This window comes from Grammomys surdaster, unplaced genomic scaffold, assembly GCF_004785775.1.
Source record: "Grammomys surdaster isolate TR1022 unplaced genomic scaffold, NIH_TR_1.0 64, whole genome shotgun sequence".
Classification (NCBI taxonomy): Eukaryota; Metazoa; Chordata; class Mammalia; order Rodentia; family Muridae; genus Grammomys; species Grammomys surdaster.
Genome location: NW_021604566.1, coordinates 94,582 through 166,670, shown reverse-complemented (window position 1 = coordinate 166,670; position 72,089 = coordinate 94,582). Strand labels below are relative to the sequence as shown.

Sequence of the window (72,089 nt, the reverse complement as noted above, 5' to 3'; positions counted from 1 at the left end):
CATGGTCCTGGCCTCACCTTTTTGCTTGCACTCTCTAAATCAGTGGACTCCACTCTAGCCGACACACCAGGCCACTACTACAGCACACTAGTGACTAAAGCAATTTCCAAACGTTATACGTAGGGAACACTTGGGTTTGGATTTGAACCAAGATACTGTGACAAGAGGTCTGTGTTTATCAGTATTTTACCAAGTACTGTGAGTAAAGAAAAAGAGTCATCGCTCAAATGGTAGACCCAACTGCAGCCACGGATGACAGTCAGGCCTGTTGGATCCACTGTGTGTAGGGGGTGTGTGTGTGCATGTGTGTGCATTTCTGTTATTGTTGTTTGATATCAGCCTTACACCACTTGACAAAAATACCTTCAAAGAGTAAATGAGTGATTGTTGTGTATGAACTGAAACATTTGTGATGTTAGTGACCTTTGTTTTCTATTGCCTCATCTTGCTAATACCAATACCGTAACTTGAACACAACCTTTTCTATGTATGGATGCTCATGGGACTTGTTCAAAGGGCATCAAAGCCTGAATATGCATATTCACATCAGCACTAGGACTTTCTAGAGAGGGTGTCATAGTACGCATCTGTGAGGAATCATGCTTACCAGAAGTTGCTGCTATTGTCCCTGTGTGTTCTTCCTTCGCTATTCTTCTTAACCATCCAAATGGCATTTACTTTTAAACCAGACCTTTGGCCATACTCAAATGCATCTGTCAGGAGCATTCCTAAGCCAACGAGTATAGATGTTTTGTAAATGCATCCAGAATTCAAATGAGGCTAGAGATGAAGAAGCAGTTTCTACATTTAAAACCAACAAACCACTAGCATGAGCTCCAGAGGAATACATCGAGCGATGATGATGATGATGATGATGATGATGATAAAATTCTCTGCATTAAAAAACCCCTCATGCTCTCACACTGTTGAAATGATAAATGCAGAGGCTCACAGATGCTCAAGGTTTGAAAATAAAGTTGAGTTGAGTGATCAGTCCTAAGTGAGGTATTTACACCATAATTTCTAAGGCTCAGGGAACACAGGAAAGAGAGACAGAGAGAACAACGTAAGCCTGAAGCTGGGGCAAAGGGCTGAGAAATGCCATCTCCTGGGCATCGCACGGGCAATGCACATCAATTGCAACTCTGAACCCAGACTTGCCCTGTCAATAATCAATCAAGTGGGGAAGGAGTTCATGAGGCCCCCCACCCTCTGCTGAACTGTGGCTAGAGACAGACTGTGAATCATTGTCTTCAGTGTATACACACTGGTGAGTCCAGTAAGCATCTATAGATAGCTCCAAACCCACAGCCACACAGACCATCCTGGTTAATTCAGTGTGTCCCAATACAGGACAGAGACATACATGAAAGTGATTTTTACGTAGGAGCAGAGGTTGGCAAGGGTGGGACAGAGATAAAAGAGGTGCATATGCAAGTGAATAGAGTCCATTGTATACATATAGAAAGTTCCAGAAGAAAAATCATTTAGAAATTAAAATCTTCATGTTATTAGCACAAAACAAAAATACATGAGGTAATTAATATATATGCCTACATTCTATGCAACGTATATAATGTAGTATGCCATGAATTTATATATTTATCAAGTGGTTTAAAGCTTTGGTTTCAATGCATGGGAGGAAGATTTTCATTCTCTGTGTATCATAGGAAACAGTTGCCATGGCTTGAGAGAGACAGTGATAAAGAGAACTGCAGTGCGGTCCCACTGCATATCAGGTCTGGGCTTATTCAATCGACTTCTATAGCTACTCTGACTGCATCTCATTTACCTTCCATAAAATTATACCCAGTCTATAAAGTTGGCAGCATGAGTTTGAAGGCAGTTCTATGATTGCATGTGTCTTCTGGCTTTGGATTAAGAGGGACTTGCGTTGGTATCCTCCAGTCAGCCATCAAGAACCTGGAGTGCCCACACCACAAAATCCAGTGAACAGTTCAAGTAAGGATGCCATTCCCTCTATCCAGTGTTCAACAGAAGAATCCCAAATAAAATGAAATATTTTCAAGAAAGCCAAAGCAAAGGAAGGAATTAAAAATCCCTTACAAATGAATAAAAAAAGTCTTTTAAAAATTAATTATTCAAGTTAGCATACTAAGTAAGTAATGAGTTTCTTTTTCTTTTTAATTTACTTTTTTTTAAAGGACATCCCATTCCTTTATTTTTTTTAAGACTTATTTATTTATTTTATGTATATGAGTACACCATTGCTCTCTTCAGACACACACCAGAAGAGGGCATCAGACCCTATTGCAGATGGTTGTGAGCCACCATGTGGTTGCTGGGAATTGAACTCAGGACCTCTGGAAGAGCAGTCAGTGCTCTTAACCACTGATCCATCTCTCCAGCCCAAGTAATGAGGTTTTTTTTTTTACAGCATTTTCATGAATATATGCCATTATAAATAATGTGTTTACCCAAGAAGGAATAAGATCTGAGCTACATGTCTGTCATGAAGAAGATTTGTCATCTACTTCCTGTATGTCTGGCTAATTATATTTTCTCAGCTCTCCTTAATTATATAGACCAGATGCTTTATGAGTGGGGAAGGCACAAGGGAAGAAAGAGGATCTAAGGTAAATTGTCTGTTGCAAAGTCATAAGCTGGAAGAATGGGAACAAGCAAGCGGCATCTTCGAAGCCATCGGGCAGCCATTTTCAGTCCTGGTCCATAATGTTTTATGAGGCTCGGCTGGAATCCAAGGCCTCATTCATATTAGCCTAGCTCTCTACCACTAAGCCCCATCCCCAGCTCCTAGTCCAGAGTGTCTGGTGTAGCCATCAGCATTTCTTTGTAATGGGAGCTATACAGTTTTTAATACTTTCATGCTTTCCCTTTCTTGGTGCCTCTTTTTCTTTTTAGAATAAGCAACAGAGGGGAAAAAATCATCAATACTAACTTTCTAGTTCTTTTATGGAAAAGTTTGTTAGAATGTGTAACAGAAAAATTCCTGTTCCCTATGCTCATTTATAAGATGGACTTTTAATCACACAAGTAATCAATGAATACATTCCCCTTGCAAAGAACAGCAACAGCACTTGGAGCGCATGTGCATGGGTTTCCCCACTTGCTCTGTTTTCAGGAAACATGGAAGTGTTGATTGTAACTGAAGTCAAAGTCTGGGTCTTTGAAGTCTTGTCTGGGTGCCCTTGAGAGAAAAGGGGAAGATGCTACCAGAATCACCTTCCTCTTCAATGCCACAATCCTATCATCTCCTAATATTGCCACGCCAGAACATAACCAGGTAGGCAGGCTCCCGCGGTGTGCAGTGTTTGAACCTCATGGCTTTTTCTATGAAGTCTGTCTCAGCTTCAGATCACACAATCACCTGAACTACATCACTGATACATAACTGGATTTGAGAAAGGCACATTTGGATTCTAAATGTTTAGTGGATGATACAGTGTCATTTCTAAGCCTATGTCTGTGCCCACCTTACACCAACAGATATCTCTCATATGTGTAGACAGTATTGCATGATAACTCAGGAACAGAAGTAAGGGAGCTTGAGCATACATGGTCTAGTGTTTCAAACACAAGTCTTTGCACAGATTCTTACTTTTCTGAAGGTAAGGCTTCATCTAGCATTCAGCACCATGCCTGAGAGGATTACTGTGAATTAATTAATGACTTAATGAGTATCTGCCATTTCCTCCTGCTTCACTTACAGGCTCATCTCATCATTGTCCCATAGCAATTATCATGCTGCCTCGTAATTATCTGCAGAACTGTTTCGTCTGGTGAATGGAGAACAGAGACTGCTGTCTTCTGTGTGCTTGTGGCTCTAAATATAGACAAATAGAAAACATGGAAAGTGAATTTTGAGCTGGTCAATCCCTGCTCACTAAGCAAGCTGTAGAAGCTTAAGGAAGTAAAGAAGCTGCCCTTCTTCTGCCTATCACAACATACTACATGTCCCCAGAACCATGTCACCAGCATGCCTAAACTCCCTGGGCACCTTCAGGGGAATAACTGAAATATTGGACTGAATACTTACAGTCATTTTAAAGTATTTTGGTGTTTTCATTCTCTCTCAACTTACTTCTCAAAATTTTGGTTGGTGGGGCCGGGAATTTAGATTGGTGGGTAGAATACTTTCTCAGCATGCAGGAAATCCTGGGTCTGAGCCTCAGAATACCATAAACTGGGTGCTGTGGTGCAGGAATAGAATCTCAGAACTGAAGAAGCAGAAGCAAGAGGACCAGGGATTCAAAGTGCTCTTCAGCTCAAGAGCAGCCTGGACAAATGGGACCCTGTCTTAAATCATCATCATCATCATCATCATCATCATCATCATCATCACCATCACCACCACCAACAACAACAGCAACAACATATTTTAGGCTGGTGATTAACACTGAACTTTACATTAGAAGATGCACAGTTCACATAAAGTAGTTGAGAGAAAAATATGGTCTGCCTTCTCATCAGGAAGTGAAAGGGACTTTCTTACCTGACAGAAGGACAATACAGATTTCATAAAAGCCAGGGCATTTCCCACATCACAGAGCGGCCTTGCTTACACCCAGAACATTCAAAGAGAAGCAGTAGAAGTAGCAAAGTGGCACCGAAAATGACAAGAATTCGACCTCTACCATCTGTTAAGGGCTTTTGTTGAGGACAGCCATCGATGGGACAGAATTCCAAGATCTGAGAAACATTTCCATGAACTACAATGGTTAGCGGCAGAACCAGGCAATAGACTGATGGCCTGCCACTTCAGTTTTCCTACTGAGGTTGTGACAAATGACTGTAACTTCGGTGGCTTAAAACAAGATAAATGTATTGTGTCACAGTTCAAGGAGTCAGGAGTCCTAAAATCAAGCTGGCAGCCCCATCACTCCTCCAGGAGGTTCTAATGGAGATGCTGCACCCATAACTTTTGCAGCTTCTAGAGGCTGCTCGCATTTCTTGGCTTGGGGCCGTTCCTGCTTCACTCTCACCTCTACTTTTCCATTACGTCTTTGATATGATGTATATCTCCTACCTTCATCTTGCAAGGATCCTTACAATCCTATTAGGACAAGCTGAATGATCAAGAATATCCCTCTGTCACTAACATAATCGCAACAGGAAGTCCCCTTTACCGTATATGGTAATACATCCACAATTCCCAGGGATTAGAGGCAGACATCTTTGAATGTTCATTATTTAGTCTGACCCTGGGTGAGAAATTTGAGGTCTGTATCTAGTGGGCAACCATAGCACTCTCTTCTCTCTTCTCCCTTGCACACCTTGCTCTACGTAAAGTCAAAGGATGTCAAAACTTAACTGAAAAGGAACATGCGGGGCAGATCACAGGCTGGGAAATGTGCTAGGCTAACTAGAAAAACGTTAGAGAAGTACATGCTGGGAGCTGTCGTCTGTTCCACTGACTCTGTCAGTGTACAGAGAGCAAGTTGTAGAGGTAGGGATTCAACCTACCTTAGCCCAAGAGAGCTGCCCTAGGTAAGTGATGATTGTGGTGGTTTGTGTATGCTAGGCCCAGGGAAGGCACTATTAGAAGGTGTGGCCCTGTTGGAGTAGGTGTGGCCTTGTTGGAGTAGGTGTGTCACTGTGGCTGTGGGCTTTAAGATCCTCATCCTAGCTCCCTGGAAGTCAGTGTTCCACTAGCAGCCTTCAGATGAAGATGTAGAACTCTCAGATCCTCCTGTACCATGCCTGCCTGGATGCTGCCATGTTCCCACCTTGATGCTATTGGACTGAATCTCTGAACCTGGAAGCCAGTCCCAATTAAATATTGTCTTTTATAAGACTTGCCTTGGCCATGCTGTCTGTTCATAGCAGTAAAACCCTAACTAAGACAAACGGCGATGCAAACCACTGTACATGGTGCCCTGCCACTGGAGAAGCTAAAAGGAGTCCTGATCTCTCTTTTTAGTTCAGCCTCCTGAAGCCCAGAAGTCCATATACATAATTTAGAGGCATCTTTGTGCAGTGTATTCACAGTATATACACTCCTAACAGTTTAGTCAGTTGGCAGTGGCCATAGTTATCACATTGGCTATCAATGGCATCACATGTTTGTGTTCAAATAATGCTTATTTTATTTAATTTTGGCCCCAAAGTGCAATGTGATATAAAGGAGTCACTAGGGTGTAAGACAAGGGCAGACAAAAAAGACACTGTCGTGTGGCACTACCTAAGGCATTCCGCTTGCACTGTGAGTCATGGAGTATCCTCTGAGGACAGGGAAGGAGTGCCACATGGCTGCACCTAGCAAAAAATAAACAAGGGATAAAGGTGATTTGGCTATGATAGCTGTCATCCCATTGGGCAGGTGATTTAGCTAACTGGCTGGCTAGGCAGATGTTTCCTTCCTCCCTTGCCGGTCTAGTGTGTCCTTCCTAACAAGCTGTGCATGTGCTTACAGAGAACAACTTTTCCCAATAGAAGATCGATCTTGAGTCAAAGATCTTTGAGAGGCTCAATCCCTTGCTAGAACCTCCAAACAAATTTTGGAAGTCTGTTTGTAGGAGAATGTAGGGTAGTCAAGTTTTCTGGATTCTAGATACTTCTAAATCACATGCTACGTCCAACAGTCTGTCTTTCTTTGAGAAAGTAAAACAAATACTCAAAATGTTCTCAGCATGAACATGTTCCCACTCATCTTCATATTATTTCTAAAATCTACTTTTCCAGTACTAAGTAATGTCATAATAAAAGATGACCAGGCATAGTCTGGAAACATAGAAAGAGCACATACCAGGCAAAAGCATTATTACTGATACTCTCATGTACAAACTATACAACTACGCTTACTGCGTAACATAAATAAAACACACACTTAATAACTTCAACAGGGGTCTGGGATCTATATATTAAAAGTTAACAGCAAAATTGAAACAGAGCTAAATAGGAATCCCACTATTTAAAAAAAAAAGTAATAATCCCAGCACTTGAGGGACTGATACAACCTTGAACCATGAGCTCAAGGCCATTCTAGGCTACATTGTGCAACCCCATCTCAAACTATTGCAACAGCCAGGCTAAGCGTATAGGCATAGTATAGCTATAGTATCCCTGGTGTATGCTTAGCAGGCTTGAGATGATTGAGTTTAATCCTTACATCCTTCAAAAGTTCAGCAAATCAGTTAATAGCCAAGCCTAAGATTTTAGTACTAAGTTACACATGGCTGAAGGGAAAATTGAAAAACTGGAAGATGAGGAAGAATAAAATATTAGAATGTAAAACAGAAAAACAACAGTCATGGAAAATACAAAGGAAATTAAGAGAGCTGGGTAGACCCAAGGAGAAGATCTAAAAGATCGTTTGAAATATCAAAAGAAAGAGAGCCTGGAGCAGAAGCAATAGCCAAGGAGACAGTGGCATATGATCCACTCTCCTGAGTCACCATCAGTTCTTGTCACCATCAGTTCTGGTCTCAGGTCATTTCAGGAGTCGGGCAGCCAAAGCACCTAGAGGTCCTCTAGGGGGCAATGTTGCCTAGTCCAGGTGCAATCAGAGCTTGACAGAGCTGAAAATGCCCAAATGCTGTTTCTGGATGAAAGACAAGACAGCTTTGAGAGGAAACAAGAGTTCCAACCTGACAGTGAGAGAAGAAGAGAGACAGAGACCTAGAATGACCTTTAAGCACAGAAACAGGTTCCGTGTGTCTGGAGCACAGAGGCATGGCCAGGTGACCGGAAGACTACAAAGAAGCAGGGAGCACTAGGATATCACGAACCTTTGAGCCACAGGGACATTAAAGCCTCATTCTTGGGGCTGTGGAGGCCATTATTGAGTTTTAAGTGGAGTGGGGGATGTGATTGGACATATATTTTGGAAGAACTACAGGGGTAGAGCTGGAGAACTGACTGGAGGGGGAGTGTGGTGAGCCGGCATGCTGTGGACATAAAGTGGCCTTTGTCAGTCACTTTAATGGAAGCTGAAGATAACCTGTGCTAAGTAAACAGGGTACAGACCAAATGGCAATGCTTGTCATGAGTATTCTCATAGGTATTCTTAAATTTGACTTATTGGTCCAAACTGGGAAGCATAGAGTTTATGGTTATTAAAAACAGTATCATAAATCTATATTTTTCTATTGTGCTCTTATAGTTTTTAAATTTCTTTTTATATGTGTTCATTATTTAAACTTACCGATAATTAACATAGATAACTTTGAGAATAAGGAAAAACCTATTAAAATATTTCAACTTAGACAAAAATCACAAAAGGATATCAGAAATAAGTTCATCAAATTAAGATTACTTAATTCACATACTCTAACCACTACAAAATACAGTTTAAAAGTAATATGGACTGTTTAATTGTTTGGCCCAGGAGAGACTCACATTTCAAATTCATTAGACTTGATTTAAATATTCTATTTGCAGAGTGGTCATAAGGACTTTTATCCTGAGACTTTATCTCATTCACAATGGGTTCACAATCACAACAAATAATTTATTTAAGGTAGTTCAAAAAGGAAAATTGGAAGACTTTAGTCTTCAAACAGAGAAGGGTCTAGTTTCTGCCAATGGTTTCTGGCTTTGCTCTGTCACTCCTCACCATACAAGGCATTTTATGTTGTCTCTCCTGCACTGATGATCCTTGGTGTTCTGACATGGTGGCCCATCAGTGCAGCTCCTTCCATGGAGAACAGCACTGAAGCAATTCCTCCATGAAGGCTCACTCCCCATTGTTTCTGCCCAACATTTGATGACCAGATCTGTCTCTCAGAGCTGCCTTTCTCCCACCACTTTGGGGATGTTGTGCAGAAGAGGGATCACTCATCCTGTCTTCCTAAAACCAGGCCTGTCAACCAGGCCTGTCAACCAGGCCAAGGCTGAGGTACTGTCCTTTCCACCCAACAGCAAACTCTTCTACACTGTCTTTCTAAGTGACAAAAGGCATATCACATCTGTGTTTCCCAATAGACCTGGGTTGTCCATCACAGATCTTCAGACTTTAGAAAAACACAGAGCCTGTCAGTGGATGGCACTGATACAAACACCTCAGCATGAGGTGGAGAGATCGGCTCCACTCTTTCCTGATGAGCTCCAGACCCTCAACGATAGATCAGAAGATTTGCTAAAAATGGGAGGGATGGCATAAAAGATAAGAGCTTATCTGAAAAAATTCTGGGCAATTAGGGAAAAAAATACTCTTCTACATAACTCAGCAGCAAAATGGGCTAAGCAATAGTTTACAGGCAGTGAAACACTCATATTTTAAAACTGTGACATCATAGTTGGATAAATAAACGAGGCTAAATGCTATCATTTTTAAACATGAAAAGGCTCAAATAAATGAAATATTCAGCTCAAATAGCACTCCACCATGACAACTAAAGGAATGACCAGTTAACAGGTTAAAAAGCAAAAGCATGAATTAACTCAGACATGTTTTTTGCTGTAAAAAGGATAGGATGGTCCATCTGGTCTGAGCTGGTCCACTGAATAGATCTTGGGAACTAGCTTCCCACCCAGTCCCACAATATCCAGAAGCTCGACTCTCAGGTGCTTTAAAACACCCAGGATCATAGGATCTCAGGAACTTGGTCACACCAGGATTTCAGAATCCCAGAGGTAGCTTGACAGTCAGGAGCTCTGCTGGGTAGTAGTGGCACACGCCTTTAATCCTAGCACTTAGGAGGCAGAGGCAGGTAGATTTCTGAGTTCGAGGCCAGCCTGGTCTACAGAGTGAGTTCCAGGACAGCCAGGCTTACACAGAGAAACCCTGTCTCGAAAAACAAAACAAAACAAAACAAAAAAGCCAAACAAACAAACAAACAAACAAAAACCAGACAATCAGGAGCTCTGACACATCCAGGATCTCAGGATCCCAGAATCCCAGAATCACAGGATCACAGAGACAGCTAGACTCTGAGGAGTTCTGACATACCCAGGAACTCAGGAGGGACAGGCTTCAATCAGAGACAGTGAGGGCAAGAAGTACTAGAGATAACCAGATGTTGAGAGGCAAGCAAAAGAACACAAAAATCAGAAGCCAAGGTTACTTGGCGTTATCAGAACCAAGTTTTCCCACCATAGCAAGTCCTGGATACACCATCACACTAGAAAGGTAAGAATCACACTGGAAAAGTAAAATCACTTCTCATGATGATGATAGAGGACTTTAAGAAGGACAGAAATAACTCCCCTAAAAAAACCACAGGAGAACACAGGTAAATGGATAGAAGCCCTGAAGGAGGAAACACAAGAATCTCTTAAAGAATTGCAGGAAAATACAACCAAAGAGGAGAAGGAATTAAACGAAACCATCCAGGATCTAAAATGGAAATGGAAACAATAAAGAAATCACAAAGGGAGACAACCCTGGAGATAGAAAACCTAGGAAAGAGATCAGGAGTCATTGATGTAAGCATCACCGACAGAATGCAAGAGATAGAAGAGAGAATCTCAGGTGCAGAAGATATCATAGAAAACAGTTACACAACAGTAAAAGAAAATGCAAAAAGCAAAAAGCTCCCAACACAAAACATCCAGGAAATCCAGGATACAATAAGACCAAACCTAAGGATAATAGGTATAGAAGAGAGTGAAGACACCCAATGTAAATGGCCAGTAAATATCTTCAGCAAAATTATAGAGGAAAACTTTCCTAACCTAAAGAAAGAGACGCCCATGAACATACAAGAAGCCTACAGAACTCCAAATAGACTGGACCAGAAAAGAAATACCTCCTGTCACATAATAATCAAAACACATAATGCACAAAACAAAGAAAGAATATTAAAAGCAATAAGGAAAAAAGATCAAGTAACACACAAAGGCAGAACTACCAGAATTACACCAGACTTCTCACCAAAGACTATAAAAGCCAGAAGATCCTGGGCAGATGTCATACAGACCCTAAGAGAACACAAATGCTAGCCTAGGTTACTATACCCAGCAAAACACTCAATTACCATAGATGAAGAAACCAAGATATTCCATGACAAAACCAAATTTACACAATATCTTTCCACAAATCCAGCCCTACAAAGGATAACAGATGGAAAACTAACACAAAGAGGGAAACTATACCCTTGAAAAAGCAAGAAAGTAATCTTCTGTCAACAAACCCAAAAGAAGATAGCCACACAAGCATAATTCCACGTCTAACACTGAAAATGACAGGAAGCAACAATCACTTTTACTTAATATCTTAACATCAATGGACTCTATTCCCCCAATAAAAAGACATAGACTAACAGACTGGATTTGTAAACAGGACCCAGAATTTTGCTGCATACAGGAAACACACCTCAGTGGCAAAGACAGACACTACCTCAGAGTAAAAGGCTGGAAAAAATTTTTCCAAGCAAATGGTCCCAAGAAACAAGCTGGAGTAGCCATTCTAATATCAAATAAAATTGACTTGCAACCAAAAGTTATCAAAAAAAAGATAAGGAAGGACACTTAATACTCGTCAAAGAAAAAATCTACTGAGATGAACTCTCAATTCTGGACAACTATGCTCCAAATGCAAGTGCACCCACATCATAAAAGAAACTTCACTAAAGCTCAAAGCACACATTGCACAGCAGACAATAATAGTGGGAGACTTCAACACCCCACACTCAGCAATGGACAGATCATGGAAACAGAAACTAAATAGAGACACAGTGAAACTAAGAAAAGTTATAAACCAAATCGATTTAACAGATATTTATAGAACATTTCATCCTAAAACAAAAGAATATACCTTCTCAGCACCTAATTGTACTTTCTCCAAAATTGACCATATAAATGGTCACAAAACAAGCCTCAACAGATACAAGAAGATTGAAATAATCCCATGCATCCTATCAGTTCACCATGGACTAAGGCTGGTCTTCAATAACAACAAAAACAACAAAAAGCCCACATACACATGGAAGCTGAATTATGCTCTACTCAATAATAACTTAGTCAAGGAAGAAATAAATAAAGAAAGGCTTTTTAGAATTTAATGAAAACGAAGGCACATCGTACCAAAACTCATGGGACACAACGAAAGCAGTGCTAAGAGGAAAACTCATAGCACTAAGTGCCTCCAAAAAGAAACTAGAGAGAGTATAAGCTAACATCTTGACAGCACACCTGAAAGCTCTAGAACAAAAAGAAGCAAACACATCCAAGAGGAGTAGACAGTAGGAAATAATCAAACTCAGGGCTGAAATCAACAAAGTAGAAACAAAAAGAACTATACAAAGAATCAACAAAACCAGGAGCTGGTTCTTTGAGAAAATTAACAAGATAGATAAACCCTTAACCAGACTAATCTGAGGGAACAAAGACAGTATCCAAAAAATTAGAAACAAAAAAGGAGACATAACAACAGAAACTGAGGAAATTCAAAAAATCATCAGATCCTATAACTAAAGCCTATGCTCAACAAAACTGGAAAGTTTGGATGTAAAGGAAAATTATCTAGAAAGATACTAGGTACCAAAGTTAAATCAGGAGCAGATAAACCATCTAAACAGTCCCATAATCCCTAAAGTAATAGAAGCAGTCATTAAAAGTCTCCCCACCAAAAACCACCCAGGACCAGATGGGTTTAGTGCAGAATTCTATCATACCTTCAAAGAAGACCTAATACCAATACTCTTCAAACTGTTCCACAAAATAGAATCAGAAGGAACATTACCCAATTTGTTCTATGAAGCCACAATTATGCTTACACCTAAATCACACAAAGACCCAACAAAGAAAGAGAACTTCAGACCAATCTCCCTTATGAATATCAATGCAAAAATATTCAATAAAATTCTCACAAACCAAATCCAAGAACACATCAAAACGATCATTCATCACAATCAAGTAAGCTTCATCCCAGGGATGCAGGGATGTTTCAATATACAGAAATCCATCAACGTAATCCACTACATAAACAAACTCAAAGAAAAAAAACACGTGATCATTTCATTAGATGCTGAGAAAGCATTTGACAAAACTCAACATCCCTTCATGTTAAAAGTCTTGGAAATATCAGGAATTCAAGGCCCATACCTAAACATAGTAAAAGCAATATACAGCAAGCCAGTAGCCAACATCAAACTAAATGGAGAGATACTTGAACCAATCCCATTAAAATCAGGGATTAAAATCAAGGCTGCTCACTCTCTCCCTATCTATTCAATATAGTATTTGAAGTTCTAGCTAGAGCAATTACACCACAAAAGGAAGTCAAAGGGATACAAATAGGAAAGGAAGAAGTCAAAATTTCACTATTTGTAGATGATATGATAGTATACTTAAGTGACCCCAAAACTTCCACTAGAGAACTCCTAAGCCTGATAAACAACTTCAGCAAAGTGGCTGGATATAAAGTTAACTCAAACAAATCAGTAGCCTTCCTCTACTCAAAGGATAAACAGGCTGAGAAAGAAATTAGGGAAACGACACCCTTCACAATAGTCACAAACAATATAAAATACTTTGGTGTGAGTCTAACCAAGCAAGTGAAAGATCTGTATGACAAGAACTTCAAGTCTCTGAAGAAACAAATTGAAGATGATCTGAGAAGATGGAAAGATCTCCCATGCTCATAGATTGGCAGAGTTAACACAGTAAAAATGGCCATCTTGTTAAAAGCAATCTACAGATTCAACGCAATCCCCATCAAAGTTCCAAATCAATTCTTCATAGAGTTAGAAAGAGCAATTCTCAAATTCATTTGGGATAAGAAAAAACCCAGGATAGCAAAACCTATTCTCAACAGTAAAAGAACTGTGGGAATCACCATCCCTGACCTCAAGCTGTACTACAGAGCAATAGTGATAAAAACTACCTGGTATTGGTACAGAGACAGGCAGGAAGATCAATGGAATAGAATTGAAGACCCAGAAATGAACCCACACACCTATGGTCACTTGATCTTTGACAAAGGAGCTAAAACTGTCCAGTGGAAAAAAGACAGCATTTTCAACAAATGGTGCTGGTTCAACTGGAGGTCAGCATGTAGAAGAATGCAAATCGATCCATTCTTATCTCCTTGTACAAAGCTCAAGTCCAAGTGGATCAAGGACCTCCACATAAAACCAGATACACTGAAACTAATAGAGGAGAAAGTGGGAAAGAGCCTCGAACACATGGGCACAGAGAAAAATGTCCTGAACAAAACACCAATGGCTTATGCTCTGAGATCAAGAATTGACAAATGAGACCTCATAAAATTGCAAAGCTTCTGTAAGGCAAAGGATACTGTCAATAGGACAAAACAGCAACCAACAGATTGGGAAAATACCTTTATCAATCCTACCTCTGATAGAATGCTAATATCCAATATATACAAAGAATTGAAGAAGTTACTCTAGTGAATCAAATAACCATATTAAAAAATGAGGTACAGAGCTAAACAAAGAATTCTCAACTGAGGAATACCAAATGGCTGAGAAGCACCCAAAGAAATGGTCAACATCCTTAGTCATCAGGGAAATGCAAATCAAAGCAACCCTGAGATTCCACCTCACACCAGTCAGAATGGCTAAGATCAAAAACTCAGGTGACAGCAGATGCTGGCAAAGATGTGGAGAAAGAGGAACACTCTTCCACTGCTGATGGGATTGCAAGCTGGTACAACAACTCTGGAAATAAGTCTGGGAGTTCCTTAGGAAATTGGATATAGTACTACCTGAGGACCCAGCTATACCACTCCTGGGCATATACCCAAAAGATTCTCCAACATACAAGGACACATGCTCCACTATGTTTGTAGCAGCCTTATATATAATAGCCAGAAGCTGGAAAGAACACAGATGTCCTTCAACAGAGGAATGGATACAGAAAATAATGGTATATTTACACAATGGAGTACTACTCAGCTATTAAAAACAATGAATTCATGAAATTCTTAGGCAAATGGATGGAACTAGAAAATATCATCTTGAGTGAGGTAACCCAATCACAAAAGAACACACATGGTATGCATTCACTGGTAAGTGGATATTAGCCCACATGCTTGGAATACCCAAGATACAATTCACAAACCATATGAACCCCAAGAAGAAGGAAGATCATAGTGTGGGTGCTTTAGTCCTTCTTAGAAAGGGGATCAAAATATTCATGGGAGCAAATACAGAGACAAAGTGTAAAGAAGAGACTGAAGGAAAGGCCTTTCAAAGACTTTCCCACCTGGGATCCATCCCATATACCATCACCAAACCCAGACTCTATTGTGGATGCTAAGAAGTGCATGCTGACAGGAGCGTGATATAGCTGACTCCTGAGAGGCTGTGCCAGAGCTTGACAAATACAGAAGCAGATACTCGTAGCCGAACATTGGACTGAGCACAGGGACCCCCCCCATGGAGGAGTTAGGGGGAGGACTGAAGGAACTGAAGGGGTTTGCAACCCCATAGGAAGAACAACAATATCAACCAACCAGACCCCCACACCCAGAGCTCCCAGGGACTAAACCACCAACCAAGCAGTACACATGGACGGACCGATGGCTCTAGCTGCATATGTAGCAGAGGATGGCCTTGTTGGCCATCAACGGGAGGAGAGGTCCTTGGTCCTGTGAAGGCTCGATGCCCCAGTGTAGGGAAATTGGAAGGCGGGGAGGCAGGAGTGGTTGGTTGGGTGAGGAAACACCCTCATAGAAGCAGGGGGAGGGGGAATGGATAAAGGGTTTGGGGGGAGCCAGGAAAGTGGGATAACATTTAAAATGTAAATAAAGAAAATACCCAAGTTGTTTTTTTTTTAAGGATAGGATGACCACAAGTAACAACAGACCACAAGCAACAACAGATGCATAGGGGTACAAACATGGATAACTGAGACCCAGAAGTGGAGGACACTTGGCCGTAACCCTGAGGGACATTTAATTTAGATTCCTAGAACTGAGTGTGCTTACACTGTAGGGCGATCATTTCTAGTACATAGGAAACCAGCACATTGACTCTAAAATCAGTGAAGGCCAAGAACAGCCAAGGCAATGTGAATTAGAAGAACGAGAGCTGAAGACCTAAGTTCCCAAACACCAAGTCCTAAGAGGCTATAGCAGCTAAGATATGTGGTGTTTCTGTGGTATTTCTATTTGGGGCTGAAGGCATAAGAGAGGGTGTCCTTTGGTGTTGGTTCAGGACACACCCAGATACTAAGTTCTCAGCACAAAGGGGATTTATTACCTCAGAGGGGAAAGTGGGTTTTGGGGTGGGGAGAGGTAACCTCTGGATTGCAGATAGCAAGCAGCAGGTGTTTTGTTTGTTTGTTTGTTTGTTTTTTCAGCAGTGAGTTTTTAAGGAGAAAAAGGGGAGGAGTGTGCTAGGGTGAGTTGCTAAGTCCTGGTTGGACAAGTTAGTTGCTTTAGCCAAATAATGAATTTTGATTGTTGGACTTTGGTGTTTAGTCTCAAGAATAAGTCTGTGGTCAAATAAAGGAAAGGACATTGGGGATAGCTTTAGAAATAGAATTGAATCGTTTTTAACCAGGGAGAGAGAAGAGGAAAAGACAAAGCCTGTTGGGGCCACGTTTGCCACGCTCGGGCCTACTAGTGCCCTTCAAAAGCGATGAACCAAAGTGGAAGAATAAGGTTCGGAGACAGACCCACACATGAACAGAGACTCAAAACACAAAATGATTCTATGCTTTGCAGAGGATAAAGGAGAATCGTTGATGAATAAATAGTTCTGAGCCAATTTGATATCTCCTGGAAAGAAATGTGCCTGGAGCCTTATCTCACAGCATCAGCAGCAATGAATTCCAGATTGCATGTAAATCAAAGAGTACAGCTTGGAAAGATGGCATGGATGCTTTCACAGGATCAGCAACTGCCTCACCAAGGCGAGTCAAAGGTTATTTGCCATAAAAGAAAATGTAGAAAATGCACACTTGTCTAAAGCAAGTACTGCTGTTCACCAAAAGCTACGATTAACAGATGAAAAGACAGCGAAGACTCACATCTAAGTTTAAAAAGAGTCCTGCAGAGTACACAGAGCTCAGATGAACAACATACGAAGGAAAGATTTTAAGATGCTTCTCCAAAGATAACACCCAAATGCTTGATAAACATGCAGGAAGGCACTCGATTTTTAGACCTGAAAGAGAGTTTAATAACAATTCAAAGTCAGGAGGAGAGTGTGCGGTGGAGCCCAGATGAGAACCAGTGTGTCTCTTAAGGATCTGTTAGTCCAATAACACTAGTAATTCCATGCCTTCTGTCTTCCTGTCTTACCAGGCCTGCCCTTATCTTTCTGCATTTCCAGGAACATTCCCACCAGGTCTCGAAGACCAGCTCAGTTTGCATCACTGTGAAGTCTGTCTGCTCTAACACTTGGTTGGGCCTCTTTCCCATGTCCAGGGCTTCCAATAGAGATCTCACATTGAGCCTGCCTGTACTGACACAGCGGATACTATAAAAGAATGGGGGAGCACACATAGAGCAAGCCTGATCTACAGGGTAGATTCACCTGATCTTCGGCTGACCATATGATATCAAGAAGACAAAGTTTGACTTGTGTGAGGAGTCTTCTTTGAAATGGTGTTTTGTTGTTGTTGTTGTTTAAATTGGGGAGAAATGTGGTAGTTTGACTATGCTTGGCTTAGGGAGTGGCACGGTTAGGAGGTGTAGCCTTGTTGGAGGAAGTGTGTCACTGTGGGTGTGGGCTTTAAGACCTTAGTCCTAGCTCCCTGGAACCCAGTCTTCTAGTGGCCTTCAGATGAAGAGGTGGAACTCTTAGCTTCTCGGGCACCATACATGCCTGGATGCTGCCATGCTCCTGTCTTGATGATAACTGATTGGACTTATGAACCTGTAAGCCAGCCCCAATTAAATGTGGACTCAAAGTTCATATTAAAAACTGACCAACCTCTTGAGTTGAGGCGTTGCCTCTCTTTGAGAGGTATTTCCAGACAGTGTGGGAAAGGGCCACTTAGTAAAGTCTCAAACATACATTCTTACCTCCAGTGTCCCTGCACCCTGGAAGGAAGAGAGAGAAGATATAAGACGATTTCCTCAATCCCCCAACACTTGCCCCCGCAACACACACACACACAATGTACTAGGAAACTACTTCGTGTGTCATTTCAAGGGAAATGAGGTAGAGGGACATTTGACATAAATCCATGTCTGCCACACCAGGGCAGTATAACTACACCCTGCCACCATTCTGCCAGCCACTGGGGCTTGCACAGCCCCAGTCCCAAATCCCTGGAGAGAAGCCTGCTTGATGAACAGAACAGGCAGATGGACAGGCTTGTAGAGGGCCAAGCATGTATTTGGGACACTGTGTTCTCTTGTCTAGGACAAAAATTGAAATTGAAAATAGCTCAATCCATGTGGTGAGAAGGGCTCAGGAGGGGGATTAAGCAGGGAAGCACATTATCAAGGATAGTATTGGTGGTTTTCCTCCAGGGAGTCCCAAATAGGCAGTTCTCCTTTATAAGTGAGCCGGGTAAACATCTTGTCTGTCTCTGACTCTGCTTTGGTTCAGAAACAATCTGAGCGGAATCTTCTTTTATTAACAACAAAAATCCAATTTTGTTTTTCCATTCAATTCAAGAGAGAACTGAGTGAATAGAGCAGAGCTGACAAAAAGCCATTTCCCAAAGAGTGTTGTTGACTGACAGGATGAGTGTTGGAATGCATTTCACATGGCACTAAAGCAATGCTGAGAACTGGGCTCTCATAACCAGGACAGAAAACCCTGGTAGGCCACTGTAAAGCAGTGGTAAACTTAGAACTAGCTTGCCTTGCTGATAAACCTACTATGAAGAAAAGAAAATACCACTCACCTGAGAAAGAATACCTACTAACAACCCCAAGCAAAACATTGTAATGATAGTGATCTTTTGTTAATATTTACTGATGCGTGATGTGGTCAATCTAAGTTTTATGTTGAAATCAGCCTGTGAGGACAGGATTCCCGTGAGCTGGAAAAAAGAGGGTAAAGGAAGAAGCAGGGTGAGTCTGAAGAACCAAGTGACTGCTCTCCCAGGCCTTCAGTGGGGAGAACAGAGACAGGAGCCTTAATGGAAGTAGGAGATGCTGGAGCAAGAGATTCCAGCTACTGGATCTCCTGAGGGTGTTTGTAAGGTACTAGAAGGAAGGAAAGACAGGGAGAGGTTAAAGGATACACTTCCTCCAACAGGGCCTCATAGTCTTTTGACCCTCTTCAAGTAGTACCACTTCCCTGATGATTCAAATATGGAGCATTCAAATATGGAGCACATTGGGACCCTTCTTACTCAAACCCTCACAGTATGCCTGTTGGTTTCCTAAAGAGAGAGAAAGAAAGGGTGTGAATGGGTGGGGGTGTGTGGGGGAGTCTGGAAAGAGTTAGAGGAGGGGAAATTGTGATCAGAATATATTGTATGAAATTTAAAAACATAAAGTGATGATGGATGAGATGAACCATGCACTGAGCGAGTGGACAATGGGAACACAAAACTTACAGGGTGCTGGAAAATGTACTACCAAAGAGATGTTCCAGGAAAGGTGCTTACGGAAATGACGGGAGCCTTGTATGAAGATAAAGGAAAGAATATGTTTATGCAACATGAATGACCCAGCTCTGACCTGACTCCTCTTCCTTTCTCCCTTTCCCAGGCTCTTCCAGGAGACACGGGAAACAGCTCAAGCCCTTATCTATTAAATCCTGCCCTCTTAGTAAATATGGTTCCACCGTAAACAACAAACTATCCAACAAGGCACGCAATTGCCTTATAGCTCTGTAAGCTGACTCGTGCTTTAAACTCAGTTTCAAATTAAACTCTATTCCTTGTCCCTGGGGAGCCCTAACAAACACTGAATGATAAGCCAGTTCTATGTGATTATTTTATAGCTGTCCAAGTTTGGCAGAAGCTATTGTTTAGAATTTAAAAATCATGTTAAGAAATGAGCCCAAGAGAGGTCTGTGTGGCGTGGAGTGTGAGCTTACAAATGGAATACATATAACTGTGCTCCAGCTTAGTCTGGAATCACGATTGGTCCCTTTTTCTCTCTCCTCTGAAGGCAGAATTTCTTATTTCTTAACTTAAAAAAATCAGATTGAACCAGGGAAAGTTATAAGAGAAAAAGAATCGAGCATAGACATTACAACCTTATATAACAGGTATTTTTATAACACAATTTAAACCTAATACAGCTTTCCTTTAGTTGCTATATTTATTTTTGAGAGCACAGTGCTTTGGAATCACACACTGGGCAGGATTGTTCCCGACTGCTCAGTCCACCCTGGGGCTTTCTCTCCACTTAGAGGCTGGCTATGTCTGTGTTTTGGCAGTCAGTGCTAATAAAGCAATGGATGTCTTTTTTTGGGTAGACAGTGGGAAGCACCCTTTGTCTCCTTTTGAGTTTGAGGCCACAATCAAATAAAAAATAGAAGGCCAGCGGCATATCCACCAGCAAGCCCACTTCACCCCCACTGTTTCGTTAAGGTAGATGAGTGATCTTGGTAGAGAAGTTAATCTTAACTGGAACTGGCCTGGCAGTGAGAAAATGATTCTTTCTCCAGACAGCAAAATTCTCTGATACCTAAAAGAAGCTAATTAGGTCAGCAAAGAGAAAACTTGTCTTAGGGACATGAACAAAGGAGGTCCAGAATTGAGATTCTTCTAATTTGGCCATGATGATTTGGGTTGGTGGCTTTTCTCCCCACATATGTGGGATTAAAACAGTCTCCCTGCTTTTGTCTAGAGCTGTTGATATGATAGAGAAGAAGCCATTATCTTGCCCTTGAGCTATAAATGTTCATAGTCCAGCCATCCTTTGAGTGTTCATAGAATTTGTCATACTCAGAGACAAGCAAATAAAGGACCCCCCCTTTGCCCCCATAACATCCAAGAGGCCCTGGCCTCTGATCAGCTACATGGCTGGAAACAGCACCCCAAACTTTCAAGACGGCTTGTCTGCCCTGAGAATAGCCAAGCTGGGAGCTAGGAGGGGAGGTGGCTTAAATGAAAGTGACAGAGAAAACTCAGAATGCAGCAATGATCAACCATGAACACAAGAGGCTCTGTCCACAAACATTACTGACAACACAAGATGACAATAACACACTTTTAAAAGAATTCTTCTGCAAACTCTAGTTTATACGTGTGCACTTGTGCAAATGTGTGCCGAGGGCAGAGGTTGACGTCAGGTGTCTTCGTCAACCACTCTTCACCCTATTTTTCTATTTTAATGTGGCATGTATGTGTTTGCATGTGTCCAAGCATGCATATAGATGCAAGGCACATACATGTAGAGGGTCCAGTTCGCAAATATTGTTGAGAATTATCCTCCATTGCTCTTCTGCTTTATTCAGGCAAATCCAGAGCTCACTGATATGGCTAGTCTCTCTAACAAACTTACTTTGGAGATGCACTGTTTCTGCCTTCCACTCTGGAATTGCAGGCCTACTACCAAGCCCATTCAGCATCTACATGTGTTTTGAGGGTCTTAATGTCAGTCTTCATGTTTGAACAGCAAGCTTGTTAACCATTGAGCTATGTCCCTAGTTCTCCCACCTGGTATTTTGAGACAAGTCTCTCACTGAACCTGGAGCTTGCTAATTTGGCTACACTGGCCGCTCAACAAGGACCAGGAATCTGCTTCCTTAGAGCTGAGATTACAGGCACATGTCACTGTGCCTGGATTTTTATATGAGTTCTAGGGGATCAAACCCAGGGCTTTATGTCTGCACAGAAAGTACTTCACTAGCTGAGATATCTCTCATGCCCCACAAACCTTAATTTTTGAACACACATAGTAAGATCACTCTCAAAGCTTCAGAAGTTTAACATGACTGAAAAATGCTGTAAAGAAAAAAAATCCATTTAGGAGTTGTCATCTGCTCCTCCTTTGCCTATATTGCCAACTATGCAGAGGTGGAGAGGAAAGGAAGGAGCAAGTGTTGATCAGACTCACCGGAGAGGGAGGGCATGGCCAAAAGCAGGGACGTGGGTGAGCAGGGAGGAGGGTGTGAGAGCCCTGGCATTTACAGAGTGCAGAGGAGTGGGGAAAAGAAAGTTGGAACATTACCCATGAATTACAACTTCTCTTCAAAATTTTAGAAGTTTGAGTAAAACTGAAGTACTATTCATCCAGAAATCATTCTAGCACTGGCCTGTGCCTGTGTGAGTCTATCAGTGTGGTGGTTTAAATGATAATTCAAAGATTTGAGTGTTTGGTCCTCAGTGGGTGGAGCTGTTTAGAAAGGATTAGGAGGTGTGGGATCATGGGAAGAGCTGTGTCGGGAGGTGGGGAGGCCTGTGAGATTTCAAAAGCCCACACTATTCCCAGTTAGCTCTCTCTATCTGCCTCCTCCTTATGGGTCAGCTAAGTTCTTAGCTACTGTTCCAGCACCGGGGCTGTCTGCTTGTGACCACGCCCTTTGCCAAGATGGTCATGGACTCAATCTCTGAAACTGCAAGCCCCAATAAACTCTTTCTTCCATAAGTCACTTTTGCTGTGGTATCTCTTCACAGCAATTGAAAATTAAAGACATGGTGTGACAGAAATGAGGTAACAAGACCTCCTCTTTGTGCACAGGTTAAATTATAGAATGTGCAGTCACTCTGATTATTTCAAACACTTTCTTTATGACCCAAGGCCAGTCATGGGCCAAGTTCTTCATAATCTATGTGTTACAAAATAATATCTTCTACCTTTATTATTTGCAATTGAGCACATTTATGCAAGGCCATTATTCCAAAATATAATTGAGGGCTGAAAAGGTGGCTCAGCTGTTAAAATCTAGGCTCACAACCAAAAAGAATGTAATTGAGAATATAAAACTCTACTGTAAGGGATTCACTGAAAAAGATTTTTTTAAAGAGACACAGACAAATATATTACAAATGTGCAAATGGACCAACCCTACACATGTATATATATGCAGCATCTTCAAATGGCTATGGTGATATGCACATTATAATCACCACTTTCAATATGCAAAAACAACATTTTAAGCTATCTTTAGGACACTGTATTAGCTAGATTTTTCCTTGTATGGCACCATATAAAGAGGAAAGAGTCATTCCGTTGATAGAGACTTAGTCTATCTTGGCCAAATGTGTGCTAGAGCACCTTGGTGGACAGGAAGCAGAGAAGGAAGAAGGGATGCTGGATCAGGCATACCCTTCAAAGTCACAACCTGGTGTCCATTTCCTCCATCCAGGCCCTATCTCCCCAAATAGTGTTGCAAGTGTGGGGCCAAGCATAATTCACAAGCCTGTTGGGGATACCTCACATTCAAACCGTAACACTAGTCAATGCAGCACAGAACTCATTGAAATGGCTCCATGAGGCACAAATTTTCAAGCGTGTCAAGTGGGAGTGTGAATAAACTCCTTCCCATGTTTTTTGTATTGTACTAGCAGCACTGGGGGAAAATATCATCCATAAGGTAGATACTGGGAGAGAAACTATCTATGCCAAAAAATGAAAGCTTTATTTTATAGATATTTCAAAATGAATAGTACATAGAAAAGCTGTACAGAAAAATACAATATTTCAACCCAAGAAAATTTTAATTAGAGGGAATAATAGAACTCAGGCAACATGATTGGGAACTGGGGATTATTGGGATTAAAGGTTTAAATTGGGATCAAGTTGGGTGAGGGAACAGTACAGAGTGAGTTAGCCAAATCTAAGAGTATATAAAGAATCCTTGTAGAACTCCACTAATATCAATAACTGGCTGCTCCACTGTGCATGAGTCATCTACATCAAACATTCCAGTCCCAGGCTCAGGGAACATCATGAAACAGCCAGAAGAAATAGTGTAAGAGACTGCAGGTTAGGAGTAGGCTGTAAACATCTGGACATGGCATGGGTGTTACAGCAAATCAGAGCAGCTGCGGTCATCTGTATTGTCAAGCCAGCCAAAATTCCAGCATCGGTTCAGGACTGGCCCCAAGGCCCCAGGCTTTCGAAATAAGCTATCAGCACTTTGGGCAAGGAGAGTTATTTTTCTTTGAGGGTGTAGTAGGTTGCCCATGCCCCATTGAGTAGCCCCACAATCATGTGCATATAGACAGCACTACCTTCAAAGGGAGGCTGTAAAGTTGGGAGGGATACTGGGTGGGGCACTAGTGGGAGTTGGTAGGAGGTAGTGGGAGATGGGTACAATCTGAATACATTGTAGGAATGTGTGATAACATCAAAGAATAAGTAAAACCTTTTATTAAAAATATTCTAGTATCTACTTGGATTGTCAGAAGTTGAATCAGGTGATTTGAGGACAGAAAATCAGGGAAGTCTAGTAAATTTCCATTCTGTGTCTTTTCATTTCTAGACGGCATCTGTTATCTGTTTTTTTTTTTTTTACAAAGCTAGCACTTTAAAGAATGTACAGACATGATTAGAGAGAGAGAGAAAACATTCATCTAACAATTCATGTTGTTTTTTTAGTATATTCAGAGCTGTGCAAACCATCAATTTTGAAGATTTTCAGAATTTTCCTTCTTCAAAACAAAATAAACAAACACAAAACAAGAAACAAAATCCATTGGCAGTCATGCCTCTGATCTCCAAGTTCTCTTCCCAGGTTTAAGCAGCTGTTTAGCTACTTCTGTCTTAGTAGAAATACCCCTTTTGAGTATTTCATGATGGAATAATATAAAATGTAACTCTTATCTACAACTTTGTTCTTTTACTTAGCATAATGTTTTCAAGACTTAATCATATCCTAAATGTTTTATTCCTTTGGTACAAGGTCATATTTCATTTTATAGACATACCATATTTTATTTACCCCTGTGTCAGCTGGTGGGCATTTGAATTGTTTCTAACTTTGGATATGAATAATGCTTTGGATTTAATAATAATGCTTTGTATATAAAGAATGCTTTAATGAATGATTGTGTATAAGATTTGGGGGAAAGGATGTTAGGCATGACTATAAAGTGTCTGCTACCCAAGCTCAAGGACATAAGTTTTGATCTCCATGATCAAAAGACATGTAAAAAGACAGCTAAGGCTTAAACCCTATCACTTGGGGTTGAAGACAGAGACAAACAGATACAAGACAATCCAGTCAATTGATGAGACCCAGGCTCAATGAGAGTCCCTGTCTCAAAAACTAAGTTGGAGAGAAATAAAGTAAGATAGCTGATATCTATCTCTGGCCTCTACAGGCACATGTATAGGCATGCAGACAGACAGACACTAAAGATAGTGTGCTGAAAAGGGCACATTTTAATTTCACATTATATACTTAGAAATGAATTACTGGATCATATGGAAACTATATATTTAAGCTTTTCAGAAACTGCTAGTTTTCCAATGCTACTGAGTTTTCATTCCCAGTCACAATGAATGAGCATTCCAATTTACTTACACTCTTGCTGTCATTGTCTTCACTATAGCACACTGGGCTAGATAAATGAAACATTGTGACTAACTGTGGTTTTTAGTTGCAATTATCTAATGATTAATGTTGTCTATATTTTATGTGTTTTATTGCTATAACATCTATACACATTTCTTTCACAGAATGTCTATTCAAAATCATTGACTATGTTTAGAAGAGATATTTTATTACTAGGTGGTAGGTATTCTCTATATTTTCTAAACAGATGGAGGTCATTTATCAGCCTTACTTTCTCTCTGTGTCTGTGTCTCTGTCTCTGTCTGTCTTTCTCTGTCTCTCTCTGTCTCTGTGTGTATGTGTGTCCAAAAACCACCTATATTATTTGTGATACATTATTTCATTGAGTGAAAACAGGTGGGAACAGTGCCCACTAGGATGCAAAACAAGAACTGATGACACCAAATCACTTTCCTATCACTTGTCCTTTCGGCGTCACATCTAAGAAGGCTTAGTTTGATGAAGGTCAGGAAGATTTGTGGTTTTCTCTTAAGACTTTCTTATTGTTCATTTACTTTTTTAGTTTTAACTATTGTGATTCAACCTTGTACATAAAGGAAGGAAGGCAACCTTATAGTATGACATGTGGCTATCACTGCTGCTAACACTTTGGTGAAAAAACTACTCATTCCATATCACAAATCTTCTTGCTGCCTTTCCCAGAAATCAGGCCAGCCCCTGAAACTGACAGGTTCCTGCCATGGAGGTTGGAACACAGACCAGAGCTAGGGACTAGCCCAGCTCCACCCCCGCAGAGCTACAGGATAAATCTGTGATCTTACTCTATAGGAGTCAGTTTGGCTCCTTAGCAAACTGACAAGACCAGACTAAACTACATAATAGGGAACTTCCTGCTATCCCCTAAAAACCTGGAAAAGCTATCGTTTTGTTGAGTGGTTTGATTAGGAATGGCTCCCATAGACTCCTGGGTACATAGGGAATGGCACTATTAGGAGGTGTGGCCTTGTTAGAGGAAGTGTGTCACTCTGGAGGCAAGCTTTGAGATCTCACTTGTTCAAGCTATGCCTAGTAGGGCAGACTCCCTGATGCCTCCATGACAAGATATAGAACTTCTCCAGCACCATGTCTGCCTGCATGGTGCCATATTTCCTGTCATGATGATAATGGACTAAACCTCTGAACAGTAAGCCAGCCCCAATTAAATATTTCCCTTTATAAGAGTTGCCAAGATCATGGTGTCTCTTCACAGCAATAAAACCTTAACTAAAACAAATTGGTACCAGGGACTGGGGTATTGCTGTGATAGGCCTGACTATGTTTTTGTTTGGAGGAATGTGGACTTTGTGACTTTGGATTAGAAAAGCAGCTTGACTCAAGTAGGGCTTAATGAGTCATCTTAGTAGAAACATGGAAGACAATGATGCTGACGGTGACTTGAACTGTGGATTTCACTCAGCTCAAGGTGTTTCAGAAAAGAATGTTAGTATGTGGCCTAAAGACAGTGTTTGTGATATTCTGGCAAAGAATGTGACTGCTTTTTGCCTTGTCCTGAAGCTGCATTGAAGAGTTTTGGATTCATTGTATTAGCAGAAGAAAGTTCCAAACAGCCTAGTTTTGACTCTGTCTTGTGGTTATTAGTGTTCACTGTTATGAATATCTATAATAAAAAGGAGCAAGCTGAACAAGGAAAAAAATAAAAAAAAATGTACAATTTGAAGAGAAAAGGGGCACCAGGAAGTGGAAAGGAGCTAAGTCCTGTGTTCAAGGAGATAAAAAGATTGAAGATATTAAATGGCATAAAGGAAGTGGTGAGCTCTGGGAAGACTCCACCTAGCTAAGCTTCCAATTGTGAAAAAGAATTAAAGAAAAGGATTGGGGCTAGTTATGGTGGTTCATACCTTTAATTCCAGCACTTGGAAGGAAGAGGCTGGCATATATCCGAGTTTAAGGCCAGCTTGGTCTACAGAGCAAGTTCCAGGACATTCAAGCTTAAGCAGTGAAGAAAATGATCAAAACCAGAAAGCTAGTGTGGGAGGTGTGCATGTTCCAGCCTCAGTGAGCAGCAGAACTTGGCAGCTTTAGCCACATGGTCCTGGCTTTAGAGTCAAGGATAGGAAAAAGAGGCTATAAAATCTCCCTCTATGACTAAGGAAAGCTGCTGAGGCCAGGCAAGTGTCAGGAATGTCCCTACATGGAGGCCTAGAGACGGCATTGTGTGATGCTGTGAAGGCAAGGTCTAGATTGCCTTGGAGACCCTATGATATTGGAGATGTCAAAGTCACGAGATACCTGCCAAGGAAAGCTGCTAACAGGGAGTGGAAGGGGCCCCAGACAAGAGAAGGTTGTTGCAGTCAACAAAGCTGAAAGGAGCTGGAGATCTGAAGAACATTTTGACATCAGGCATGGAGATGCAGAGTTTAGAGTTTACCCAGCATGTTTTCAGTCTTCTTTGGTCAAGTATTTCCTCACTATGTTCCCTTTCCTCCCTTTAGGAATGGTAATGCATGTTCTGGGCCATTATATGTTAGAAATATGTGATCTGCTTTTTAATTTTGATTTCATAGGGAATTACAGTTAAGAGATTGACATGAGTCTCTGAAGAGACTTTGGATTTTTTAGATTATGGGGACCGCTAAAGTTTAACTTAATGCATGTCTGCACTATGATATAGCTACAAGCCTTTTGGACCAGGGAGCAGAATGTTGCGGCTTGAATAGGAATGGACTTCATAGACTCATGTGTTAGGATGTGTGGTCCATAGGGAGTGGCACTATTAGGAAGTGTGGCCTTGTCGGAGTAGATGTGGCCTTGTTGGAAGAAGTGTGTCACTCTGGAGGCAGATTTGAAGTCTCATGTACTCACCAGACCTCAAATTCTGTGGCCGTCTCTCCCTAATGCCGGCAGATCAAGATACAGAACTCTCAGCTCCTTCTCTATCACTATGTCTGCCTGTACGCTTGCTGTGTTTCCCTCCATGACGATAACGGACTAAACCTCTCAAATGTAAGTGAGTCCCAATTAAATGTCCTTTATAAGAGTTACCAAAGTCATGGAGTCTCTTCACAGCAATGAAATCCAAACCAAGACAGGGGGATTCCTCTCAAGGTTCTCTCTCCTTCCTCTTTCTCCTTCAGCCTCTCCTCATCCCCATCACGTCCATGACAACCATTTCTCTCATTCTTTTACTTAAGAGTGATTTCTCTTCATGAAGATTTCTCTCCTTTCAAGGCCACATGTTGTGTTCGGGATATATTCATGACTTCTCATTCATCTTCTCTTTCCCTCTGCTTTCCTACTTTAAGGCTTGCTCATGCCCGCCCCACTATGGTCATAAAGCTTGCACTCTCCTGATAAAGCTCATTCTAAAGGGTAATTATGTTAGCTTCCTTCTCTGCAAACCTGCTCTTCCATATAATTTAAACTACCCCACTGAACTGTCTTGTCATCCTCCTGGTAAACCAATAGACCATGAATGAGAACATTTCTTTCTATAACATCAGTCTGTTGGTCTGTACTGACTTCTCACATGCTGGAATCACAGGCTGGATTATTGCAGCTTTAATGTAGCATGTTTTAAAATCAACAGTGAATACTGCAGATTTATTTCTTCCCCCCTCAAGATTAATACTTTTTCCTCGTTTGGAAAGTCTTTAGACATTATTTCTTCAAATGTGATTTTTTTTCTGCTTTTTTGCCTCCTCTAATTCTGTATTCCAATCACATATCTGTTGGTATATTTAATGACATACATCCCACATTTCCGAGAGAATCTCTGTTTTCATCTTTGTTCTCTTTTCTCTATTCACCAGACAACAATAGCTTATTGACATGTCTTCATGTTTGCAGGTATTTCTTTAATTTTAAACCTATTGCTGAGGCCCTTTAGTGAGATTTTCATTTTGATCGTTGCACTTTGCAACTCCAGATATTACTTTATAAACATATATACACGTATATGTATGAGTGTAAATGTGTAAAAATTTGTTTCTATTGATTGTCCTATTTGCCCTTATAATACTTCCCAGTATTATTATTATTACTATTATTATTAGTTATTATTATTAGTTATTAGTTATCATTTTGGTGTTTTGTTCGAGACAGGATTTCTCTGTGTAGTTCTGGCTTGATAGTTCCTGTCCTGGAACTTGCTCTGTAAACAAGGCTAGCCTGGAACTCAGAGATCTGCTTGTCTCTGCCTACTGAATGCTGAGATTAAAGGCATACACCACTACCACCACCTTTTTTTTTCTTTTTAAAGCATGGCTTCTAGCTGGGCACAGTAATGCATGACTATAATTCTAAGATCAACGTGACATTAAGGCCACCATGATCTATATAATGAATGCCAGGCTGGTTAAATCTGCAAAGCAAACCTTACCTTGAAATAAAATAGCATGGTTTCTTTCAGTACTTTGAACATATTTATGGACATATTTATGAACATATTTGATCTTTGCTAAGGCTAACATTTAGGTTCTCCACAGGGTACCTCTAAAACATGTGCACAGGCCACTCTCTTGTTTCCTTTCAAAGCTTTTGAATTTTATGGAATATTAGACACCTACTAATATACTGTCATAGTGCTAAATATTGTTCTCTCCAGGCTATCTCTGGGCTTGCTTGTTGTTTCCTTGTTTATTCAGTGATTGGCTAGACTATCTCAGGAAAATCTTTGTCCCAGTGTTAAGCTTTAAAGTTACCCTTCAAAGGACATTCTCAGCCACACCAATCCTGTATCTTCCACCACAGAGTTGAGGGTGGGGAGAGACAGGGAGCAAGTCACATCCCAAGGACCACACTCTCACTACCCAAGATTTGATATTCTTGAGTAACTACTTATTTGTTTGCTTATGTCTTCTATGTCCTCTTCAGTCTCTGGAGTTTTCAAGTGCTTTTTTCTTTTAAAATAATTTTCCCATTAATGATCTTTCACCAGGGAACAGGTTGAAGGAATTTCTTTACCACCATTCCAGAATTGGACCTCTGGAATTTGGATTTGGTTTTAGCAGGGAGGAAAGCACAGTCCAAGCCAGTTGGCAGCCAGAGAAAAGAAATAGCTTGGAAGCAAAAAGAACCCACTGGTCATGGTTACTTACCTCCAGGGGATTTTGTGGTCCAGCGCACTCTGGAGTTCGACCACTTCTTGGCTGAACCAGCAGTGGCAAAGCTGTGAGCAGTGATGGATGACAGCTGAGTACCATTGTGACAAGCACATCAGAACTGGTCTGTTCTGACAACAGAGAGATGACAAGAGCAGGTTGGAGTGGTAACCAAAGACAAAAAAGTGGACTCCAGAAGGAATGTGCAACTATGTTCAGCAGGGCAGTGACTAGAAACAGGAAAGGAAGGAGGCTCCAGTGGGGTGGCATGGTAACCAGACAAGTAGTGGGCTCCAGAGAGAAGGAAAAAAGGAGGTGGGGTAGGGGGTCTCCCCAAGTTTACATGTGGAGTAGCGGGAGGTGGACTGGGAACGTGCTGGGCTGGCATTGTATGAAATATTCACCTGCCTACTCTGGCTCTATAGAGCAGTATTATCAAATGGCAATATTCTATAATCCCCTACAAGAAGATGGAAAGTCTGTCACTAAATCAAAGATAAAAATAAAGAGCATGAAAAACAGTCAAACTCTAATCAGTTGCTTTTTGTTGTATCTTATTTATTATGTATGTATGTATGTATGTATGTATGTATGTCTTCTGTTGCTTTTGTTTGTTTGTTTGTTTATTTATTTATTGGTTTCTCCAGACTAGGCTGGCCTTGAACTCACAGAGATCTATTTGCCTCTGTTTTCTGGGTGCTTGGATTAAAGGCATGCATCACCACCACTCAGCACTATTTTCTAAATATGAAAGTTAATTCCGTAAAAGAAACCTAACAACCAAATAGTAGCTTAGGTTAATTATTTTAAAAAGTAGAAAAAAATAAGATATTGTTTAAACATATTTGAGTATATTTAAATGCTGTTATGTTGATGAATGGTGAGCACGTTACAGATGTAAGAAGTACAGTACAACTGCGTTATTTTAAATGTAGAAACACACAGCAGATGATCTGGAAAAACAAATAGCAAAAACACCTGCCAGTGCATTTTACAGTTGACAACTACATAGTATAAGTTATTCCAGGCAATGTTCACCAAAAGTCTACAAAGAAAATAGCATTTGTATATTCATTTTCAAATAAGGAATCTGAGACAATAAGTAAAATCATTTCTGGGAAGGGCCAACTTAAGACACAAATCTAGATGACCTTTTCTGGGTGAGGTAGTTTATGACAGTGTCTTTCTTCCTGATAAATGGAAAATGGCTAGCAACTGGCATCACTGAACAGTGAGACAGTGAGGCTTACTTTAATAATTTGTCCTTAGCTTTTCTGTGATTTTCCTTTTCTAAAAGGACTGACTTTCAGTCTTTGTGGCTGAGTGTTTGCCTGCATGTATGTATGTATGTATGTATGAATGAATGTACGTGTACTGTACACGTGTCTGGTATCTACAGAGACCAGAAGAGGTGTCAGATCTCCTGGAACTGGAATTACATATGGTTGTGAGCCATCACATGGGTGCTAGGAAAGAAGCCTAGGTCTTCTGCAAAAGCAACAAGTACTCTTACCCACGGATTTAGCTCTCCAGCCCCATTTTTCTGTGTTTTCCTGATTTTCTACAATGAGCACTTACTATGTGATAAATTCAGATTTGTTTGTAAACAGCCTTAGAATAATCAAACACATTCCACATGGAAATACATACATTCAAATTTGTATCTCCCTTGTAATATTTAGAAATGGACATGGTGCATGTATCTATAATACCAGAACTTGGGGAGCTCAATCAGGAGGGATAGAGTGAGTGTGAGGTCAGCCCATACTATACAGTGTGTCTCAGGTCAGTCTAAGTTAAACAGTGAGACCCTGCCTCAAAAAGAGAGAAGAAGGAAACAGAACAGGGAGGGAGTGAAAGAGGAAAGAATAAAGGAAAAAAGATATAGATTCATGTCTTTTACCATAAAAATCTTAGTGTAAAACAAACATGTACAATGTAAGCTTGTTATTATTTGCTTGTCTTGTGAAAAAACTGAACTATATACTTGATACCAAAAGTATAGAAAATCAAATGATTCCTAAGTTACACTTAAAAAAAAAAAGCAGGGTAAGTGAAAACATCCTGACCTAGAGGAAAGTTAAGAAGACTAAAGTCAGTTCAATCCAATAGTCATTTTCTGTAACAGGATTGGGAGCAAGCACTGGGGAAAGCGCCAAAGGCTACAATGTGTGTGGAGGGGACCTGGCACTTGAGTGCAGGGCACTTCGTCTTCTGCATAGCATCTGCTGACTACAGCATGTTTAATCAGCATCCTCAGCCTTAGTCCATGTACCACAGAGAGCCGTGACTACGAGTGGTAGGAGCCATTAATTGAATTGGTTTTTTCTTACTTGGAAAACTTCCTCTTAAGTTATGATCTCTGAAATTGGATCAATTTCCATTTTACTGAGATGTAAATAATCCTAAACGACGTTTTAGTTTTAGATAGAATCTCCCTAACACTGATTTTTGACTTTCAAAAAAAAGGGGTGGGGAAAGGAATGAATTAACTGATCACACAAGGGTGAACAAACAAAGGATCGCAGGGGCAGCAATGGCAGGGAAGCTAGGAAGTACAGAAGGGACGATGAGGAAGCTGGAGGTATATGCAGGTGCAGTACACACTGCTCTCTATTTCCCCTTATTACCAAGGAGATGGCATGGACTGCAGTAACCAGGCAACAGATGATGCTCTTATATTCCACCATCCTTGACCCATTTACAGGGACAGGACTTGCAAGGGAAAGTATCAAGGAAAAATTGAGGGTCTCTGAATGTCAAAGAACCCAAGCAAAAGAAGGAAAGGTTGACCTGCAGTAAGAGACTGGTGTGAGGGCACCAGTATCTTCCAGTTATTTCTGCACACGGTGTGTGTATGTGCAGAAATAACTGAAAAACACCTTACAGAGTGACAACCCTCACATGTAACTTTAAAAGGGTTCAGACGATCACATTTCAACAGAGTAACTTATGAGAAAAGATGTTTGACACCTATAGTTGTCACAAGATATCATCTTATACTCCCTCAAATTCTAAGATAAAAGCCATTTAGCTTATAAAAGCACATGTTACAAAAGATGTAGCATAGTGCAATGGGAACCCTAAAATTCCTTACATAAACTTGGGAGACTGTTTTATAGTTCCTTTAAAATTCAATATCCTTCTATCAAATGACACTATTCTTTCTTGAGTAGGCAGCAAGAGAAATGAAAGATTACATCCATTACAAGACTTACACAAGGATATTTATAGGATCCTTATTCATAAGAGCCAATGACTGGAAATAATTGAAACATTTCACCAAGGTGGGTGAGTAAACAAATTATAGTATAGTCTAACAATGAACTATTATACAACAATAAAAACAGATCAAATAACCAATATACATATGCAAATCTAAAATATATTCTCATGTGTAAGACCACATCCTAGTTTCTACAGTGACAGACATCAGTATGCAGTTTTGGTCAGAGAATACTGATGTGTTTGATATGCTCACATTATCCTATATATTTGCTAACCATACTCCTAATTTCTTTTTCTTTAAAACTAACTTTGAACAACTTTAAGTTGGTGCTCTTATTTGTAAATGTTGGATGCTAAGGTTTAAATAAGCCTCTGAGTCTCAAGGATTGACAATGACAGGTAAGTGAAAATGGACAACTGGGAAGTTGGTGGCCTGGTACTAGATTGTCCCTGTTCCTCCCTGGGTAAAATTCTCTTTCACTGACAACCCTGGGGATCTGGAGCTATCCCCATTTTAAAACAAGAAAAACAAGAAGGAATTCTGGGTAAGATAACAGATTAGAGCTGTCTCGGTTTGATGTGGTAAAGGAAAAGTCAGAATAAGAAAAAACAATGTTCTTGAGAGAAAGAGAACAACAAATGAGGTGGTGTGGGGAAAGAGGAACATTATGCATTACTGGCAGGAGCATAAACTTTGCAGCCGTTATGAAAATCAGTCTGAAGGGTCTGAAAAAACATGTTATCCACCTACCCTGCTTCTGGACATATGTGCTGGAAGGAATGAGTCATCATACCACACGGATACTATCACAGCCATAATTACTGCCATTCTGTTCACAGTAGCCTGGAAATGGAACCATCCTAGATGACTACCAAACTCTACACACACACACACACACACACACACAGACACACACACACACACACACACACACATTTCCTATTCTGTATGTTCTAGAAGTCTTTTCATAAGAGTATAGATAGATCTATATGTATTTATTTTTATCACCTATGATATTTAAAGGTAAGGTCTAAAGGCTGGTCAGATAGCTTAGGGGTGGCACACTTGTCCAGTGTGTGCTTGTATGAGGGCTTTGTACTTGTGCTTCCTTCTTCTGGGGATATTTCTGGTTCCTTTTCTTTTTATCTTTCAAATCTCTGCTCAAGCATCAATCCAACGAAATTACTTTTCAAGGCCTTCTTTGACCCTGCAGCAGCAAAACGTATTTTCTAGATTATGGCTAGAACTTGTACTCGTTTCAATTTCAATAATTACAGAAAAGCAATTATTCTTTAACACAATTTTACTCCCAAATACATTAAGTTCCCTGAAGGTAGATCTTCTATCTTCGACACCTTTATCCTTAACTGCTGTCCTTAGTGCCAAGACTATAGATTATTGTCTATATACATTTCACAAAATGAAACGAATAACTGGGAGCTAAATACATTATGGACACTGCAATACATTATGGTGACAGACACTTCTAGTTACAACCTATACAGCCACAATTTGGTGTGTATTCTCAGGCACACTCCACCGATTTGTGGATGGCACCATACCCTATGCACTGTACTAAGTGCTGGGCTACCTCAGATTTTGCTTCTTCCTGTGTGGATTTTTGCACTTGCTTCCCAAGAACTCACTTAATAGCCATTTCTTGGACCTTCTTGATAGTGAGGGAATCATTCTGGTTGCAGGGAAAGGTTTGGCAGTTTGATGATAAAATATGTAGGCTTTGAAACATAGTTATGTTTGTTTGGTGTGTGATGCTCAATGACTTACCTAGCCTTATGTGCATATAGGGAATATAGGCTTGTCTTAAAGATGACACTGTTTAGGTCTTGGCACAAAAATCAGCTTTACTCTAAATGGTTCAAATGGGTTACTTACAGAGGTTTGAGTAATAGTGTGTGTAGTGGGGGAGGGAAGGTTGGTGGGGCACCCAGAAACTAACAGGACTAAAGAAATCCATGCCACCCCTTGGCATGAAAGGACAAAGGGAAGAGTATTACTTGATTCCAGTGAGGCCTAGAATCCTAGAAGGGGATATAGCTAAGGCTGGGACTGCAGCTCCCAGCTGGAAGGGAAAGAGGAAGAAATATCCCCTCATCACCCCACTCTGACTGGCTGCTGCCGGTGTTATCCATTGATTGAACCCAAAATGGCATTAGGATACAAGTGAGACCTGGGGGTGTACCCTTCAGAGCTGGATCCCTGGAAAACAGACCAGGCAGAGACAATAAGAGAGAGGGTTATGGGGCCATAGACTAGCAGGCTCCTGGATTAAATAAAAACAAGTAATCACCACTTCTCTCAGAGCTCTCCACATAGCAAGTACTCAAGAAACAGCTGTTGTTACTGCTATGACAACTGCCAGGCCAAGGAAGGCACTTCCTAGTTCTGATGTCATCTGAACACCCTTGATCAGCAGACACCTCGACATGATGCAGACAGCATGGCCTGCATTCTCTGGTCTGCTTAGTCTCACAGCTGTTTTTCTTCACATCAAAGCCTTAATTATCTTGTGTCTGCTCTTCTCAAGCTAAATTAGGCTGTCTAACCTATCCCCATGTTTGCTGGGAGAAAAATAATTTCTGAGCAATGTTCTTTTGGGAAAACTGTCCATCTGGGCAGCCACTCACTTCCCATATGGCCAGCTTCAGACACTTTCCTTTTTCCTTCTTATCCAACAGACCAAGGGAAAATGGCCGTGCTAACAACTCTTTCAACTGTTGCTGCTGTAGCATAAAACATGGAAGCCTCTTATGAGGGCTTAAAATGTGTTTTAAAATCCTTTTTCTTGGGGAAGGCATGGTGGTATATGCTTTTAATCCCAGCACACAGGAGGCAGAAGCAGTTCGATCTGTGAGTTCCAGACCAGTCGGACCTACAAAGGAGTACAGGCCTGGACTCTCTGTTACAGAAAAACTCTGTCTCAAAAAAAGAAAGCCAACCATCCAACCAACCAAGTAAATAGAATAAATCCTTTTTCTCCTGTTGGGCATGCTGCTGCTGTCTTCTGCTTAGTAGTTACTGCTGTCTCAAAGCCAAGGTATCAGAGGATCTGATGTGATTACAGCTGAGCTGATTACAGCATGTAATCACTGCTTCAACACTCCCTTCCTCTTCCCACTTTCTTTTTAGGTCTCTTGTCATGTTTCCTATTCTTCAGCACCCTTGCCACAAGGCTGGGCTCTCCACCAGTGCCAACAAATCACTGTTCCTGCCCTTCAAGAAGACGATTCAATTAATCACTGCAAACGAGTTAAAATCTCTGGCTATTTGAGTCACTGGCATCTGGTTTGTTGAGTGCCTAGGGTTTGAGGTTTCTGAGGGCTGAATATATTCACTATCTTCCCAGCATGGTAGTGGATTAGATGGCATTTAGTGGACTAGAAGTACTACAGATAAGGTCAGTGACATGGGTAAGGCTTTGAAGAGAAAGATCAAAGAAGTACCTTTTAGGTAGTAGTATGAACTTTAAGCGAACTTAGGTGACAAAACCCTTTGAGGGCTAGGTGTCAGATGCTTCCAAAAAGTACTGGGTGTTTTTTGGGGAGTGGGGGTGGGGGAGCAGAGGGTCCACCCTAACACCTCTCAAAAGGTACACAGAGGGGGACTTCTGATGGTCCAGGGCTGGGTGAGGACCCTGTGGTGAAAGGTGTGGTAAAAAGATGTTTTGGGTTCAACTGACTCATTTATATAGCTGAATCCTTTAGGTCTCTCCCCAGTTTAGGAAGCAATCTCTCTAGGAATGGGAAAAGGGGTGGAGGCTGCAAAAAGATTAATTTGTACACTTCATGTTTTTTTTCTTTTAAACATTAGCTTTTTGCGGCAAGCCTTTTAGTTCACTTTTTAGAAATCATGACTGTTAACTGCAAAATGAAATGACTGTTACAAGAATAAACTAATTATCCTGCATCTGACTTCAGTGTCTTCTAATGGGGGAAAGTAAAAAAAAAAAAAATATTCTTGAAGTTCACATAAGCTTCTTGGTTGTACAATGTCTAATGTAAAATAAAATTAACAAATTGTATTCAACATTGTATTGACTCAGAGAAGAAAGATAACCCATAGATGCTGCCCTGGAAGAACTGAAAGTCTCTATGAACAAAGTTCAAAAACTATTACAACAATTAGGGGTATGTTATCAACCTATATATTGGCTAAATAATTCCACATCAATCACATGCTTATTAAAATGTGTGCACTGGATGTTCATTAATGGGTAATAGACTAGTACTTGAACATCATTCCTGATATATTTACTTTGAAGATTTGTAATATGAGTCTTGTTTAGAAAGCAATGCTGTGTATTGTTGAAATTTCACCCAAGATAAATTATATTAAGAACTGGACAAGCAGAGTTTAGTGGGATTAAGTTTGCCTTTCAAAGTGAATAAATTCTGTACACAAAGGAAATGACCTTCATACTACAGTGAGTCAATTCCAATGTCATAGTCTTCAGTCACTTAGCTCTTCCAGGAAGTGGTTATGGCACATCAATTTAACAAGATTCAACTTGCAAATCTGAAAAATTCTAGAGTATCAAATGTTACTTAAGAAAAAAGTTAGTTAAGTATTCAACTTACAAAATACAAATGAGACCTTCTTTCTATACTCAAGGTCAAAGCTGACAATAAAACAAATTCAGGAATGTGTTTGCCTAGTAAACAGGGAACGCTCATTCAAACATTGTTAACTGTGTTTACTAAAACAGAACTGAACCTGGTGGTACAGGCCTGTTACCTCTAGCTACTTGGAAGGCTAGGGCAGATCTGACAGTTCAAGAGCTGCCTAGAAAACTTAAGAAGACCCCATGTCAAAATCAAAGTGTTATGTATATGCAAAATAGCGAAATAAGCACTAATCAAAAAAAGCAAAAAGAGGGCTGGGGTACGGCTCAGTGACAGAGCACCTGCCTAATATATCCAAGTGTCTACATTCAATCCCCAGTATTGCAATAAACGCAGAAAATACCAAAGTTAGTCACCCAGTCCTTGATGTGATAGTTAGCACTTCACTATTTTTCTTCCTTCGTTCCTGGCAACAATAATTGGTATAACTTTTCTTGTTTTCTTAAGATAGTCATTTAATGAGTTAATGAACATAAATTTATCAGTGGAAGAAATGTAGAGAGGTCTACAGCCAAAGACTCTCCAAACATTTCACCATGAAAATCTGCATCTTTTATTTTCAGGGTTAAGGCATTAAAACAGACTCCTCCCCATTAAAGTTACTATAGTCTATAAAGCTCACCTGTATTTGTAAATGTGAAGCTTCACCTTAACCAAATAGCATTCCTAAGAAGCCATCCATCTAAAAACTAGCTTAAAAGGAGACTTGATGTGGACTAGAAATGTTTAACAGAGAATGGACAAAGTTCAAAATTACTTCAACAATTATGTGGTCTATCCATACAATGGGATGGCTACTCATCAAATAAGGAACAGCCCATGAAAACATTCAACATAAAATAATATTTTTTTTAAAAAGCAACATAAAGGAGTATAGAACTGCATTTACATGAAGTTCTAAAAAAAAAAAAAAAAGGAGCACTGCACTGTTTATGTGTGGAAAGGTTAACTAGAATGGAACATGAAGTCACTTTCTGGGATACTGAAAGGTATCCTTTCATGGATACTGACAGCCAGATTTCACATTATAGATGTAAAGCCTTTTAATTTTATTGAATATAAATTATAACTAGACTTAAATAATTAAGATGCTATTCATTTATTGGCTCCTAAAGTTAAATACAACCTCCCATAGAAGGCATACAGTGAATGCTACTACTTTTAAAAACCCACAAAGGCATCTCAGAAAGCAGGTATAAAGCTTTAATTCACTGTGGGCATTTCTCTGACCATAGACAGCATTCAAACCAAATATCACACCACTGCTCCTTTTTAACTAGCTCAGGACATATTACATGGAACATGAAGCACTGACTAAATATAAATACAGAAATTGAATACATGTAAGAAAGTTTAAATAAAACAAGATTAAGAAAGACTAATTTCATAAAAATTTATATAAGCTGACTTTACTTCTAAACATTATGTCATGATTATGACAAGTCATAAATAAAATCACAACTGCTTTTAAATAACAGTACCTAAAAACTTTTGAATATCCAGTTATTTTCATTTTTTCCACATTGTATTTTCATTTCTATACATATAGGCTGACTTTCAGACTATAGATAAAACTTCTTGGGTAATAAGGATTACTGTCGTTTTACAAGTACAGAAAGTAAAATTTATATTCTCTGTATTATATATACTGAGATGAGACATTAGTCAGCATGTAACACAGAACTCTCCTATGGTGGTATTCAAAAGCAATTCCAAACAGTACTAAAAGTGGTGTTTCATACTGTAGACATTTAGAAGTAAGTGGTACTTAAAAGGTTGACTACAAAAAACAAAATCTAAAAGTACTTTAGAAAACAAATTCTATGCTGTTTTGAGCTGCAATCTTCTTTTGTCTACTTTCATTTGGACCTAATTTTGCAGCCAGTGCTTCTGTATATTGATTTAGGATTCACAATCCAGAGTCCTTGAACACACAGTTCAGATCCAACAGAATTCTGAAAGGACTCCTTTACTGTCAACTAATTATATAACAGAAACTAATCATGTTTTATATAAAAATCTATGTGAATTTTAAACAAAATCATAGATTTTTCTTAGTGAATAACTGATGAAAATATATGCACATTTGTACACAGATCACCATTAAATGTAGGAACAAAAGTATCATTTGATGCATATCAAATAAACTCCTAGAAAGCCTACTTAAATATACTTATTTTCATTTACTTTAAGACAGTATTAGAAAGGACTGCATATAATTATAGTCACAGCTGCAAATACTTGATGCTACTAAGTGTTCTATATCAGGCATGCACAGGTTATGATTTAAAGTTTCTCATGTATATATCTTAACACATATATTATAAGCTATAGTATGTTTAAAACATTTAATAATATAAATCCAATTGTTTTAATTGGCCTAAGTGGGGAAAAACAAAAAAATTTTTTAAACTGTCATAATACAATATTAAAATCTTGCTACTCAAGTTGATATTTAAACTTATTACATGCTATTTTTAAAACTCAAAAATTCATAAAATTCCTATCACAAATAAATAAATAAATACAATTTCTCAGCAGCAGTTTGCTTACCCACCACACATACAGCTTGTCAAGATTTCAGGGACTACAGAACAGTGACATGCTGATAACTATGGGTGATAAGAATTAAATATAGCAGTCTGTTTTCATTCTAGGTATATCTTTATTTCAAACTAAATAAAGCTTTTCATGAATACAAATGAGAAAAACACATTTTCCCTTTATTTAACATTCACTAGATGGATAAATTAAAACTAAGAACCTTTATTGTCTTTTAGGTGTAGCAAAACAAAACATTTCGGTTACACTGAGGAAATCATGGGTGAGGAAGAACAGTTTAGATTTTTTTCTGTTTAGTAAGCATATTTTATCATACAATCACAAAAACATACAAATCCAGATTTCTTTGTTCATGGTCATTTATGGCTTAAAGTACTGGACCTGAAAAATACTTTAGGCTAAAATAAATGTATGTGAATAAATACCTGAACTGTTTGTCTTAAAAAGAAATGCAGAAATAAATATTCTCGTGTACGTTAGAAGCCTTATTATAGAAGTCTGCAGATGGGCATGGTAATGGTTTTTTGCCTTTACTAATACTCCCGGGAAGAACCTTGCTTTTGACCTATTCAAGATCATATCTGCCTATCTTCATATTCTTAAGTTGGTGAGTCACTGTTCCAAGACACCTGGGTAAGGAAACAAGCTGCCTCAGGTGCAGGTACCACGAGGTCCAACAGGACAGACAGACACTCATATGCTATCATCTGCTGCACAGTCAATCTGAATACTAGGCTAGCTAGAATATCAAACATGAAGTGTTTAGAATGACTCACTGGAATATTTACTGTATTAGTTTCTTTCAAACGTCGATCTTCCCTTCAAACTGAAGAACTGCCAGGGTAATATCACTTACTGTTCCTGGTTTTGATATGCCCCTACAACATGAGAATTGAACTGAACTACAATGATTGTAATGTCATCTCTATACATCCGAGCAAGCTCTTCAGGAAGACTAAGCATTTTAGAGAGTCGTTCATGATCAACTGCTCCAAATTCATTATTACCTACAGCATGGCGAATGAGATGGGTTGCTGCATTCTGATCCTCAAAGACTGATGACATCTTTGCTCTCCTTTCTGTTAAAAGGCCATGCATCTGTCCCAGAGTCACCTTGTACCCACCAACAGCTATTGGCTGTTGGTGATGCATACCAGTTAAGTACTCACCCACAATCCTAACCACATCCTGTCTATGCATAGTCTCCCACAACCCATCAGTTGCTAACACTAGGAATTTATCCTGTGGCCTTAATCGGTGATAAGTTACCTCTGGCTCAGCAGTGAGATAAGGAGGTGTATGATAGTTAGGAGGGATAAACTTGGTGTACTCATTGTCATTCAACTGGTCTGGGCCAGACTCTATCACTCTCTTTTGAAGGTCAATGCTCCATTTGAACTTTACATCTCCAAAAGCCCTAAAGGGCATCAGCAAGCCAAGCAGCCGATCCTGCTTTACCACGCTCTTGGCCTCATTTTTGGGGTGTTCCAGTTTCAGACGCTCTAGCTCTCTTTCATTCTGAGCATTGTGGTCATTAGAGAGTGTGACTGCTGACCAAGAGCCATCTTCTTCTTGCACACCTAGCATGGCTCTACTATCGCCAGTGTTAGCCACATGGAGGTCAACACCATCTACATGGGCCACACAAGCAGTAGCCCCAGAAAATGCTACCCGAAGAACCAAGTAATTGAGAAAAGAATTAGGATCACCGACTTGAGCCTCCAATGAAATGTCATTATCAAGTCTCTTGAAAGCATTAATTAAAGCCTCCTTAACATCAATATCAGCTGATTCTCCAGTATTGAGGTCTATAAGCTCTTGCCAGTAAGTCCTCAAGCTGTTGAAATACAATTTGGATGCCTCCTTACTGAAGTAATCATTGGGGTGCTTGTGCCACTGAAGGATAGGTAGTAGTGCACGACCACTCTCCACTGCATTTTCAATCTCTAGCAAAGTCTCATGGGGCAACAAGGATACAGCAATATAATAGAAGAGTCTTTCACTGACTGCCTGGGAACAAGCACAGCCTGCATGACCATCAAAAACCCCCAAAAGCATCCCTCTGGTCTGCAAGCATGTTGCTGCACTTCTCCGGTCCTCTATGGGTGCATTTGCAGGCAGCTGATTGCTGTCAAATCCAAGAATGGAACTGACATTTTTGCCATCAAATTCTGGTACTTTGAAGCTGTATTCATTAGCTTTAAGGATGCTGTTGACTTGTGGAGGTGTGAGGTAAAATTTCTGTGGTGTAGAAGCATATCTCCTTCCTTGAGTATACTGCCACCAGTTCTCCCTTGGCCTACAAAAGGTAGCATATGCTGGATGGGGTGTATATCTCAGACGATTCTGAGGAACGTACGGTGGTGAACAGCAGAGATGTTTGTGATGGCAGTAGCATGCAGTGCCATAGATTCTGCTCAGTTCACAGTTACGGACGAGAGGAAAAAACAGTTGAGTCGGTGCTGGCATGGCATCAGAGAACAGTGGTAGACTGGACGTTCTGACTGGGATTCCTAGAGAGCAAATTAAGACAGACATACACAAAGAAAGGTTACACTCTGAATTATCTGACAAGCTTTGCTTTTTAGAAAATATTCTCTAAGGCAATTTATATAAAAGCCCTATGCTAGGTTAATTTCTACAGGGTGTTTTATGATAATTAACCATAAACTTTCAACCATTCATGAAGCCAGGAATGAACTACAGTTAAGTTTCTGTTTTCTCTTTCCTTTGTATTTCTATGTGCAGTACAGACTGCTCAGCATACACATCTATCTGGCTGGAGAGCACAGAGCAGGAAGTTATGTAACACTGTGCCGCAGCCTTCTACCTGCCCAATCACCACTCTCCCTCTCTATGCTTTTCTAAAGGGCCTGAGATCTTCCATCTGCACAGGTACTTCTACCATTTACTTCTACCATCTGCTCCTTGACCTGTGGTCAACTGTTGGCATTTGACTACACTTGGTATCACCAAAAGCAATAATATAGCCTCAACAAAGGCATATTTATATATTAGTGATAAACTATATGAATATACCTCTGCATTAATACAAAGTTCATTTTAACCTCTATAGAACATTTTCCACACAGTAAAACTGAAACAGAAATTCCAGCATTTCTGAACCTCAGTGGATGGATGGTCTTGTAAAGCCTCCATCTCTATACCACTGTGGCAGCTTAGCAAGCTAAAGAAGGATAGATCTGCTCTCCACCATATGATCCTGGGAAAACACAGTCCACCTCTCTGGGACATTCCCTACTAAACTTAACTGAATACATGGAAGCAAACACTCTAAGGCCTCTTTAGAATTCATGCTTTTTATGTTTGAGGTACTGAGGCTTTGAAATCAAATACAGGGTTTACTGATTCATTGCTGAATTCTGCTGTGCCATTTGTGATAAAAAAAAAATTGTAGCTATAAAACCTGATTTTGGAAACATAAAGTGATTCCTGTTTCAGATGTTAATTAATCTGCTATTATTTTCCCATGCTTAGATGTCATAAAGCAAGCTGCAGAAATGTTATTTTATCTACTAGAGATCCCTCTTCATTCCTTGGGGAATGTTTTCTCTTTTGGTTAAAAATAGGTATCTAACTTGTTATAGGAAAACAATAAAAAATCATAAATTAAGCCCAAGGTCTAGATTATAACAGTATAGCATAAGTATCATCAAAACAGCATTTTATAATAGGCATTTATCTAGAAAACTTAAGTGAACAAGTATTATCTATTTCAAATAATATATACAAGAAAAAAGGAATCTTCAGAAACACATTTTCTCTGAATTCCTAAGATATTGTCTCATGCATTCATTTAAATTACAAGAAACAGACATTAGAACTGTTTTAAATAAACAAAAATAGGAAAATAAAACAAATCTTATTATCAACTATTTTTTTCAAAAGCTGAATCTATTAAGGGAAGAATTTTAAGTATGTCAGTGTTAGTAATATATTTAACAATTTTCATGTACTTTTTGGTGGGCGATTCGGGAAGTAAAAAGAGAAAATGAGGGAAGAGAGAAAATCAAACACGGAAAATTCAGATTTGTGCCTGCTTTTGTAGAGAGAATGTCTTTCTAAGTAGTAAAGTACTGGACTACCCAAGAAGAGACTTGTTTCAAAGACAAAAGTACAAAATAGAGAGGACTAGAAGTTTTGGAATTAGGTTCCATAAATAAGGCTTCTGAAATAAAAAAGAAAATTTTCTAACAACAAAATTTTACCAGAACAAACCACCTAAATAACAACAGTTCAAACTGAATACCTGAAAGTCATCCAAAGGTTAAGGGTACATGTCTAAGCCAGGAGATGTGGCCACATCACAATAGCCTGTAGATATAAACCCATACCTTTTTCATGCATGTATGCACAAAAAGCTGTTTTATGCTGCAAATGCTAATATTAAAAATTAAAATATGGGTCCAATTTTAATGGAAGTAAATTTACTTCAGACATCTGTAAGTTTGTATAACTTTAAAACTTAATGTGAGAATTGGGAATGGCAAAGGCCCAATCATTTAAATAACATACTCCAGGCATAACAGGCCTAGGAAACCTTCCCTTTCCTTAAGTTTCTGTGTTTTGACAGTTTTTCTGCTTTTAAAGTCAATTAAAAATGAATGAAATCTGGTAACAAAAGCGCCTCATGCAGCAGGTGCTCTGAATATCTAAATTCTAACACTCTGCATCTTTTTTCTTCACAGCCAAAGTATTTGAGGTTAAAAGTCAAAATAGCAGAGTGCGCATGATTTTTTTCAATTATTATCTTTTCAGTTACTCAGAGCTTAGTATATGGATTGCATTCCAATTCTTCAGCTCTTAACATGCTTTTTAAAAAGGCATATTCTTAGGGGATTTGAATTCATGAAAGCCTGCTCTGTAATAAGCATTCTACCAGGTCATTGCCAATTATATAGTATCTCCATCAGACCAGAAACAGCTATAAGTCAATACACTATTAAATGCTTTGATAAGATGTATGATAAAGATGAAAATTCTTAATATCCTTCTAAACATCCTGTAACTCAACAACAACAACAACAACAAAACCTGTGCTAATAAACTTGCTAAATTAACAAAATAGAAGCCTCCTGATTAGGCAATAAGAATTTCAAAGTAGTTCTTGGTTAACTTGAGCAATCTCACTTTTTTTCTTTTTTTTTTTTTTTAAGTTCATACACCATCACGGCCCACACTTGGCAACATTGTATGAAGCATCTCAGTCTTGGGCAGATTTGGCTGATATTGCCAATGACTAATAAAACGATGCGCTGTAACCAGAAACAGAAAGAGCCCCATCCATTCTTTCTGATGTCCTGGGCAAAGCCTGTGTAAAGATATTATTCCACTTTATCAATAAACCCATGGACCAAATCAATTAGAAGAATGCTACTGGTGTGTCTCTCTCTACTCTGGAGCTTCTCGGTCCTGCAAAGATTCTAACGCAAATGAAAATAAATACTACACTCGTCATTACATGTATCAGAACCTCCGTTTATGTAATCTGATTACATTAAATACCCTGCATAAAGATTTGCAATTTTTCAGCATTTTCTGCAAACGCCTAGCCATTTCACAGCTCAAACTCAGTATCTACAAGAATGAAGAAACCATTATCCTTAAGACACAAAGCACCAAACCAGCACTTGTTTGATCAGTTTCGTGTGCCCCTACCAGAAACTCGCACTTATTAAGATATCAAAAAAACTCTGGTTCAGAGTGCCTTTGTCTCCTTTTCCTTATCTCATCCTTTAATTCCATGAGGACCCCTAGAGCCATCCATTCATACACAAAATCAGTCACCATCCTTCCCTGGGTACCCAACACAGGTAGTTATGTGAATACCTACCAATTCGTCTGGGCCCGGGACACACACACATTCTCCTGTCATCACAACACGGAGCCGACAACATCCACAACCCGCGCGGACAGCAGCAGCGACAGCAGCAGCGGCCCATTGAAAGCAAGGCAGAGATGCTCATTAGAGGAGGCGGCGGCGGGGAGGCGGGAGCGGAGGAGGGGCGAGATCTCGCAGCAGCCCAGTGAATGGGCTGGGAGGGGAGGAGAGACGGGAGCGGGGAGAAAGGGGAGGGGAGAAGAAGAAGAAGAAACCAAACAAACCCACCCTGCCGGCGAGGCGGCATCAGAGCCCTAGACGGGGGACTCCAGGAGCCCGGACAGGCGCACCGCTGCCGCTCCATGCAGCCAGCGCGCCGAGCCCACAAGCACTCAGCATCTTCAGGCCCGCCGGGCCCCACGCGGCGCCCGCTTCCGCAGACCTCCAGGCACAGCCCGCCGCGGGCAGCCGGCTCGGCCACGCGGGGCCAAGCGTGTCAGCGGGGAGCCGAGGCAGACACGCCCGGGCCACGGCCGGCGCCCCGCGCGCTGACAGCCGGGTGCCGTCCGGGACCCGTGGCAGCTAGTCGCGACCGAGGCTCCGCGCGCACCCGGCCCTCCACCCGCGGCCGCTCCCCACGCACGCCCTCCACTTCACCGCCCTGACGCCCCCTCACGACACGACAGCGGTGGACGAGGATACGAACCGGGCACTGTAGAGCACCCGCTGCTGTCTGCCCCGGGTGGCGGCCGCACCCCTCCGAGCGCGTCCTTCCCTCAGCACCACGCAGCACCCTGCCGCGCGGCAGCACGGCCCAGGCCAGCCCACTCCGCGCCCCTGCCTCGCCCGGCCTCCACCCCGCCCCGCCCCCACCGTCGCTCGTGCGCCTTCCGCCTTCCGATTGGCTGCGCAATGACGAGTGGGCGGGACCGAGAGGGCCAGAGGGGCGGGGGGCGGAAGAGGGTGCGCTCCCCGCCAGTTTTGTGACGTCACAGAGGTCAGACAATCCCTTCCATTTGGCGCGGTTATTCTATTGGTTCCACGTGTGCGCGCGCTCCGTGACCACGCCCCGTGGCTGGTGAAGGTGGGTCTGCGCGCGCCGCGAGGCGGCCAACTTTGGTTGGGTTTTGGGGCTCACCGATGAGGAAGTACCTGGGCGGGATCCAGCATCTCTGTGCACGTGGCGCCTCGGGAGCCACTTGCTCCCTGGCGAGCGGGCTTCCGCGAATACCAGGTATCTCTGTGAGGCCCGCGTGCTGCGCTGGGCTGGCCTGAGGGCCAAGCCTCTTCTGCCCCGGGCTGCCCCGGGTAGACCGCGGGAGCAACACAAGTGAGGCTGGCGGAGCATCTCGGATGTGTCTCGTTTCATTCATTCAAGACCAAGTTGCTGATTTTAGGATTATTAGGTCGGGTGGTGTAGTCTATTATTTTTATCGTCCAGGGCTAGGACCCTGTTGTAAACAAAAGCAAAAGGAAGTTTGATGAAGGAATTCTTATCTTTGTAGAGAAGGTGTGTGCTCATGTTCTTTGAAGGACTTTGAAATCAGCATTCCCTCCTTGGGTCTGACTCATTCAGGGTTATGAATTTTAAAATGCAGCCAGTGAAAGTGAGACGAGCACTGGACTTGGAGTCAGAAGAACCTTTCAAGTTTTCCCAGTGACAAAAATTCATCTTCCTCCCATGAGACTCATTTTGCCTATCTGTGGGGTGAGGTTAGGCTTAGGTGCCTAACTACTCACTCACTAAGGGTTCTTTCTGCCCCTTGCCACCATCCACAATTGTCTCTTTATGGGTTAATGCCTTCTTCACTTACCTACATCCGCATAGATGCCATCTTCATGGCATGAAAGTTTCTTGGGAGAAACTGTGCTTCTGCCCAGTGTTAACGAGTTTACGTTGATTTATTCCACACACTTTATTAACTAATAAAGTTTACAAAGTAATGTGGACTAGATAGATGAACTCCCAAGTTTACTGTGGAATTTTATTAATCCTGAAGTATTTTAAAATTTAAGTAATAAAAGAAAAACTTCATATGCAGAGAGCCTCAGTGAGCGGTGACGGCATTCGCCATTACAAGATGGCACTGGCATCCGGTGCTCTCCCAAGTTTACTGGTGAACTGCACATGTGCATGTGGTAAAAGCTCGCCAAGTCACGGCCCATCCCGGGGCGTAAAATGCGTTCCTGAGCAAGCAGCCAAACAGATATGAACACGCCACTCCAGGGGTATATAAGCAGTGCCTTTTCGGGGCCCAGGGTCTTCCTCCTTTCATCACAATAAACGTTTTGCTGCAGAAGGATCCTGGTGTCCGAGTGCGTTCTTGCTGGCGAGACAATTACACACGGGTCACAGCTGGTGCTGAAACTCGGGAAACTCACCATCGCTGGCGCCGAGGAGACCCTCCGCTCGTGGAGAGGATTCAGAACTGCAGGACAAAGGTAAGCTCTGAGAGGCATGTTTGGTCTTGATCTATTTCGTCTTCCTGCCCAGTTGGCAGGAACTCTAGAAGCTCTCGCCATTGTGCTAGCGGCGTTCGTTCTCTTCCTTCTGGTTTTGCAGGATGAGAAATGCCGCTCAACTGTAGCGGCGGGCCAGGGAGTGCTAGACGAATTGCAGGATAGCATGTCAGAAACAGAGCGGGGTAAGCGCTTAGGAGCTCAGAAAAAAAAGGGAGCTCAGAAAGACATGCCTAAGGAAACAGACCCTTACAAAGACGTTCAGTCCGAGGAAGTGAGAGATAAGGGAAAGGACACCCTGGGAGAGAAACGTGAGAAAGAAAAAAAGAAACCCCTTTATCCGGTAAAGGAACTGGAGGTCTTGGGGCTTGATAGCTTTGAGTCAGAGGAACTAAGTTCCTCCGAGGGAGAGGAATTAGAAAGATACCAGCCAGATGGGCGGCGGCTGCCGCCGAATCGAGAACAAAAGGAGGCGGGAATGAGAAACAGCTCAGCTCCGCCCGCGGTGATTTCCCAGGCAGCACTTCCCGCCATAGTCCCCTGCACACTTCCGCCTTATGCGGACAAGTGCTGTTCAGACTCCTTCCTTTCAAAGGAAGACAAAAGAAGGATGTTACAAGCCTTTCTGGTATTTGAGGACTCGGGGGGAGGCCGTGTCCACACACCTGTAGAGTATGCCCCTATCAAAGAACTTGCTGAATCGGTTAACAAATATGGAGTTGATGCTAATTTTACACTCATGCAGCTTGAGAGATTTGCCGCTATGGCAATGACTCTGAGTGATTGACAAAATACAGTAAAAGCTGCCCTCCCTAACATGGGACAATATATGGAGTGGAAGGCCTTGTGGCATGACGCTTCTCAGACACAGGCAAAAGCCAATGCTAACGCGGAAGGCAATCAGCGACAATGGACATTTGACCTGCTAACAGGGCAGGGACAGTTTGTTAATGATCAGACAAACTATGATTGGGGAACATACAGCCAGATCTCTGCTGCCGCTATTAAAGCATGGAAAGCCCTCTCAAAGAAAGGAGAGGCCGGGGGACACCTAACAAAAATATTACAGGCCCTCCAAGAGCAATTCTCAGACTTTGTTGCTAGGATGACAGAAGCGGCAGGCAGGATTTTTGGAGACCCGGAACGGGTTAAGCCACTGATAGAGCAATTAGTATATGAAAATGCCTCACCAGAATGCAAGGCAGTCATTACCCCTAGAAGAAGCAAAGGGCTGACAGATTGGATAAAGGTCTGCCGAGGACTCGGAGGCCCGCTAACTAACGCTGGCCTCGCAGCAGCTATCTTGCAAAGCCAGAATCGCCCAAGTCCTGGCGGCAGTAAAGTATGCTATAACTGTGGCAAACCGGGTCATTTGAAACAAGAGTGTCGTGCTTCCATGCAAAAAAGAACCCCAGGGCTTTGTACTAAATGCAGGAAAGGTTATCACTGGGCTAATGAGTGTCAGTCAGTCAGAGATATTCAAAGAAAGATTATTCAGCATGATTACCCTCAACGGGAAGAGATGAAGGTACTCCAAAAAAACGAGTATCCAGGCCCCAGATACCAGGGCCCCCAAAAATATGGGACACAAGGCTGCAACCGGGAGACACCTCTAGCTGCAGAGCTACAAGGGGCTCCGCAGGGTTGGACCTCCGTTCCACCTCCCAATTCTTACTAATGCCACATGAGGGCGTGCAACCTGTCCCAGTTGATTTTAAAGGTCCCCTGCCTGAGGGAAGTGTTGGCCTTATTTTAGGTCGCTCCTCTCTTGCCTTAAAGGGGCTTGTGGTTCATCCTGGTGTGATAGACCAAGATTATACAGGAGAACTTCAAGTTCTCTGTTCTTGTCCACAAGGCATATTTTCTATCTCCCCTGGAGATAGGATTGCTCAATTGGTTATTCTTCCAAGTTTACATAATTGTTTCCCATCCACCGGGGTGCCTAGAGGCGCCAACGGGCTTGGTTCTTCAGGAACTGACTTTGCTCATTTGGTAGTGGATCTCAAAACTAGACCCACTTTACAATTAACAATAGAAGAGAAGAGTTTTACAGGGATTTTAGACACAGGAGCTGATAAAAGTATTATTTCCTCTAATTGATGGCCTAAGGCATGGCCTGTTACACAATCATCCCACTCCTTACAAGGGTTGCAATATGAGGCCAGCCCTACAGTCATTTCACGCTCCTTGACTTGACAGACACCAGAGGGTCAGACAGGAAACTTTATACCTTATGTGCTTCCTCTCCCCGTTAACCTCTGGGGAAGAGACATTTTGTAAGACTTGGGACTGACGTTAACTAATGAGTACTCTCAACAAGCTATTGATATTATGAAAAGGATGGGATATAAAGAAGGAAAAGGCCTTGGCAGAAAAGAACAAGGAAGGTTAAACCCAATTTCACAAGAAAGTAATACAGGAAGACGAGGTCTGGGTTTTCCCTAGTTGCCATTGAGGGCTCTATGCCCATACCCTGGCTTACGGAGGAGGCTGTGTGGGTTCCTCAGTGGCCTTTATCCTCTGAGAAATTGGAGGCCACTACCAAATTAATTGAAGAGCAAGTTAAAAATGGCCATTTAGAACCTTCTACTTCCCCTTGGAATACCCCTATTTTTGTTATAAAACAGAAATCAGGAAAATGGAGACTTCTCCATGATCTAAGGGCCATTAATGCACAGATGCGGCTGTTTGGCTCAGTGAAACGAGGCCTACCTCTGCTCTGTGCTTTACCTAAGCAGTGGAGCATAATAATTATAGACATTAAGGATTGTTTTTTCTCCATTCCCCTACACCCGCAAGATAGGCAAAGATTTACATTCACCTTACCTGCTGTTAATCACCTTGAACCTGATAAGAGATATCATTGGAAAGTTTTGCCTCAAGGCATGGCCAATAGTCCTACTATGTGTCAACTGTATGTACAAATGGCCCTTGAACCCGTTAAGAGACAATTTCCTTCCCTGCTCTTGATTCATTTTATGGATGATATTCTTGTCTGCCATGAAGAATTGACCATTTTGCAGAACTCGTACCCTTTATTAATTGCTACATTAGAACAGCGGGGTCTGCATATTGCCACAGAGAAGGTTCAAATTTCAGAAATTGGTTCCTTTTTAGGGACAGTTATTTACCCTGAGAAAATAGTTCCTCAAAAATTAGAAATTCGCAGAGATCATTTACATACCTTAAATGACTTTCAAAAGTTATTAGGTGATATAAGTTGGTTAAGACCATTTTTGAAAATTCCCTCTGCTGAATTGAAACCTTTGTTTGACATTTTGGAAGGAGACTCTCATATTTCCTCACCAAGAGCACTAACACTGGCTGCAAGCCATGCCCTACGAATGGTAGAGGATGCCTTGCAGGAGGCCCAGCTAAAACACATTGATGAGACCAAAACTTTTAATTTGTGTGTCTTTAAAACCAGACATTTACCAACTGCTGTGTTATGGCAGGACGGGCCCTTATTGTGGGTCCATCCTAATACATCTCCTGCAAAGATTATTGAATGGTATCCAGATACAGTCGCTCAGCTTGCCCTTCGGGGATTAAAAACAGCTATTACTCATTTTGGAAGGGAACCTAAGGTTTTAATAGTGCTATATACTACATATCACGTTCAAATATTAACTGCTACCTCTGATGTTTGGGCCGTGTTGGTCACCTCCTTTAATGGTCAAATAGATAATCACTATCCTAAACATCCCATTCTACAATTTGCCTTAACTCAAGCTATTGTATTTCTGCATATCATATCTCAGAAGCTGCTCCTGGATGGAGTGGTTGTTTACACAGATGGGTCAAAAACAGGTGTGGGTGCCTATGTAGTTGATAATAAAGTCACTGCCAAACAATACCATGAGACCTCACCTCAAGTTGTAGAATGCTTGGTAGTATTAGAGGTTCTTGAAACCTTTCCAGGCCCTTTAAATATTGTTTCAGATTCCTTTTATGTAGTAAATACAGTTAAAGTCTTAGAAGTGGCTGGGCTAATTAGACCATCTAGTAGACTTGTGGAAGTTTTTCAAAAGATTCAATTTGCTTTAGTTAATAGGAGATTCCCTGTTTTTATTACACATATTAGGGCTCACTCAGGTCTACCAGGTCCAATGTCTCATGGGAATGACCTGGCGGATCGAGCCACAAAGTTGGTTGCTATCGCCCTATCCTCAAAATTGGATTTGGCCAAAGATTTTCATAAAAAATTTCATGTGACAGCAGAGACGTTACGTCGTCGGTTTGATATAACTAGAAAAGAAGCTAGAGATATAGTTACTCAATGTCAGATTTGCTGTCAATTTTTACCAGTGCCTCATGTAAGAATTAATCCACGAGGAATTCGGCCACTACAGATTTGGCAAATGGATGTTACTCACATCCCATCCTTTGGCAAATTGCAATATTTACATGTTTCCATTGATACTTGTTCCGGAATTATATTTGCTTCTCCATTGGCCAGAGAAAAGGCAGCCCATGTTATCCAACATTGCCTTGAGGCATGGAGTGCCTGGGGGAAGCCTAAAATTCTTAAGACTGATAATGGACCAGCTTACGCTTCTCAAAAGTTCGGACAATTTTGTCGCCAAATGGAGGTGACCCATCTGACGGGTCTCCCTTATAACCCTCAAGGACAAGGCATTATAGAACAGGCTCATCGCACTCTTAAGTCTTATCTAATAAAACAAAAAGGGGGAGTCGAGGAGGCTCTACCCTCAGTGCCACGAGTCACCGTTTCTATAACACTTTTTACCCTTAATTTTTTAAATCTAGACAGTCAAGGCCACACGGCAGCTGACCGTCACTGTTTAGAGCCTGACAGGCCAAAAGAGATGGTCAAATGGAAGGATGTCTTGACCGGACAATGGAAAGGCCCAGATCCTATTTTAATAAGATCCAGGAGAGCGGTTTGTGTTTTTCCGCAGGAAGAAGACAACCCATTTTGGCTACCAGAGCGACTGACGTGACAACTCGTGATATTAGAAGATGACACCCAGGCGGACCCTCCAAACTCTGATGACAGCCCTCGTGTTGATCCAAGGGATACATGTTCCTAGTATATCGGGGGAACAACGATCGGCCATATTATCTGCCTTTCAAAAACCCATACCGGTCAGACATAATGCAGCTAATCTGTCCAGGAAATTGTCTCAATATCTTAAAGGAAATTGGTCAGAAAACTTCGATGAGACACTCAAAAAATTGAGAGCGGCTGTGGTGGCCATCAACTCGACGCGCGTGGATTTGTCCCTGACTGAGGGACTCTCCTCCTGGATCTCTTCAGCTTTCTCTTTCTTTAAAGAGTGGGTGGTAGTAGGCCTGTTTGGTACAGCCCTATGTTGCGGATTAGTGTTCATGTTATGGTTGGTCTGCAAACTCAGAGCTCAACAAAAACATGACAAGGTCGTTATTACCCAAACACTTACAGCCCTAGAACAAGGTTCATCTTCTGAAATTTAGTTATCCATGTTAAAGAAATAGCCAGTAGACAGATTCTTCAGCCGTTGCACCCCAAGGAATTTGCCCATTGCACTGGGTCGGTGAGGAGTCTTGGCCTGGCTGGTCCTTGTCTGTGTAGCTGTGGTACCTGAATTTGAGGCAAACAGCCCTTGCACCCCTGGGAGATGGCTCCATTGCACAGGGATGGGTGTTTGCATCTCTTTCTGTCTCCCTTAGCCCTTGCACCCAGAGGACTTGTTTCCATTGCACCTGGTAGGGTAAGGGAGACCGTCTTAAACTATCAGTCCTTGATCGCTTATTCTCTCAAGATGGAGTTTGCTTGATCGGGCTTGAGTTTGAGTCATGATTGGTACTGCGCCAGACAGGCCAAGGGCAGCTCCATCTTTTCTTCTCCGGGCCAGCTGCCATTGGTCCCAACGACAGGAATAGGTTGATGCCATAAGCCAGAAACACACCACTAGCTGTGAGTCCACCCCATGACGGGCCTTGTGAGTGGCCACAACCTGGGGTGCACATTCAGAGAATGCCAGGTGTGGGTGCGCAACCCTCACTGCCTAAGACAGGGAACTCACCTTTCATTGGTGCTGGTTATGGATTCACGTCAGCTAGCCTAAGACACGGGACATTGGCCAGTGCCTGTGATTCTTATTAAAACAAAAAGGGGGAGATGCAGAGAGCCGCGGTAAGCGGTGACGGCATTCGCCATTACAAGATGGTGCTGGCATCCGGTGCTCTCCCAAGTTTACGGGTGAACTGCACATGTGCATGTGGTAAAAGCTCGCCAAGTCACGGCCCATCCCGGGGCGTAAAATGCGTTCCTGAGCAAGCAGCCAATCAGATATGAACACGCCACTCCAGGGGTATATAAGCAGTGCCTTTTCGGGGCCGGGGTCTTCCTCCTTTCATCACAATAAACGTTTTGCTGCAGAAGGATCCTGGTGTCCGCATGCGTTCTTGCTGGCAAGACGATTACACGCGGGTCACATTCATATAACCAAACCTGTAATTCACAGTTTCCCCAAATCTTTCAAGCTGCCTCTTTTTCTAAACTGGGGAATTTGTTCATCCTCAGGAGAGGCTTATGGGCAGAGATGCTGGGTGAGGGGAAGAATAGAGGTACCACAGGTACCTTTCCCCAACCAAGAACAAGCTAAGATCCCTATCAATCTCCTGCCTTCCCCTCTTGGAGACGGAGATACATGTATCCTCCCCTAACTACAATCAAATTTAGACATTTCTATGTAGATATATTCCCATATATCCTGATCCAAGGACTTGTTTTGTTTGTGGACTTGTTTTGGTGTGTGTACTGTAAGGCAAGACTGTGATTCCTCAAGTAAAGTTTTAGGGAGAGTGCCTTATTTCCTGTCTTTGCTTATGCATAATTGGGTGTGCATCTAATTAAAATCAGGTGCATTATTGGAAAGAAAATACACAGCTGAAAAAAAAAATGAATGCAGGCCCTAATCAATCAAGCAAAATAGAAGGTCTCATTACAACTCTTATCAACCAAATGAATTTTTTTGAACTCTAGAAAAGGAAACCCCAAACAGTAATTTCATTCCTTCAGTAGTCTTGTGTAGCCTACTGTCAACCTATATCTTTTTCTAATCTGTTATTACTTCATCTCAATAAAGTTATCATGCAATTATTGCAAATCTGTGTGAGGCCTTATTTTTAGTCCTCTGGATTAAGAGGCCAAGAACCTGGAAATGCCTGACTGCTGACTTATTTACAATGATAATTGTAAATAATGAGATTCCAGAATTCATGCCTAAACAGCAAATGACCTTGAAAGTTGCTACATTAGTCAGATTTGCTTATCACATAATATTATCAGAGTCACATAAAGTTCTCTTTTCAAACTGATCTTTGTGTCTGCATGGGAAATTCCAACTTGTCTTAATATGTCCGTTGGTTTAGTTTTCTACCAGATGGTATTGATTTCTCCATCTTATTCTGGCTTCTGGATGACCTGGCTGTATTTGAAAATAACGCTGATTTAAAAAAAAAAAAAGTTACTTGCCACAACTAAATATAGTCAAAAGAATTTGTCATCAAGATCGAATGCCAAGATATTTCTGGAATTGGAATAAAGCTTCCTCAGAGTGATGACTTTGAAATAGTCTCAGTTGAGGTGTGAGTTCTACTCTAGTTACATGACTGAGTGACGTGCATATTGTGACATGCCAGCCTACAGGAATTCCAACTCCCGTGTCCTGGATGAGGTTCACTGCCTTGATTCTCTTCTGGCCTGGCCTTCCTCTCTTTTTGGATGGAATCCACTCAACTGGACTTACTTCAGTAGTGCTGTTATTATGTGGCCAGAGCCAGGACAGATCTGTGGGTTTTCCACTGTAATTTGACTTTTTGAGCCACCAGAATACCTGTTGGTATTTCATCATTGAAAGGTGTTGAGAAGTAACACAAAAACAACCTAGGATTATTGTAGAAAAAAAAAAAAACAGGCAGAGAGAAAGCAGGTCTTTGAAAAATTAACCATGTCTATCCTACACAAATGCCTTTGAAATACTAACACAGAGATAAGTGACCAGTAACATTTAAGTTGTTCTCCTGGCACGCAGCAGATGATTCAGTAGCCTCAGAGGTCCCAGCCAAAAAGCTTAAAATAGACCTGCATGGGAGTGTAACATGTCAGCCTGGTGGTTACCGTTTGCCTTTTTGCCAAAATCAGAAAGAAGAAAGACTGATTCTCTGCACTCCTCCTTATTCTCTACGGGTCTTCTGAGAAATCAGCAAGTAATTAGTAACTAAACAATCAGTGCTTGCTTTCTTGGTGTTGAGTCTTGAAATTACTGGTACTTGGAGTATGTCTTAATCACTGTTCTATTGCTCTGAAGAGACACCATGACTAAGGCAACTTATATAAAAGAAAACATTTAATTGGGGGCTTGTTTCAAGTTTTAGAGTGTTAGTCCATTATCATGTCAGGGAGCATAGTGGCATACAGGCAGCCATGGTGCTGGAGAAACTACATCCTGATCCCAGGCAGCAAGCACAGACACTGGGTGGGTCTGGCCTAGGTTTCTGCAACCTCAAAGCCCATCTCAGGGTACACACCTCCTTTAACAAGTACATGTCTGCTCCAGTGTACCTTCTACTCCTTCAAAGCAGCTCACTAACTGGAGACTAAGCATGTAAATACATGAGCCTATGGGGCCATTCTCAAAGTACCACATTCTATTTCCTGGACCCCATTGGCTTGTGGCCATATCACAATGCAAAATGCATTTAGTCCAACTTCAGAAGTCTCCATAGTCTTTAAGTATCAACACTGTTTAAAAGTCCAAAATTTCTTCTGCATCTTAACACAATATCTTATAACCCCATATAGATAAATATTTAAAAAGCAGATACTCTAATATACAATGGCACAGAATATACATTACCATTCCAAAAGGGTGGAAAGGGTATGTAGTAAGGAAATACTGGGCCAAAGCAAGACCAAAAGCCTAGCAGGGCAAACTCCAAATTCTGTATCTCTGTGTCAAAGTCTCTTCCGATCTACAACTCCCTTCAGCTTTGTTGACTGAAGCATACGTCTCTCTTTGGGGTTGGTTCCGCACCCTGTTAGCAACTCTTCTTGACAGTTATCCTACAACACTGGCATTTCCAGCATCTTGGGGTCTTCATTACAATCTAGGCTTCACCTTCACAGCTTCACACAATGAACCTCTCTGTACCTCCATGCAGGGACTGCCTTACAAAATGCCTGGCCCGTTTGGCTTTCCTTAACCTCAGATGAAGATTCCACAACCTCTTTACTCCTGTATCCTGGACTCTTAAGCCAGAACCAACTGGGTTAAGTACCATATTCTTCTGCTCGCTACTTGAAATGTGTCTTAGTCACTAGGGCTAAGGTTAGGACTAGAACCAGTGCCCCTAATTTTATTATGTTTTGCCATAAGCTTTCAGTTATCATTGGTTTGCTTTTCTACTTAAGCTTTCCTTTAATGCCTTTTCATAAGTTGGGAGCTTATCTGGGTGGAGTCTTGCCCTGAGGTCACTCACTACTCTATTGCATTTAGCGTCAGGCTTTTCTTTAAACTTTTTATCTCCATAAGCACAATACTTGGCTTCAACATCACCTTTTCTGCTGTTCTTTTTCAACTTGTCCCACTTGCTCTTTTTTGTTGTAGATCTGCACAAGAGTGGTCACTAATAACCATGTGACACAGTCAATGCTAGGCTGTTATTTGAAATCTCCACTGCCAATACCATTAATCCAAAACTCTTACAATTTAGCCTCTGGCATATACTTTTGGATAAAGGCAAGAAGCAGCCATATTCTTTATGAAACTATCACAAGAATGGTCTCTGAGCCACTTAGCTAATATTCTTCACCTTTGAAACCTCTTGAGCTGGGCCCACATTGCTCTCAGTACCACCTCCAAGTTCCTAGTAGGGTGGCCCAGTAAACCCTGCTTAAAGTACTCAATGACTTTTCTTGTCCAAAGTCCCAATATGTTTCTGTTTCTTCAACAAACAGCATGATCAGCCCTGGCACAGCAATGTACCACCCCCTCGTACTAACTTCTTCCTTAGCCAAGAGCTTAACATCTTCATCCATGGGTGATAGGCACAGAGAGACACTGGGCCTGATGTGTTCTTTCCAAGCTGCTCACCAACTGAAAACTAAGAGTGCAAATATATGAGCCTACGGTGACTATTTCTATTCAATTCACCAGAAAGTAATACAGTGAAATTAACAAATCATGTTCTGGACAAAAACAAGAACAGAGACTGTGGCTTATCTCATCCCTGATATTCTGCATGCTTTCGTGGATTCTCATTTCATGTTTGAATTTCAAGAGGCAATGCAATGATCGAGGAGAAAAATAAAGTGAGGGCAGAGGTCTCCTGGCTCGTGGGAAGGCAATTTTTTGGCACTCATTGGATTTACTGGGTTACTGGGCTGTAACCACACTGTAAGTCAAGAAGCATCTCTATGAGGCCAGCAGATAAGCAGCCATTTTTCTAAAAATACCTGAGCAGTCACTGACTTTTCCTTATTATTGTGTTCAGTGAACGCACCAGGCAGGAGACTTTTGTCCTGACTTTTAAAAGAAGCTCTTCTTTTCAAACATCAAATGGCAAAAATGTATGAAGGCTCCACTGGGGCTGGAGAATATCTGTCCAGCTTGCTTACATGGGTCTGGGCAGAACATTTCTATTCCTTACATATGGGCCTCTCTATTGAGATGCATAAAGTATGGTGTCTGGCTTCTCCCAGAGTAAGTGATCTAAGAAAAAGACCCAAACAGAAGGTTCAGCAATCTTAGGAGTAACATACAACCATCAGGGAGATAGTCTGTTCATTACACAAACCAACCTTGGTAAAACCTTGGGAGGAATTCCATAAAGATGTGAATTCTAGCCCCAAAGACCCCCTAGAGCCTTCTGGGAAGCTACAAACAGCATGCAAGAGTACTGAGGTGCATCTGTGCCATGCAGCCTTCATAAGGGCACTGGATTTAAACATGCTTGAGTTTGGCACCTACTGCTGCTTCCAGTTCCTTTATCTTACAGACTAGGAGAATGAACATCAGCAACTGTGATGATCTGTTCTCAATCTTCCTCCAATACCCCTTCCAATCCCTAGGGCTGCCACAGTTTCACCCATAAAATAGTGTACCTCACAACTTTGATCTCTAAGTGAATGCAAATCTTACCTCTAAGGCAGAACTAAAGGACTGAACTTTCAAAACACCAGTAAGGAGTTGAAATAACAAACAGAACACAATATGTTACCTTCTCTTCATTAGAAACAGTTGATTATAATTTTTGTTCCTTACACATAAACCATATTGTGTGTAAGGAACTATATTGTGATAGATAATATACAAGGAATTGAAAGATTTTACTGGTTCTACTTATAAGAGGAAATTGTCAGTGAATTGAGAATCCCATAAGTACATTTTTGTGGACCGTATTTCTACTGCATTGCTGAATGGCAGCCAGATTTTTGTCAGAAAAATAAATTAGAGAATGTTGTTTTCCTGGTTTCAGGGAACTGCTGGGCTCAGTGTTCAGTTTTCAGACCACAAATCCATGACTCATCAAAAACTGATCAGGATTAATGAGCACAGAGTGTTTCATTTACTGCTGGCTGTTACCCTACCTTTGGATGGTTCCTACTCTAGACTGTGTCTGAAAATTCCATTCTCACTGGAACACGTGTGAATCAGTATCACTAACAATGTTGAAACACAGCTCTAAGCCAGTCTCTTAGCTGAGGTTGTTCTTCAGGACACGGGTGTTTTCTGCTTACTTCAACTTCAGTTTAAATCCACAAAGCCATGACTGTGTGTGCGCCATGACTGTGTGTGCCTGTGGAATGTGGATGTTATTTGTAGCTTTCTGTTCATCTCTAGGACTTCTGTGGTCTGCTGTGGCATGCCAGTTGGCAAATGGTGATCACTTTGGTATAGAGAAAGAATCTTTTCTTTGCATTGACTATGCAAGAGTATTTGATAAATCATTTTAGAATGCTTTATGTATCCTGGGACTTATGTTCTGAAAAGGGAGAAAGAGTCAGACAATCGGTGTCATCTGGGTGGCTGTGGAGATGGCTTCACAGGTAAAGTCACTCGCCACTAAGCCTAAGGACATGAGCTTGATCCCTAGAATCAACACAATGGAATGTGAGAAAGACTCCTACGGTGTGTTCTTGGATTACCACCACTGTGCACAGGTGCATGCAGGCACTCACTCTAAATAAATTCAGTAAAAATAAGAACCTTGTGATGTAGCTGTTGGATAAGCTTGACAGGAATAATTATGTAACAGTGTGCCATAACAAAAGTTATTCACAAAATGCTCAAGAAAGAAGAAAGACCATTTCTCCATGACAGGAGAAGGAGGGAAATCAGCAAAACTTTTCTCTGGACCCATCCCTCCATTTGAGCTTCAGGATAACAAGAGAATTTTCACTAACATGGCAGAATGCTTTTTCTAAAATGGTGGACAATGATTCTAAAACCCCAAAGTTCTATAAGGTAACTGATTTTAAAACTTATTTAGCTAAAGTTATGTTCATTCCATAAGTGTTCTATTGTGGTTTTTTTTTCTTGATGATAATGACATCTGTGACTGGCTTCTCTAATTGCAAAGTGAAACTTGACAGACTCATTCCAATGCACTTTTAGGGGGTATTTTATTTTAATTGATTGGTCCTTCAAATCCAAAAGATTAGAGCCTTGTTAATGGTGGTTACACATGAGTTGGAGTCAGAAGAGAGAAGCACTTGTTTAGAAAGGAACTCCTGCTTATTGGCCTAATCACATCTGCATTAAGGGAAAATTAATTTGCAAGAAAGGAAAAGAGATATGTACTTGCTTACAGCTAGTTTTTTTTTTAGTCTTTTTTTTTTTTTTTTTTACTTACCTGGTGGGTATTGGTGGAGGAGAAAAGACCTGTGTCTGCAGAAGAAGAGAATGTGAACTTCAGAAAGCAGTTGCCAACATAGAAACGGCTATGGGAAGTCTCCCCACCCCAACCTTACACCATTAAATACAATCTGAGGAATATATGCTTTCCACTTATTTCTGTATTTTAGACTTCAAAAGAACCTTTGTATATAGTGTATGTCCCTGCTCCCAGATTTTTTGCAAGGGAAAGGGAGAAAGAATGGGCCATTGGATCTGTATGTCTAAGCAAGTCATCAATAACAGAATCCTTAGATGGGCCATGCTGAAGGCTGTGCCCTGTGTCCCTCATTCAACCCTTTTGCTACAGCAAAGCTTTCTATACAGTCAAGCATGGACTGCTCTAGAACTGAACTGCATCCATGATTTCAGTGAATGTGTCATCTTTGATGAGGGATGGAAGGGGAAGCAAAGACTATTGAGAGACTCAATAATATCAAAAGATGTTTAGAACAGCACGAGACTCTTGTGAACTCTGAGGGCAGTGACCTAACAGGAACTTAGCTGTCCTGAATGCCTGCAAACACAAGCGCTTTCAGACACCATCAAAGACTTCTTGAAGACTTGCCAGACAACAATTGTAAATAACAGGTTTCATTTCTACCCTGCACTTGGATTCAGTCCCTGTGGAGACTCAAGCAAGAGGGCTCTGAGGTCAGGCATTCTTCATTCAAGTCCTTGTCCCACCTCATTATACTGTGAAGGCACAGCCTTTGCCAGGCCTGCTTTCCACACTCCCACAGCATAGCTCAATAGCCCTTCATGGGCCTTTGTAGACCCATATGGAATGTGCACACAGTGACTGCAGACTGCTACTCTTAAGTTTTAATTTTTAATATTGCTGTTTTATGGAAAGTATGCCATTTTCTGTTGTTTGTTGGCCCCCATACATGAATCTGGAGGATCTTGACTGAAGGCTAATTGGTTCTTCTGGAGCCCCTTGAAACTAAAATGTTTATACATGAACAAGTATACTAAAATTTCTAGGGCATATCATTTCTTTTGATCAACTATTATGTATTTAATAAAATGGACCAAAATTTCTACCAACAGATCTAGACAAAGTAGAGAAATCATAAGCAGTTAATGCAAACGACACAGCCTATTCACCGTGTTCAGATCTCTCTCTCCCCATGACCTTTTAACAGTGAAACTTTCAGAAGGAGGTTACTCAGCAGTGAGGACGAGCGAGTTTTTCCTGGTTCCTGTTGTGTTAAAAAAAGAAAGAGGTAGAAAGATCTGTGGCCTCAGGAGGGGTGGTAATAACCTGATCCAGCACACAGAGCTGAGTCTTGACACTTGTCTGCCCTGAAGTGACCAGCTGGGCTGTTGGGGGGGGGGGGAGAGGAACTAAAAGGCCCTCTGTACTCCCTTTCCTACACTCTAGAGAAGCATATTCTATAATTAAAAGGAGGCAGAGGAGTCAAAATGTTACAACTCTCCTTTAGGAAGCCCGTGTAAAGTTGAGTTGAACTAACCTGGAAGAGCATGACATTTTTGTCATTAATTCATCCAACCTATAATTATTGGACACCTGGTGTGTACTTGACATTATTCTGGACACTAAAGATAAAACAGGACAATGACCCTGTTCTCATGGAACCTGCAGCCTGGTGGGGAGAGCCATATAGAACGAGCTTCACAGGAGTCCTGAAGTGATCATATCCTCTTATGGCCCAGGGATGTCCTGAGGCTTGGCCTGATGCTTTATGCACCCTGAGACCCAGGTTTAATATTCTCCCAGAGACTTTCAGGATGTATTTGTGGGACGTTGAGTACCAAAGCAATAACTTCCAGCTAAAGTAGAGAGTATTTTGACCTCTCAGAAATTATTTTCATGGCTGTGAGGATCTATTTTTGTCCTGCTTTCTCAAGTTCATGTTCTCTGTGGTAGCCAGCAATGAAACCACCACCCTACTGAAGTGTAATAGAATAAGCTCTGTATTATCCATGGCACTGCAGCCTTGACATGCTGAGAAGCAGACTTTGATTTGCCTAAAGTCATTTTGTGTTTTAAGCCTTGGGGCTGCCTCCCTATGATATGACTCTTTAATACGTTTAACTTTTAGTATGCCTTCTTATGTTTCAGTGTAATTTGGGGGCTCAGGGAGACAGGGGATTGAAACTAGGTCAGTGCATTAATGCAAATTATCATAAAGGCTAGAGTGCCTAGATGAGACCCAAACCTGAATGATGTTATTTGGTTGGTAAAGCTGTGAGAGTGCTTTTAGATTTCTAAAGGAGGAAGGCTAGTTTTAACCTTAACCTCACCTTTACCCCTTGTGAAAACATGAGCCTCAAGCTGAGCATGCTATGTATTGCATGTCAGCTGTGAAATGATGTGTCGTGTGAACATTTGCTTTTAGGCATTGGGAACGGGAACTCCCTCAAGTATGCGGATGACTCATTATCCTGAGAAGGCATCTTTATTTACACTGGGAAGATCCTGCAGCTAGACATCTGCCTAACAAAAATCTGCTATCCTTAGTGCTGACTGTGGACTGAAAGGTACTTGATGCTGAGATGCAGTGGGAATGCACAGCAAAGGAGTCCATTTCTAACTAAGGAATGTCTTTATATCTAACCTGAATCACAAAGCAAGTAGACAACCTCACCTTGCAGGTCACTTCCTAGAGCAGGTTGCTCAGACCCCTTCAAACTGTATGTTGTAAAAATCGAAGGAGTAAAAAGACAAAAGCGGGGTGTTGGGAAGCTCCAAATTAAAAGTTAACAAAGAGACATGATAGGCCACTGACTGGGGCCTGCATCCAATCATAAAGGAAGCGAGAGAAGAGGGGAAGAGGAGGAAGGAAGGAAGAAAAACGGTCTACCGAGGGCAATTAAGGGACAATGGGAAACTTGTAGCATAGTCGTTTTATTATACAGTAGTTTCGTATTGGCTGGAATTCCTTGACCATTCATTATGAAGGAGAATGGATGTGTCTGTTCTTTGGAGACACCCATTGAAATATTTTGGATGGGAAATCCCATGAAGTTAGAAACTTTCACAGGAAAGCAAAAGATAAGGAAATAGCAAGAGAAAAACAAAAGAAGCAAATATGAGGTGTTGGCGAATGAAGATGGAAGGAATGGATACTTTCCAGTTCTTTAGATGCAACAGGATGGCTCATCTTTTTAAATTTATTTTAACTTTTTACTTATTCACTTTATATCCTACTTACTGTCCCCTCTCAGTCACCCCCTCCTGAATCCTTCCCCCCTCCCCTTCTTCTCTGAACCAGTGGGGAGGGGGTCCTGGGTAACCCCCCAAGCACTTCAAGTCTCTGTGAGGCTAGGTCTAACTCTCCCACTGAGGCCAGACAAGGCAACCCAGCTAGTAAAACACATCTTGCATATAGGCAACAGCTTTTGGGTTGTTCCAGTTATCCAGGACCCACATGAAGGCCAAGCTGCACACCTAGGTCCAGCCTATATATGTTCTTTGCTTGGTGATTCAGTCTCTGAGAACCCCCAAGGGTCCAGGTTAGTTGACTCTGTTGGTCTTCCTGTGGAGTTCCTATTCCCTTAGGGGCTGCAATCCTTCTTCCTATTCTTCCCCAAGCTCCAACCACTGTTTGGCTGTGGGTGTCTGCAGCTGTCTGAGTCAGCTGCTGAGTGAAGCCTCCCAGAGAACAACATGCTCCTGTCTGGCCTTTTCCCTTGCCACTTTTAATACTCTTTCTTTGTTCTATAGATTTTGTGTTTCGATTATTATGTACCAGGAGGGTTTTCTTTTCTGGTCCAGTCTAGTTGGTGTTCTCTAAATTTCTTGTATGTTTATAGGCATCTCTTTCTTTAGGTTGGGAAAGTTTTCTTCTGTGATTTTGTTGAGAATATTTTCTGTGACTTGCAGCTGGGACTCTTCACCTTCTTCTATTAATATCATTCTTAGGTTAGGTCTTTTCATGGTATCCCAGATTTCCTGGATGTTTTGTGTCAGAAATTTTATAGCTTTAACCCTTTCTTTGCTTGCTGTAGTAGGGTAACTGTGCTTTGGAGGTGTTGTGTCGCCCTGGTTGATTGTGTTCTTTTGAGAGCCTTTAGCCATCTGGGTGGTTTTGGTCCCTGGATGTTCCTGTTGTAGTAGGTATTGGGAGTGTTGTGAACCTTGATGGTCCTGGTGTGTCAGGTCTCTGATGGATATCCTTGTGCTGTATGGTTCTGGACCTACAGCTTATGGGTAAGGCTCAGAGCAAGGAAACCCAGGAGGACAGACAGGACTCTGAGAAGAGAATCATAGGAGTACATTGTCCTGCTTCTTAGGCTATCATGAACTGTGAGAAAGTGGGCTGGTGGCCTCAACCTCCTTTATTATCTCTTTGAGCTGCCTAACAATGTAACACAAACAGTGTGGCTTAAATTGACAGCAGTGTATTGTCTCACAGCTCTGGAAGCCAGATATTAAAAATGGAAGTGCCACGTGATCCCTCTAAAGCCTGGGTAAAAGGCAGGGCACCCTTTGCCTCCTCCTTACTTCTGCAAGGTGTCAGCCACCTTGATGCTTCTTTCTGGTTTAAAGCTCTGGTGCTTCTACCTCTGACTGTCTTGCATGGTGTTCTCCCTCATGTAGTTGTATGACAGTGTTTCTTCTGTGATAAGGACACCAGCCAAACTGACTTGGGACCCCACCTGATGGCCTCATCTTAAGCTCAATATGTGCAAAGACCCTATCCCAAAGAAGGTCACATTCATAAGTTTGGGTATCAGGATTTAAACATATCTTTTGGGTGGACATAATTCAGTCCATAAAAATCTCCCTAGTTGTTTTCCCCACTCTCAGATAGGCATGGGTGAGGGAAGGGGAGCTGTTGAATCAGTCAACGCTGAGTTCCCTCAGCTCTGAGTCTGAGGTCCTGGACATCCTCCCAGGTTCAAGCATTACTCAGCTTTGAGCAATGAAGCCATCCAAGAAGCTTAAGGAGGAGCAGGTCCCAGGACTCTATGAAGCACACATAATTTGATCATTTGCAGACGTTAGCACAAGTAAGCGTTTACATGTTGCTCACAATCACCTGTAGCACAAGTAAGCACTTACATATTGTTCACAGTCATCTGCTTTGTAGTCATTTTTATTAGTTTGGTTGATGCTTGATCAAGCATTTTTATTTTTTTTCTTTTATGCTTGATAACTTGTGTATTGGAGACAGCATCTCATGTATCCCAGGCTGGCCTCAAACCTGTTGTAGAGTGGAAAGTAACACTGAACTTGCAATGGTCCTGGCTTCCCCTCCCTAAGTGCTCGGATGACAGGCACATACACCATACTTGTTTAATGTAGTGAGGACTGACCCTAGGGCTTCATGCATGCAAGGCAAGCACTCTCCCAATGGAACTGCATCTCAAACCTCAAGGCATCTCTGTGCTGAGTTCTCATCCTACTGCCCCATAAAACTATAAAGATGGGATTTTAACATTTGAAAAAAAATAGATTTTAAACACTGGACGCTGGGGATTGTGTCTGTGGCCCCAGCACTTTGGAAGCCAAGGCAAGTTCAAGGCCAGTCTGAGTTACATAGTGAGGCCCTCTCTCAAAAAAAAAAATTTTTTTTAAACCAGAAGTGCTTTTTTAAGTGTTATGCAGGCCATTGGCTAGAATAAAACTCCCCTTCCCTGTCTCTGTCCTTCAAGCTAAAAAAAAAAAAAAAAGGCAAGATAAGAAAGGACATTCTGTAATATGTAGTGTACTTTCCAACAGTCCTATATCCCTCCTCCTGGCTCAGCTCTGAGCATCCGAACGAGGAAAGACTTTTAAGTCCTCAGGGGACTTGCAAGCAGAAGTGGGAGAAAGGGCTCCGCAAATGGAGATGAAAATCTGTCTTCATTTTCTTGATGTCCCTGTGCTTCAAAGCCTGAGCCATAGGCCATGGAAAGGCAGAGTTGGAAAAGGACACCATCTCTAGTATGACATTCTGTGCTCAAAAATGCCTTTCTCTGGCCTGTATTTCTCTTGTGTGACTTCAGTTGGATACCAGGTTTGTAACCAAAGCCAGGGGTTATGTGTGTTCTATATGGTACATGTGACTTGAGAACCATAAGCAGAAGCCATGGCAAGGTGGAATCATCTCCAAAATTCAAAAGTGCTGTTTCCTCAACTTTCAGCAAGGATTTAGATAAACTGTGATTTTCTTATAACATCCTTGGGGCTAGAGAGATAGCTCAATGTTAAGAGTACCTGCTATGCAAACATGAAGTCTAGAGCTTGAATACCAGCCTCCATGTAACAGGCTGGGTGCTGTACACACACCTGTACATCTGTCCATCAGCAGGCCAGAGGGAGAATTGCTAGGGACTTCTGGTTCAATGAGAAACCGTGACCTCTAGGTTTAGAGAGAGAGACCCTAACTCAAAAGTAATAGGAAAAAGATTATAAAAGAGAACAGCTGATGTTCCCTTAGGGTTTCTGTGCACCTTTCTATGTGTACTACACACACACACACACACACACACACACACACACATCTTTTTTAATGTTGAAGGATTGGCCTTATGGAAAACTGTCATTTACCACCAACACGGGGCAAAAACACTGGGAACTCTTGCTGCTGCTGTTGTTTCTTTGCCATTCCCTCAGCAGTGGGAGTTATGGGTCTGCAGGCATTTCTATTATTGCTTGTCACTCACAAGGCCTCTGCCTTAGCTGAAGAAAATTGCATTGTGCTGGATAGTAGTCTGAAGGTAATTTCCTTTACCATTATAGCAGCTTCATTTTTTATAGCTGTCTGTGAGTTTGCAAGCGATTTCAACAGCTAGTCCATACATTACACCTCCCTTTTTAAAGTGCCTATAGCTCTTCCTCAAAATGGGATAGAAATCATGCAAAGGAAACACACACAGTGTGCATCTCAAGCACTCAGCCACCGTGATGGTAACGACATGCATGACCAAGAACCAATGTGAGGACGGCGTGCAACAATCAGTCATAGCTCCCTCTGATTATATGCTATGTGTCTCTAGGATTCCATATGTGAAAGAATGCATAAGACGTTGTGATCTTCAACTATGACTTTATTTGGATTATGTGTTGTAGTGTTGCAGGCATTGGAAGCTTCTTATCAAGTTACAGAACTACAATATTGAAAGCTTAATCATACCCTTCCATTATAGATTCTTGTTCCATCGATCTCACATCTGTGGTTGTGTAACAACATAAAATGGAGTGATGTGAAGCAGCACTCATTGACAAACTCCAGACTCTGGATGTCTAGCAGCTGTTAGTTCTGAGCATGGCTTGGTGATTCTGCTGTGGGTCATACCTTGGCTCAGTTGGGTAGCTTCAGGCAGTGGGTGGGTCAGCCAGAAGCAGGTTGATCTTGGATGGCTTCATTCATATGACTGGTAGTAGACCTACAGTACTGAGAAAGTATCTGCATCAGCTTGTCAATGACGTCAGGCTTTTCACTGGCTGCTGGGTTCCAGAAACAGAAAAGATGGCAACTCCCAGGGTGCACACTCTTCCAAGGTCACTATCTGTGTCATGTTTGCTAAAGCAAAGCGCATGAAGAAACTCACATGCCAGGAGATAAAGTGCCATGATCATCTCGTGGTGAGAGGGATGACAATGTATTGATTAAGTGAAGCATATATCCTATTTGTTTGTATCCTTTTTGTTTGCTTTTAGGCAAGGCATGCCCATTGTAGTCTGTGCTGGCTCTGAACTGCTTCTCCTACCTCAGTCTCTCAGTGCTGGGATTAGAGCCATGTGCCCTTATGCCACATTTTTAAAATGTAGGGATGAGGATTCCATTCTACTAGCTTCATCTTGGAGCTCCCTAGTATTGAATCTTGCCTGAAAAGGAGGAGATGGGAATAGGTTATGTGCATGACACCTATATATAAACAACCAAAAGCCTCCTTTGGGAAGTGAGAATTTACCCTAAGAATGGAGAGTCAGAAGATTGCCCAAGGATGCAGTCAGTGATAAGTGTAGCATTTATCACTTAGTGTAGCACTTCCCTGTCTCACAAAGAGTTCAACACAAGAAGAGGCTACACTATGAAGAACACAATGGGCTTTCAGTAAAGTTATCTAGGGAAGATAGATTTAGAGGGCAAGGGGAATGTTCATTGTGTATGTATATAAATTTAAGGCATAATTCAAACTAGGAGTGAAACATTTTGTTGTTATTTATTGATTTATTGATTTATGTGTATGCATGTTCTGCCTGTGTGTTTATCTATGCACCACTTGCATCAATGATTCCTGCAGAGGACTGAAGAAGGCATCAGATCCCCAGAAACTGGAGTTACAGACAGTTGTGAGCCATCATATAGGTGCTGGGAATTGAACCAGGGTCCTCTGTAAGAGCAGCCAGTGCTCTTAACTGCTGAGCCATCTCCCTAGCTCCTAAAAGTGTCTTATGGGTATTTTTCCTGCATTGCTGTGTTCAGAGTTTAGCACAAGTGAGAATGATTAAATGTTACTGTTTGTCCACAAGAAAGAAGCCAGTGACAACGACAGAGGGACTGGAGCCATTACAATGTCCCCTTAAATTACTGGAGGTCAGGCCTCTATCCCCGCCTTCACAAGATTAAAATTGCCACAGCCCTTCTATACTTAGAGAAGGAAGGAGATATCAGGGGCAGCCCTGATTACACACTGAAGGCCTAAAATCAGCCATAGGCCTAAAATCAGCAATAGGGCTGTCATACATGTATACTAACACCAAGTCTTGGGTCTCTGTGGAAAAACATTGAAACAGATGACTATAAGCTATTGTAAACAGGCAGCTTTTGTGGAAATTTACAAGCCTGAGTAGTCATAGACCTTGTAAATAGGTAGCCTTGGCAGATAATACCAACTTAGATAAGGACAAGTGAATCATAGGCAGAGTCATAGTGACCTGTCCCCTGAACCTTCACCCAGCCAATACCCTGTTCTGAAAGATACCTGTATTCCCCCTGAACACCCACGCTGCGGTGTCATCCCCTTCCCCATGTCCTGCGTTTTTGTGTTTATAACCCCTGTGTGAATAAGTAAAAATTATGATTTGATTTAAAAAAATAAATAAATAAAAAGGAATTAACGAGAACTAACAGTAAAATGAGACAGTTATAACAGTGTAATATAATAGAAACTGTTTAAAATTTAAGAGAGACAGAGAGAGAGAGAGAGAGAGAGAGAGAGAGAGAGAGAGAGAGAGAAAGGAGAGAAAGAAAGAAAAGAAAGAAGGAAAGAAAGAAAGAAAGAAAGAAAGGAAGAAAGAAAGAAAGAAAGAAGCCAGTGTGTCCTGTAGACAAATTGGGTCCTTTAGAGTACTTTTGCCTCAGATTTTAAATAAATTCTGTTAATTCATCCTGGTTTAGTGAAGAAATAGACTTTATTGGGGAAAAGAAAACTGTGTCAGTAAGATCACACAGGAAGGGAATGGATTCTTACTTCCTGTGGTCCCACAAAGAGACCACGGTGGTTTTGGAGGATTCATAGCATGGGTACAATACTGGATCCCTTCTTGTCTGCATCCCCAGAGAAAATAGACTGGAACAGCTGCCTTAGCAGGAATCTTAGTCCAGAAAGCCTGGACTGGAGGCCACTTATTTATAGACATTGGTGGAAACCTGGAGGCTTAACTTCTGCAGGCCGTGGACACTGTAGGACGGTGTGGTCTCCCTGCAGTAGGGGATCCTGGACTTGGGTGTCGTTTTTTTTTTTTTTTCTGCTGAGAGGTTTCTAGTTCCAGTTGCTCATTTCCTTTGTGGACTTTTAGGGTCATTTTCAGACTGTACATCAAACTGTGCTGAGCTACAGTTGAGAATCGTAAGATTTGACCTAAGAAGAGGCGTGTCTCCCTGACCCTAGCGGCCGGGTCTATTCCTTACTCTACGAGCTCTCCGGGAACCAAGTAAGCACGGCCAATAGCCAAGCGATTAACATTGGAGGCAGTGTAGCCAACAGTGCTCTCAGCACTGCACCTCTCCTGTTAGCAGGTACATCACAGCCAATGAATGCTGGTGATTTGCCCACACTGTACCAACCAAATGTCATCTTCATAACCAACATAAATTCAGCCCATTCTTTCAAACCTTTGGATCCTAGAACCAAGAATAATGAAAAAATAATGCTTATGATCCTATCCAGTGAGCTGGAATTTTTTAAAAATATTTCATGCCGTCAGAGAGGTGGAATATAGTCCACTATATGA

General features: G+C 41.4%; 1 protein-coding gene and 1 long non-coding RNA gene across 5 annotated transcripts; one reads left to right on the top strand and one right to left on the bottom strand.

The window, feature by feature from the left end:
- Window positions 1–39,371: 39,371 nt before the first annotated feature.
- Window positions 39,372–47,437, bottom strand: Pdp1 (pyruvate dehyrogenase phosphatase catalytic subunit 1). 4 transcript variants are annotated; one of them, XM_028769411.1, is made up of 3 exons: window positions 47,293–47,431; window positions 46,599–46,633; window positions 39,372–43,257 (listed from the first exon to the last, which is right to left on the bottom strand). In XM_028769411.1, the coding sequence occupies exons 2-3, from the start codon at window positions 46,627–46,629 to the stop codon at window positions 41,597–41,599; spliced, it is 1,692 nt and encodes a 563-aa protein (XP_028625244.1). In that variant the 5' UTR covers window positions 46,630–46,633; window positions 47,293–47,431; the 3' UTR covers window positions 39,372–41,596. The 4 variants fall into 4 exon arrangements, with proteins under 4 accessions (XP_028625244.1, XP_028625252.1, XP_028625234.1 ...); XM_028769419.1 differs by lacking the exon at window positions 46,599–46,633 and having other exon boundaries at window positions 47,293–47,437; XM_028769401.1 differs by lacking the exons at window positions 46,599–46,633; window positions 47,293–47,431 and adding an exon at window positions 46,875–46,966.
- A 273-nt stretch (window positions 47,438–47,710) lies between these two features.
- On the top strand, window positions 47,711–54,021 carry LOC114622299. Its single transcript, XR_003711568.1, has 3 exons — window positions 47,711–47,820; window positions 48,885–49,028; window positions 53,969–54,021. It is a non-coding gene; the product is annotated as an uncharacterized LOC114622299 (long non-coding RNA).
- Window positions 54,022–72,089: the final 18,068 nt, after the last annotated feature.

What these genes read in the sequence shown, in the direction of transcription:
- Pdp1 (XM_028769401.1), bottom strand. Translation starts at nt 46,950, where the DNA reads ATGGAGCGGCAGCGGTGCGCCTGTCCGGGCTCCTGGAGTCCCCCGTCT. An exon ending in GATGCCGCCTCGCCGGCAGG is followed by an intron (nt 43,258 to 46,874) that starts GTGGGTTTGTTT and finishes TTTGCTCTCTAG; the next exon opens with GAATCCCAGTCAGAACGTCC.